The sequence below is a fragment of the Passer domesticus genome, chromosome 1 (genome assembly GCF_036417665.1).
Source record: "Passer domesticus isolate bPasDom1 chromosome 1, bPasDom1.hap1, whole genome shotgun sequence".
NCBI classification, from domain to species: domain Eukaryota; kingdom Metazoa; phylum Chordata; class Aves; order Passeriformes; family Passeridae; genus Passer; species Passer domesticus.
The window spans coordinates 133145224-133217312 of record NC_087474.1 but is presented as its reverse complement, the minus strand read 5'-3'; the positions used below and the strand labels follow the sequence as shown (position 1 = coordinate 133217312).

The window sequence follows — 72089 nt, the reverse complement described above, 5'->3', positions numbered from 1 at the left end:
GCTTTTCATCTTGTACTTTTCTGCTGAATAAAGATCTTGCATACTTTCAAAATGCAGACTTGGATTAAGATTCCCAAAATTGTTCTGCAGATATGAAAGAAAACTGACTTCTATGGAACTGCTTTTGGTTATCGGAAGTGAGGTGCTTGTACACAGCATGCTGCCTCTGCCAAACCCAGCTGAACCCATTTTTACAGAGAAAAAATTCTGTGCAGGAATTTCAGACAATTACAAGTGAGTAGCGGTTTTAATTCTGAACATATTTAAAAGCTTAGAATAGATAAAATTACCTTATAAATGTCAAGACTGAAGAAATTATTCAAATCAAAGTGTGTTAAGTACAATTAGAAGTTTAGGTGGAATAAATGCACAGTGTGACACAAGAATGACTCACTTTCCTGTTTCACAATCTATTTTTCCTATCTTCTTGGGATGTGATTACAGATCTGATCTAGTAATGTTATTTTTCTCATCATTTCCCCAAAATTAGTCTAGAGCTATTAAAAAAAAAAAAGTTCCAGAAGGGTCTGTTTGGTGGCTGAAGCCAAACAGAACCAACTCCTGTGAGAGCACACCTCTGTGCTCCCACCTGGTCCACAAAATCACTTCAAGAGATACCTCACAGCTGCATGATGACATAGCCACTCCAACTTAGTATCCTAAAAGTATCCCTCTGCCACAGCCAGGGTGCACCAAACTCAGAAACTGAAGAATTTGGTTCAACAAATCAGACATGGTTTGTCAGGACATTTCAAATCTTTCTTGATTCTTGCTCCTAAAACAAATTTTGAGTTTAATCAAGTTTCTGAGGAAAATACACTCACTTTCAATTAATGAACTTAATGGAACATTAACTTACAAGAAAAGCCATTTTTCTCTTTTTTTTTTTTTTTTTTTTTTTTTTTTTTTTTTTTTTTTTTTTTTTTTATTCCATGGTGTTGTGAATAAAAGTTGTTCTAACTGACTCGGTCTCAAGATTAATTCAGTACTTCAACAATACTCCTCAGCAATTATCTGTGGTGACAAAACCAGTACATATTGCATGTATTAAAAGGCTACTGAACTTTCTGATTGCAAAGGAAACATTTCAAGATCCTCATTGAATCACATGCACCTTCACTGGAAAAGAAGAAAAAAAAGAAAAGAAAAAAAGAAAAAATACTCTCTGTGAACTGCTGCTATCTACTGGAAATGGAATAGAAAGGCATGTGGTTTATATATGTCTAGATTAAGAGTCAAACCAAGGAAAATAAAGCAGCATACACCCTACAATACTACGCATAATATGTGCCTTGCTGACTTGATCTAATAAGAAAATAGTTTAGCTACTTGTGCTATTGCTTCAGCTAGATTCATAGACTGATTTGTCTGAACTCCTAGGCTTTGTGGGATTTTCACATTTGTTTTTTTCTTAAATGGTCTCAGATGGTTTATTCCCACATATCACCTTCTCATCACGTCAATAAATAATCTGTTACTTATACTAGGTAGTACAGTTCTTCAGTCTAGGAATATGCCTCTTCTTTTACAAGACCCTGAGCATCAAATGTTCTAGCACATGGCGGAGGTGACACTTCAAATACCAAAAGATGCACCTCACCAAACTCCAACTGTCACAAAGACCAGCATCAAGTTCAATGTTACCATTGAGGCTTCTTCTCTGAAGTCAGTGGAGAAAGACAGACACCTCCAGAGTATGTTTCATCTCTTCTGTTCCAGGAGAGGGAAAGCATTCGCTGGAAGTACCTGCCTCTCTCCTTCTGAGGTGACCAGCCAGTCCAGAACGGATAGCTAACCCTCCAACACCTTCAGTTAAATGAGATGACTCCCACCCTGACGGCCTGAGGCTGTACCTAATTACCAAGAAAAAACCAGGGCATACCCCAGGATTTTGATTGTTAATCTGGGATCTTCCACAACTTTGCTTGGTTTTCCTTTCTGCAGAAATCAGAGGAATGAGATGAAAGGAGGAAGCAGCGCTCCAGGGTCACAGCCTGAGCAGAGCCAGGATGCAGTCTCTGACAGCCCCTCAATAAGATTAGCAATGGCAGCTTACAGCTGTACAACCTTTCACTGCTGGAGGTGTGCCTGCTCAGCGTGGTGCAGTGCTGCAGAGAGAGCCCCGAGGCTCCTTGGAACAAGCCAGTCCAGAAGCAAGGCAGCTGCCTTGACCCAGCCCTGTGCATCAGCTTTTCATCACAGCTAATTAGCTATTTTAATTCAGCACACTATCCTTGTTATAGGGGCTCTACACAGTTCAAAGACAGCTTGGTTATATCTTCATTTTAGATTTAGCCAGAATGCCTGGGAGCTCACACAGATTTAACTCGCTTGTACTTTTAAAGGTGGCTCTGCAACTAAAGGATTGGAAACACATTTTACCCACATGAAAATTTATTTTCTGGAGCACACTTCAGGCTCAAGGAAGATAAGGGAGGAGACCAGTACAAGGACAAGCCCTGAACTACAGGGCTAGAGACAGTCTAGCAAAACACAAGAAAAAGATATTTCCATATTCAGGAACTTCCATGACTCCAAGGTCAACCTGTTCCTAGTACTTATAGGCTCAGATAAGCTTATAAATTAGAGGTGGAAAACAAGGCTCTCTTTCTCTTCCTTCAAAAAATTTTGAATGCTAAAAATTTCAATCACGTCTTACAACCAGGTATTATGCTCCTTTTTTTTTCCATTTTGATCTATGTTTCAATTAAGAGGTTTTGAGAGGGCGGTCCCTTTGTGATCTCCAGCAATGACAGAGCCGTGGCTCCACAATTAGGTTGGGCATGGCTGAGGCATAGGCTCAGAGTCACCAGAACCAGTGAGTTCTGTGCAATGTCCCACCCTGCACAGCTTGATTTCTTCCAAAAACTGGTATAAATAGTAAAATTACCTAGGACAGTCAGTGAAGTCAGTGCACAGTGATGGTATATAGGCTGTATGTCTTTCCCACACATCATCTTTCTTTTGTCGGATTTAGCCTGCACATTTTTGGGGAAAGAAGGCTTCCAGCTCACAGTACACTGAAAGTCAACAGTGCAAAGAGTTTTTTTGCTATTTTTTTCTGAGGTAGAGTTAAATTTTTTCAGAGTGAGGGGCTATGTTAACAGTGTTGATAATTCAGGGATATTTTTGTTACTACTGATCAATGCCAAGGCTTTCTATATCTCTCCCACTGCCCCAGCAGTGAGCAGGCTGGGCATGCATGAGGAGCTGGGAGGGGAAATAGCCAGGACAGCTGACTCCAACTGACCAAAGGGATTTCTGATACCATATGACATTATGCTCAGCATAAAAAGCTGGGGGAAAGAAGGAGGAAGTGGGGGGATATTCAGAGCTGTGGTGCTTGTCTTCCTAAGTCACCATTATGTGCCATGGAGCCCTGCTTTCCTGGAGATGACTGAACACCTGCCTGCCTATGGGAAGTGGTGAATCAATTCCTCAGTTTGCTTTTCTTGTGTGCATGGCTTTTGCTTTACCTGTCACGCTGTCTTTATCTCAACCCACAGGTTTTCTCACTTGTACTCTTTTGATTCCCTCCCTCATCCCACCAGGGGTGAGTAAGCAAGAGCCTGTGTGAGGATTATTGCTGGCTGGGGTTGAACCATGACATTTTCAGAGTATTCATGAGCAGACATCTAAATGACATGGACCTTAACTTTGATATATACATTTTCTCAGTTTCTGAGGGCAAGGAGCAGTTTAATACATCCACAATATGTAAGGCCAAATGCTCCACTTCTACGGTCATGTTCATAGTGTGATGAAATGAGTTGTACATTCCTCCTTCTCATAACCTCCCGGGTAAAGGGAGATCTCAGAAGAAACAGACCCTCAGCATCACCTTTACAAAAGGCTCTAAAAACAGTGATGGGGACTGAGAGGAACAAAATATTTCCTGGCAGTCTCCAGCTAGTATAGAAGTTATTACAAACTCATAAAACACTCAGCTTCAAGCTTCATATTGCCCCACCACCAATAATGGCAGCTGAACAATCCTCCTTTTTGCCTTTTCCACACAGCAGAAGAGAATCCATACAAGAAAGATTTGATCCTTTGTCTATTAGAAACAATAACAAAATTTGCTAGAGGTAGATGTGGGCTTTTGATGGTTCACTGAAGTTATTTCTGTGTGATAAAACTACCTAGCTTTGAATTCCGTATTCTAAACATGATTTAAAGAATCAGTATTCTTCCATGAGTTTCTGAGCACAATAATTCCACATTCTGAAAGCTTCCATTTTCACCATCACAATAAATATACCAGACCACTCACTGACATCCACTACTGAATATGCATAAGACTTCAACAAAGTTTACCTTGCTGAAGCCTGATACATTATGTCAATGAAATCCAAGTTCAGTTTATTTAGTACCTGTAAGAAGAGATTCTGAGGTATATCAGCATACTCTGACTCTCAGCCCAAACAAATTCAGTCACTGACTAGAGTAGTCTTGTCTGCTAACACACTCTTGGAAATAAATGTCAGGCATGCTTTCATCTACACTCAAAACTGAACCAAGTTGTCTAAAGGGACAACATACCCTTTCACATACCCACTCATCTAGAATGAAACACTTTCACCATGGTACATGAGATTGGGGAAAAAAATAAGAAACTAATTCAAACTCTGAGAGGAACTCTTTTTTTTGTTTTTGTTTTTAATTTACATATTTTCGCACATTACTCTCTCTGCCTTGTTTAAAATGTCTGATGGAAATTGGCTTCAGAGTTGATGACAGATCTTGATCTCATGGGACATAAGGAGACAACAGCTTGAGCTACAAATGAAAGTGCAATTAGAGTTAGTTACATCAAGCTTTAATTTTTAGTCACCCCACAGTATCAATCACACATAGTTTATGCTGGAAAATAAACACCAAGGAACATGGGTTAAACATGATGTAACTAAAAAGAAGTAAAAGGAAGCATCAGTACCTAGGTAGTTTGGGGCAGAGGGGTGATTCCCCATGAGAAAAATAAATGTGTGTTTACTGTCTTCAAGAAGGATGCTTTACTTCACACAGAGAGTTGGTCCAAGTCAGATTTAACATACTTAGTCCCTGAAGGAAACACTTAGCTGCCCCAAATATTACTCAAAGTTTTTAAAACACAAATAAGATATTTTTGAGAAGAGATATACAGTTTGTTATAGTCCCTGTATAACTAAAATATTATTTCTTTGCTGTTTGGATAGTTCTAATTCTCACTATCCTCACATGGCTCCTACTAATCATTTATTGAGGAAAAACATGTGTTTATCAATTCATATTTCCTACACAATAATATGAATCCTAGCTCCTCAATGTTCAGGAGAAATGCCTAAGAGCAAGCATTTTGTTTATACAGAACTTGGTTAAAACTAAACATAATGCAATTGCCCATAGGTGATGAGACAGCTAAAATAATCTCCAGCTCCCTTCTGAGTAGTGGGGGGAGAAAAGGGATTCAAAATGTAGAATTAGTTTCAGATTTTAAAATGAAATTATGTGAGTGGTCCAGACATAGTGTAAACACCACAGAATGTTAAGCCAAACAGATAATCTTCTCCCCAGGGAAGAAAAAAGAAGTTCTAAATTAATGTTCAAGTATGGGATTAAGTAAGTAAAATTACAGTCTAACCTCTGTTCCACCAACTCCAATCATAAGCAGCCCAATTCTACAAAGAAACAAGTATACTGCTTTCACACTGATTGCAATAAAGCCAACGTTTGCTAGAACTGCATCTTGGCTTGTTATTTATACCACGTTCACAGTCAGCATTGACTGGCAAAGACACCAGACCAGACCTGACTCCCAGCTGGGCTGTTTGGCTTACCATCAGTTTAGCAAGACAGAAACAGGGAAGAACTCACTATCTCCATTTCTCAGTAGTTTCTGACAGTAGCTGCTGACTCCTCCTTTGTGGACAGTGGGACAAAGTCATTCCCAATTTAATAGGATTACAGAGTAGTTTCACTTGCACATGGTAGAATCATGATAAAATCAAAGAAACAGGCCATAAATGAATCCTTCAGTGTGATAAATAGGAACCTCAGCCCAAGCTCCAGACACACTGTGGTAGCAGAACTGATGTAGGTCCAGAGCACCAGGAACAGCCTGAAGAGTGACACCAATGTGTGAAAGTGTTTGCGCAGACATGAAGATAAATCCTTTCTCCAAAGAGAGCCCAGGTTAAAACAAAATGTTCTCACTGTGTGGTGATTATCCCAAGTGGCCTTGTACTAAACACCCTTCACAAACCATTTGTACCACTCAAGCCTTCTGAACTCTCTTTCCTTGCAGGTGCCCTGTATAGGGTACAAGCACAGGCACACTCTCAGGCTGCTTCTTACCTTGAAAAACCTTCAGTCCATGATCCTGGTCCAGGAAAGGATTTAATGGCATATATTTATATATATATATGCTCTTTTAAGCAAAGCTGTAAGCACATACTTAAACTTCGGATATAGTGGGATCTAAGTTATGTTTAAACACTCTGTAAAAGAAGCTTTCCCTAGAAGAAGAATGGGAGAAAGGATGAACTATCAACACTCCTCCTTCCTTTTTACAGACAGGGATGGACCAGTCAAAATGTTTATGGCAGAGCGCTTGGTACTAGTCTTGCTGTTGGTAAGTTTAATAATTTCAACATCAAAACATTTTATGTATTAGAAGAGTAATTTTAGCATGCAACTGGATAGAGGAGTAGGCAATAAGGTGAAATGCAATACTCCAACAATAAGAAACCATGCCTCCATCACTGAAAAAATGCGAAAACCAATATAAATGTTTTACTGTAACATACCCATTTTTTAATATTTGGACTACTGATCAGATAGAAAAAAAAAGCTATCAACAGACCAAGACTGTAAGAATTCAAAGTCATCATTAGGGTCTGCAAAATATTACTATGTTAAAAATTCTGAATTTTGATGCCAAACATCTGTACTATTGTGTGTCAAAAAAGTGAAACATTCTTTTCTGTGTAGTATCTCAGGTGAACAGAGGACCACACCAAAGGAAATAACTGACAAAACCTTCCACGTACACAAATTAGCCCACAGACATACTTTTATTATTTTTATTTCTTGCAACCTGTTAGTAAGGTTTTTGATTTTAAAATAAATTGCTTCAAAACTTGGCTCTCTCTTTTCACTTCAAGAAAAATGGACAAGAATGGTTCAACAAAAATTCCTTCACATTCATAAAATAAATCTTCCCCTTCAGCTACAATTCATAAAAGGACATTTTCCTTATGTCAAATTTTGCCACAAAAATGTAATTCTGGCTCAGTTACTTTAATTACTCTTCTCACCTGCTTGACCAGTTCAAATTATACAACTGACAAAACTGAGTCTTGTTAACTGAGCTGCAATTTATTTAGTTCAAAGGCTGTTGGGAATAGGTATCTTCCAGGACACACCCAAAGAAGAGAAGAAACTTTCATATTTTGTTGGGGAAAGCCAGACTACAAAAGTTTTAGAAATAATTAAACCAGGCAGGAATAATGTTCCATTTTGCCAGATGCATTCAACATTTTTAAACTGAATGGCAGAGTTGCAAGCTCAGGATTTCTCCCTTGCTGCCTGCCAAGCAAGTCAGACCTTCAGCCCTTTCTTTTTACTTCAGTCTACTTAATGAATGGCAACACAACACAAAATCCCTGATTCAGTTCTGAGCCTATTTATAATCCATCAGTCTAAGAAAGAGAGTAGATCCTGAGTTTTTTTGCTAATAAGCTAAATTCAAAATAAGCCCATCTTTTTCTTTAATATACAGACATTAGCAGAGAGTTATCATTTTCCCAGGATAAATAAAATAGAGTTTTTTAATAACTGGCGAAGCTGCAGTGAGCTTCTACATAATATATCATCAAGTCTAAACATCAATGTTGACATCCATATTAATACTTCCAATTTTTAAAATCACAAATTATCACTTGTTTTTACCTCCAAAGAGTCAGTAAATGCCTAACACAAAATTGAGTTGCTTTGAAGACAGAGGTCAGAGGCATTACTCAGGTAAGAGGATGTACTAGCAAGCTAGGTGAAAAAAAAATGTTAAGCCTAACCTAATTTCTAAAAAAACTTCATTACATGAAAATATTTCCAGAATGAAGCATTTGTACTTTTGTGTTGGAAGCACGTCTTAGATTTGTTTGCCATGTCAGAGAACAGATAAAGAATGACCTCACAGAAGGGCTAAATGGCAAATTATATTGTGTTGATCTCAGAAAAGAGAGACAACAATGTTTAAATCTTTATTTCAGGCCAAAATTTCAGGAAAGCAGAGATTCAGACTTTTATTATGTACTTTTAGTGTCCTAAACACCTGAATAGTTCCTGTTCCACTATGGCAGGTTTTCACCTTTGTATTCATTATTTTCTAGCAAATTTCAAAGTATCTAAAGTGTTCCCTATGTTCAGCCAAGACCAACAAGCAAGGCATATTTCAGATGGTGTTCTGTGCACTCAGAAGCTTTGCAAATACAGCTCATAGCTCACTATACCACGCTTACCTCTGCATAAGCACTTCCATTGACTTGAACAGATTTGTACCCAATTCCTCAAGGTCTGACTAAACAATGATCTCTAAAACACTCTTGAGCAGACCTCAGAGCTGCTTCCAGTTATTATTTTTTACCACCAGCAACTATTCTAGTACCCAGCATTAACTTAAAATTAATTGCACAGCACCACAGTCAGTTAGTTATCTAAATAATACCTGAGGTAGGTAAGGAGTGAAGAATACACAGAAGAAATTCATCACCAATTCAGATGGATATCGAAAAAAAGATATAATCTCTAAGGGACTGCATGAATATATAAGAACTTGGACCCATTTTGTGAGTTAATTATTTGTATTTCATTATGAACAACTTTCAATCATTTCTTTTTATCATATTGATTAATTGGGTGGAGTGAGCAAGACAAAACTTTTTAAATAGTATAAGTCTGTGCGCAGAGCCCATGACCTAGTCCATAAAAATCAGTGATTTATTTTTTTACTTTTCTTGACAGAATTATTCCAATGACACGCTCTAGCCAGCACACAGACCATCTGGTAAATTCTGTCTTGGCTAGGGTCTAGGTGTGGATTTCACTGGTGAAACTCCCCACATGGATTTTTCTCACCATCCTCCAGCCCATGAGAGCAGCTCCAGCAACACAGCAGATCCCAGGCACAGGAGAGCAGATTGCATAGCAGACCCAGACCTGGCACTCAGCTTCAGACAGAGCAGACCTGGGCAAGAGCAGCCAGCAAGTCACCAAGAATGGACTGAGGAGCAGCAAATAAAAAGGGCAGGTTCAGAGTGACCAAAAAATGGGGTGGCTCTAGTGCAAAACCAGCACAGGTGGAAACTGATGCTGTTCTCAAGCCAGGCATTCTGAGAATGTGCTTAGAGATGTTGTGGAAGAGACCAGGAACCTTGAATGAATCTTGACAACTCATTGAGTAAATGACATATTTATTAGATAATAAGAGTAGCTCAAGAGCAGTAGGAGAAACATGCTGAAGGAATACTCCTCATGATCAAGAGTATGCCAGTAGAAACAATAGGGAGTGGCTCCTTTTCTGCTATTTCAGCTTCCTCCCATGATAATTTTTTTGGGTCTTAGAAGCATTTGGATATTTATTCTCCTTATTTGATAGATGCAAAGACAGCTGGAGTTAGAAATTCCTCTTATATACTGGGATTTCAATTTTGTGCCACACATGAGTGTAGAAAGCAAGTAATAATGAAAGACTTTGGGACATCTACTGTCAGTCAGAGTCTCAAATCCACTCCATTTGTACAGTAGATTGGTTTTGTTGCTTCTTTTAATTCAAGGGCAATAAAAGTTTCCTTTTAGAATGAATAACAGGCAAGGCTTTGGAGCTCTGCATCCAAACAAGGCTTTAGCAGTGAAAGCATACACTCATTTTTTATTGTTGCTATTATTACTATCACTATTACTGTTATGTGATTTTCTTTCCTAAAGCTTTGGTACCTGCGTGAGTTCTACCCTTATCTATCATTGGAATAATTTATCAGTCCCATACCCATGGGAAAAGGAGAGGTTCTCTTTTCTTCTTCCTTGAATGTTATCTTCTCTAAGATAAAATATACCACCTGCTGTTTTCTATCAAATAGTTATGAATAGGGAAAAATAACACTATATTTTATATTGTATGTCTTTGTGGATGTCACATACTTTTCTGTATAATATACAATTAAGCATACATACAAGAGAAACAAAACTAAAAATAAGGGTCATGATAAGACTGCTTTCCTAAGCAAAAAGAGTAGCAAATGTAGAAATAGGTCATTTTACAGAGGCTCCTGGCCCTACAGGTCTGCAGACAGGCTTCTAATAGGTGCTGGGAGCTCTGCTGTGAGTTACAGGCTAAGGCAGGGATTGCTGGTGTGATGCAATGCCCAGCCCGTGCCACAGTGGGGATCCCAGCCCTGCAGCACCTGCACATGAGCCAGCCTTTGGGCTAACACAGCCTCAGGAGCGCTCACTGACTGGGATGCTTACCTCACTGCATGTGTTAATGGTGGATTTGGTGCTCTTGGAGGTTTTTCCCAACCTTAACTATTCTATGAGACTATGATACTATGACAGCAAAATGTCCATAACCCTCTGTAGCAGGAAGGAGAAACAATTTAACAGACACTTAAGCAAACTAGAAAGGCCAGCATGATTCTGGGGCTGAAGAAGAACTTTGACACATTCTGCACCCCGTTTTGTCAGAGGAAACATGCTGGACCATGCTGAGGATGCAAGCCTGTGTCACTGTACTTTCTTTAACACGCACAGACACGCTCTGGTCCCCTACAAACACCTGCTGGCACTGAGAGTCCTTGTGCCTGACATACCAGTGCCCCGGTGTCCTTGGCCAGAGGTGTTTATTCCAGAAAAACTGCAATCTTGAAGAGACTGCTGAAAGCATCCCATAATTTTCCCGTTAAAAATCATCCCCTCAGCAAGAGCACTTTGATAGCAGAGATCAGCACAACCACACCAGCATATCCGTACGAGCACTGTCTGGCCTAAAGTCCTGCACCCTGACCTCTCTTTCGTCTTCAGCTTTCACCTGCCTGAATTACCACCTTTCACTTTCTCTTACAGCTTTTTCCTTCAGCCTTGATCATCAATTTCCCTGCTGCACAAAGGATGCTGAGGCAGGGTAACGTGCACAAAGATTTATTAGCAGGATCCACAGCTGATGACACACATCGACTCTAATAGACAAAGTAATCTAGAGGGAAAAAACAAAAACAAAAGCAGAAAAGGGCAGAGAAAAGAACGGAGAGAGGAAAATGCAGAGAGGGGGAGAAAAAAGTCCCTGAAGGCCAGTCAATAAGGGCAGCCATGGGGTCCCAGGTGAGCCTCATCCTCTGGACAGTGTCTCCAGTGATGAGGAAGGAAGAGGAGTCTTCCCCTCATCCCAAATGTTTCACTGAAACACACTTGAATTCCCTATGGACTGCTACTGCTTATGATGGTGTTAGCACAGACCAGAGCACACAAATATGACGTAAGCACTGTACATCAACTGATTTTTAAGCTTTTTTCCACTTAGTGTTTACTGAGCATTTGGATTACTATTATCTACTTGTTTTCTCTAATATAAATTAAAGTATATTCATATTTTATTGATTGTAATTATCTCACAGTCTTTCCTAATATAGCTCTCAACTCCTACTGAGGTAGCAATGCCAGAACTAGGCATCTGTCTGCAGATTAAAACAGAACAGAGCTTTCTGATTTCCAAAGACTGAAACCAGAATTTGAACCATCCTATCCTTGAATTAAACTCGTAGGCTCACTACATTTCTAGTTATCACAGGCAGGGCAGGTTTGTATACAAAAACAGACTCCAAACCAGCAGGGGTATCTCAGCAAGGAGGCCAAGGACTAAATGCACATGGTGAGTAAATTATCCTCTCATCTTCCAAACTGCTCCCTCTGGATGGCATTAATGACATGCATTAGTTGTGTGCACTAGCACAGAAAAAATTGAGGCATGTTTCTGAACGATTAATGATCACTTTATCAAGATGGAACAGGTGGACTACATAGGATGGCAGCAGCTAGACAAATAAACGAAATTGTCAAATAAACAATTTGTGAACTTAATTTTATTTCCAAGGATTAGCTCTAATCTCTCCATTTGGATTCTGTCCTCAGCTTCCATTACAGCAAGGTAAACTCACAATTGTTTGTGATATATGCAGCCTTGCTGAGCCACTGACCATGTTTCTCTGAATAAAGATAGGATTCAATTACTAGTATTCAAAGGTTAATAGGAGAAAAAAAAGACAGAAAATTACTCAGAACGTTCCAGAAAATGCACTGAATGTCAAAGACTGCAATCCAAGCTGTTACTTTCTACCATAACATATGATTAGGTGACTAAATCCACCTATCAACATTACAGGTGCCTAAATGCACTGGGAGGCCACCACTAAACCTGAAAGTGAAGATCCAGAGCAGGACAAGACAAGGCAGACTAGCATAAGTACTCCAGCCCCTGAGAAAGTTACAAGTGATTTACTGGCATTGGCATGGGAGGATCCATCCAATGGGAGGATAGTGGTCCAGCCCACAGGGCACCATCCCAGGAATCATGACAGGTAGTGACAGGCAGTGGGGCTTCCAAGAAGGCCACTCATTCCACAGATGAAGGGAAACAGGTCAGTACAGTCCATTCCCTGGGAAGCACACCTGTGCTTATCTGGGAATCCAGCCACGCAAAGCACATGCCACTCCCCAGGAACAGGGCCTGAAATCTCAGTTTCCCTTGATTCTTGTGTAGAAGATAACTTTCAGTGTTCCTTGACTCTTGTGAAAGATGGGTGACAATTCCAACACCAGACTGGAAATTAAGACCACCCTGTGTGTCCTGTGGTTTTCCTATATCCTCAGATGAAACATCCCACTGCAAGTGAAATCCAACACATGCTGGGGATGCTCCCTTCCCTTGGCTGCCAGTAGAGAAAGGAAGGGAGATTTCACATTAGGAAGATCAGATCCTCATTCAATGCTGGTGGCTTTTCTTATGTCAATTTCAAGACATTTCTACCCTTACTCAGAACACTCAAAATTCATTTCCAAAGTGGTGATATTTGTAAATATTGATCTCCTGGGTTTCTTCTAAACAACCCAAACTAAACCTGATACAGCAGTACTCCAGCAAATGAAAATGTTTAAGTGGTAGTATCTTTTGTATTTCATTAAGAATATATGAACTTCATTTGGAAAAAGGACAACAGGACAAAAAAATAGGTCAGAAGAATAATTTTAGAAAATTGGTAACAAAAAGGAAGTCCTTCAGCTCCCACAAAACCCCATACACACAAAACCATTAAATCTCACACTGTGGCAATGGAATAATTTGCCCCTTCAGGTACCTATAAAAAGTCCATTGTAAAAATTTTAAATACACAGTACACTGTTAACTCAGAAGATTACTTGTGTGACATCTTAAAAAAAAAAAAAAAAGCTGTTATTCATTAAAACAATACAGAAAATGGGACAATTGATTTATATTCCAACATTACTAAAGCTTGGTATAAACCAGAAAGTATCACCCAGTTAGAAACTTTTATAAAGAAGTCTTGGAAAAGAATAAACATAAAACCACTTCCAGCAAGCCTCCAGGTCCTACTGAGATGTGCACTAACCTTTGAAGAATCAATCTACACATAGTCCTCAGCCAAATTGTGCTAGTGCTTAAAACTAACACACCCTCCCTAAAACTGTGTGATTTAAATTGTCCTGGTTATCTTAAACTTCTCAGATGACCTCCTACTGCACAGCACCACAGGAGTGAATTGGTTTAAAGCACATGACATCCTCCAAGTACAAAGTTACTACCAGAGCCTTGTTTCTGACCCAGAAACTGAGACTGCCTTTTTGTTACAGAACAGATGGTAGCAGGAAATCAGCACTAAAGCACTCATCTTACAACTGGCATTTAGCACTGTTTGTAGTTTCTAAATGAGGTTTTCCTCTAAATACATGCAACCAAAGCATTGTGAGAATTGCATTTTTGTCTTCTTATAGATTTGCAGGTTAAATATCTCAATATACCAGCAAAATTACTTTTTCTTCTAAATCTCAGGCCCACAAACTCACTCTGGGGAACAGGAAGTCAAGCTGGGTTTTTTCCATCTAAAACATTACTACCAGAAATAAAGGTTTCACAAGACAAATTTAACTCTCAGTTGTGCTTCTGTAAATTCCCTACTTTTAAATCAAGCTTCTAGTTTTGAACACCACATCAGGTTAATCTAAATCTTAGATAGTTCACAGGGCAAATATTTAGGTTTTGGAGTTGAGTTTGGAGGGCTAGAGATTATAGGAGCACAGCTAATGCAGGGACTTGGGACCCTGATGCATATTGTCCTATGAAGGGTACCTGCTAGTGGTCAGTCCCACTCAGCACACTTCAGTCTCTGAGCATAACTTATTGCAATGTCTGCTGGTTAGTCTTCAAACTCCTTTAGCCCTCAGACTCCCGACTCACACAGAATCACAGAATCAACTAGGCTGGAAAGTCATCTAGTCCAGCCTAAGTGATATAACACCACCATGTCAAGTAGACATGGCACTAGGAGCCACATCCAGTCTTTTCTTAAATACTTCCAGAGACAATAACTCCACCATCTCTCTGAGCAGCCCATTCCAACGCCCAATCACTCCTTCTGTGAAAAACTTTTTCCTCATGTCCAGCCTAAACTTTCCCTGGTATAGCTTAAGACTACGTCCTCTTGTCCTATTGGTGGCTGCCAGGGAGGAGAAATTGACCCCCATGGGTTACAACCTCCTTCCAGACAGTTGTAGAGAGTGATAAGGTCTCCCCCTGAGCCTCCTTTCCTCCAGGCTGAAGACCCACAGCTCCCTCAGCCACTTCTCACAGGACTTGTGCTCCAGACCCTACACCAGCTTCATCATCCTTCTCTGGACATGATACAAAGTCTCAACATTCTCCCTAATACTGGGGCCCAGAACTGGACACAGGACTCAAGGTGTGGCCCCACCAGTGCTGAGTATAGTGGAAGATTCACTTCTCTGCTCCTGCTGGCCACACTGTTCCTGATACAGGCCAGGATGCCACTGGCCTTCTGGCAGGGGACAGATGCTGAGCAAAAGCAGGCATACCCATGCTTACCTCTCCTTTCTAAATGAACACTCCACTCACGCTAAAAATTTACACAGCTCACTTAGTATTCTCCTGCACTCCTCAGAGCTTGTGGGAAACTGCTTCAGCATTGGCTTGGGGTCAGTGAATTTGGCAAAGTCATTTTGGGATCAAGTGCAAGGTCTGGCCCACACTGGCAGCACAGTCTAACCATTGCACTGAGTAGCATAAAGAACAAAGCTGTTTCATGGGCAAGCAAGGGAAACTATTGCCAGACCTGCCAATGTTGGACATTTCATTTAAACTAATTTCTAAGCCCTGTCTCCAAGTCTTCAGTAAACCCATTAGTTTTAGGCCAGCTCTAAAACACTGCAGCACAAATTCCAGAAAGCCCAGAAATTCTGTGGCATAACATTTTTACCAGTGAAATGCTTCCTAATAAAGCAGACAGTGTCTTGACTGAAGGGAGACCCAGAGAAATCTGGCAGACCTCCTTACTTATTTGGATGCATAAAGCTCCACAGCAATATCGGTACATTTCTGAAAAAGCTTATGGCAAGCCATGTTCATTTATTTGTTTGGGTCTACAGGTTCAAATTGCCTCAACTAACTGATTTGGAACTAATGCTATTATAAATATTTGTAAATGTCAGAGATTATCCTCTTGGTTGATTTTGTATTACTTCCTCTTCAATGCTTTAAAATGATACAGTGCTGTCCTATTTAAAAGTACTTTCTCTACGTACATGCAAATGCACCAAATTCAAGAGTTTCCTATTGTTTTCAAGTTTCTCAAATGGTGGCAAAAATCAGCAACCTGATTTCAGAAAAGAAGCTTCATTGTACTATCATTACATTCATTTAGGAAAAAAAAAAAAGTAATAAATAACTTTAGACTGCAGAACTGGTAATGTTAAGGTTCTTATTGTCTATCAGGGACCAGACATAATTGAACATGCAATACAGTATACACTAATGATTTGCTGCAGTTTAACCCATCTACCCCAGTAATCAAAAGAGAAACATAAATAGACCAGTAGCATTTTCTAAGAGAAAAGCCAAGTGTTTGCTTTGAAAAGAAAAAATTCTCCCCACTATTTCATCTCTAAAACTCCTTTTAGACAAATACTTAGAAAGGGAAAGATTATTAAAATTAATATAGAAATTACACAAAAAGTAAGCCACATAATAATAATACAATCAATCAACACCTACCATCATATAATAGATGTGCTCCATTCATGCTTCAGTGCATATTGTGCTCCATTTTTATTTCTGAGTTTTAGGTATACTATACTTTGCTTGAAATATAAATAAATAGGGGCTAGAGCAGTCTAAAGACACAAAATCAAACCTTACTTTAAGTACTAAAAATTGCACAGTTCTTGTGTACTTATAATCAGCATGACCCTTACTTCTTAGAGAATGGAGCTATATACAAGACATAACAATAGGAATTCATGTATTGAAAGTTTGTTCATTTTTCTGCTTTTGCTTCATTTTACATTCTTATAAAAAACCTAATAATCAAGGATGCATCTCACTGTAAATACTTGATAGCACACTAGAACACAACATTCCCATTTTAATCCTAAAATAATGTGAGCAATAATCTATACAGCAGCCCATGTATTTTTCTGTCAGACCACTTAAAGAAAATCACATTTTACAAAAGCAAAAAGTGGCACTGGAACAAAGAAGCAAAGAAATTACTTTGAAAGAGCACATCCAGAAAAGCATTTCTATAATTTTCATTGGTCAAAAAATTGCATTAATGTTTGGATTTATCAGTTAAGGACTAATTTTGGTGATAACACTAGATCCATTCTTTTAATAGGAGTCTCACCATTTGGAAAGGTGAATGAGGTAAAAGACAGAAAAATTAAGGGAAATAACTTTGAAATTATGTATTTACCAAGACCATCGAGTGTTCTGTATTGAGCAAAGCAACCTACTAAAGCAGCCTCACTCCAACACATACTTCTTCCAAACTAGACACAGCTTATGCAAATCTTATCACTGACATACTTTATTATGTTCAGAAAGCCACTATATAGTCCATAGTAATTCCATATCTATAAAATTTTCCCATTTGAAAATTATGTTTACATTGGCAACACTCCTAATCTAGATAACCAGATGTTAAAAACAGTTCTTTGTGAATACAGTTAATTCCATTCTAAAATACAGATTATATTATGATAGCAAAAGAAGTCTTTTCCTGGTATAATACATCTCTTCCTTGGAAGACGTGAGGGGTTTACCAGAAAATCTTTTAAAATTATAACAGAAAGCAATACTTCTGACATCCAAAAATCATAAATATGCAAGACACAAAATAAATTCTTTATTGTCGCCTTGTGAACGAATGAGAATATGAGGGTTTTTATATGCTAGATGAGTTCATAATATCTCCCTTATGGTTTATTTGAACTTTTCCAGAGAAGAAAAATTATTTGCCTGGCCACTTTTTATTACTTATAGCACAGATTAGAGAGACTCTTCCTTCCTCCCCGAGACATATTGCACGTCTCTGTCAATGTCTCCTGAACACCCTTCTTTTGTGGGAGTCTTTCTTCAAAAATGGCAAAGGTGACCTCATGCAGATGAGGGATGAGCTGCAACAAAAAAACCTTAAGCATCATTAGCTATGGAGATCACAATGTTTTAGGCAAACTACCAAAGATGAGCAAGCAGTTTGCTGGAATGTTCAAAGTATTCTCACCAAATGTAAGGAAAGTTAGTGATACATCTATGAGAAATGCATAATGCAGGATCAGCACAAATGCACACCATGCATACCAATTCAAATTGCCTTCCTAAATTCACAGAAGAGCACCTTCCTCATTTGTTTCGCTGTACAAGAATTGTTCTATACAGACAATAACTGATATTAAGAACTCTCCTAGGGCCGCTAGATTCAACATATTATGTAAATTATGGAATTCATAACTTTTCTCCAGCTAAAATGCAATTATAACTCTTATTTGTGATGTAGCAACAGAAAATCCTTTCCTGCAAGGAGATGATCCTAATCAGGTTAACCTGAATTTTGACATTGATTTGCATAGAAAAAATATTGGGACTCTGACTACTTATGCATGAAACAGCAGTTATCTGCCTCCAAGACATTTCCTACATTGGTACAGATCTGTCACCTTGCATGACTCTCCAAGCTTCCAAATTGAGCTTCTGAAGTGGTCTAATTTTCATATCACTGTTCCAAAGTCAGCAGCTATTACCCATAACTAATATAATATGACAACACTCCTCAATGTCTCACTCTTCAAATGCCCTTAGTCATTTCCATCACTCAATATTTAGAATTATGCATGCTGGGAAAATATAGCTCATAAGTGTAGAGACTCTTATGCACAAGAGATTCCTCTCAAACTTTTAGTTTCGATGTTTCAAAGGTAATATGAGCCCTGTGGATGCAACTTCTTCTAAACAAATACATGAAGCAATGTTTTCTTCTATGGGAAACATCCTTGAAAATATAATAAAAGCCATTTTGACCAAATTGCCTTCTGTTTGTCTGCCACCACAGTCAGTTCACATTAGTTAAGCCATCCAGTTTACCTGAATGCCAGCAAACCACTAGAGCTAATCCTGAACTCTGCAACCAATGTTGCCAACACAGGTCTATATTACAGAAGCAGAATATGAAAAATAATAAAGTATAATTACTGCTTGTGTTCCTCAAGGTCTGTTATCCTACTGATTTGTTCTTTCTCTCCTAGAATCAAACATTTCTTTTGTGACAGTTCTTCTTCCATAGCAGAGTGAGTTAATATCCTAACACTGGGCTCAAGCACAAACAACCCAATTTTGTCACCCTTTCTCACATAAACAGCACTTTGTCATGTAAACAAATACACTGAACCTATAAGCACTTTTACCTGAAATGAGTCAGGTGACAGAACCGAACCCTTCCTATTTAGAGGGGGCTTAACCTGTAGAATACATGCCACCACTGCCCATTTGCACTGCTCTGGCAGTATAAAAGGACCTTGGAATGGGTGCAAATGCAAATGTCAGATCAAACCAGCACTGTGCATGCATAATGTACAGTCATTAGCAAGGCACAGACTGAACGATGGACACAGGTGGTGCTCCTGTGCACAGCAGACAGACCACTGTGACTGATGGACATGCATGGCTTAGTAACAGGAATAAAAGGAACCCAACAGTCAGTGCTCCACCTCCTTATCAGAGGTTCAAATGTCCAGATGTAGATCCTTGCAGAGAAAGAGAGGAAAGAAGAGAAAGAAGAGGAAAGACTTGCTGCCCTACAGCAGCAACTCTTGGACCGCCAGTGAGAGTCACTGAGACCACAGGAGCTTTCCTTATGCTTTCTATTACAAACTTTATAAGTCTATCATAAGCACTGAGACATGACTGGGGCCCCAAGAAGCATGGCTTAAAACTCAGCATGAGAAAACTGTCATTCAAAAAAAAGTAAGTACCACCTGAGAGAACTCACTCTGAAGGAATTTAGCTCATGTTCTACCCACGATATGCAAGATTAAGTTAAGAGAGTTAAGCATGAACTAAGTAAAAGGCAGAAATGTAAAAGCGGGTTTGGGCAAAAAACTCTCCTAAAAAGATCTGTTTCACATCACCTGACTTCTTGGCACCTTAAGGTGAGAGTCAGCATTAACAAAAGCAACATTTTCCCTCTACCCTGAAATCTTAAGACTGTGATTTTGTCAGTCAGCTGAGTGATCAACTTACCTTTCCTCCATCGTCAAGTATTTGACAGGGTGTTATTTTATCAGTGCTAAAAAGCCCTGATGTGTCAGTCCATTACAGAGAGGTATCTGAGGGTAGAAATCTTTTCAGCCTGCAGAAACATGTACAGAAGTCTAGAGAAATCTTTAAAGACTTTTAAAAAGTAAACCAGTCAATTTCATGTACTTGACCGGTGCTAAGTTTTTACTGTCACAGTCCTTGAAAGCATCCTCTGCACGGAGGATAAAAAGTAAAGACCATTTAATTGTATCAAATGCAAACTTACACGTGTCAATGTATTTACTCTGCAATAAACAAAGGTTTTGTGTTTTTTCCCAATGGAAATAATTTAATGGACTCAAACATATTGAAGTAAATTAAGTAGAAACAGAAGACAGTTTTCTCAGAACCAACATGAACCCATTTATTTAACAATGTCTTTTTCCTTTTTTGGATATTAACCTAACTAAAGATCACATAAATTTTGCTTTGCTTTAGTTTTAAGAGTTAGAAACAGGCAAAAATAGAAATGGCAAATTTTTCAGATTATGCTTAACTGAAAACATAGCCAAAGATCATAGGAAATGCAATCAAGAACAGAAGAGTATTAAACTAAGCAAGCAGACAGCACATGCAATTAATTGGGGATAAATTTAGAATGAGACTAGCAGCAAAAAAGCCCACCCCGAACTCTCTGAAATCTCAAAACTTCTTCTGCTGAACAGGAAAATGCTAAGATAGGCCAATATGGAGATAGACATTAAAGAGAGCAATATACATGGCTAACAGTTAATATGACCATATATTTTTTGTAATAAAAAAGAAAAATTTGTTCTGTAAGTGGGACTAGTTAGTCAAGATTCAAGATTTTGCCTACAACACTTACAGTTCATAATGGAAGTAGTTTCTGGTCTCTAGGAAAAGGTAATTTTTTTTGAAAAGTGGAGACACTTCAGGTGAGATAGAAATCTAGAGTCTTAAATAACTATGAACAAGATCTAAAAGTTTTGGAAAATTGTCCATTTTTTTTCCTCAGTGTGATTAAATTCAGTTAGTACTAATCTTTCATTAGAAACCCTTTCTGAAAACAAATGATGGACAATTTATTACACATTGTTCCTTTTTTATTACTTTATAGAATAGATAATAAATTTATTGCCTTTTATTTTTTAAATCCCGTTGAAAATATACGAGGTAGCTTGTTGCCCCTTTCAACACTGACTCACCTACAGGACGACAGCAGTTTTGTCACCCAGGAGAAGTGCTTGAATTATTGATCTGCTCTCGGTGTGGTTGATCCTACATCTAAGTAAATATCCCAGCATTCATCAGCAAATCACACAGCATGCTCTATTCAGCACCTACCACTATATTATCTTTTAGGGACACCCACAGAGATTCCATTAGTCCTATTTCCAGCTTTTAAAACTTGCATTCAGAAACTTCTTAAATCTTCCTTTCCTCTGTGGGGATTCTCAAATTCAGATATGAGGCTTAAAGGAAAGCTCAAGTATGTTTGTGGAAAACCTGAGGGGAGATAACAGATTTTTTCAGACCACCCAGAAAGCTGGGATGCCTCATCCTTTTCTTTAACCACACTGACTAAAAATCACATATGACAATAGGAAGTTAGCACAGAAAAAGATAGTCTTCTAATTTCACACAGCTTTGTGAGAGCATTATTCTTTCACTGTTGTAAAGCAGAAGGAAATGGCACCCATACCTATTGCTCCTGAAGAAGATGTTGAGATATGCGTAGAGATTCACACAATTGAGACTGATGCTGCAAATTGCAAAACAGTATCTCACTGAAAAACATAATGAGCTATTTCAGGAAGCCAAAGTGGGAACAGAGAGTGTTTCAGTGCATTTATCTAAGCAATCACAATTCAGACTTCAAGGCAATAGAAGCAGTAAAATAAGTACCATCAAAGAAACTCACTTGTCTAGGTACATTTAATAAAAAAGGATGGATGTGGTCCTAAAGAAAGAGTGCTGAGCTGTTGGTTGGTCTTCACCAGCATATTTTCTTCCCTAAGTCCTGGTAGTGGACAGGCTATATAATATTCTTTTCAATACAGAAAATGTGAATTCTCTTCAATACAGAAAGTACATACAACTGCTAGGGGTAAAGGCAAAGATGGACCTTCACCCAGAAATCAATCATGTTATGGTTAGTTACCTCTTTCCTCATTAGCAGCACTGGCTCTAGAACAAACATCTGGTCCAGACACATGGATCTTTAACAAAACACGGCAATAATTTGTTTTTCAATTTCCCATAACATCCAAATATATAACCAAGAGCACAGCTCAGAGTAACCCTTCTGCTCTGCGTTTCCCCTCTGAAAATGAAAAAAAAGGAAAAATAAGGCAAAAAAGAAAGCTCAAGGGAGGGCTCAAAAGCAGCAGCTGAAAATTTTCTATCTTGGCTGATAGAAATGTGAGGTATCTCACAAGTTAGGTATCTAGGTCTGTAACACCCACTTCAAGAGATCCTGGTGCTAGTCTGGGCCTTTGAACACATACAGCACACACCTGCCACTGTTGACCTGTAATTTAACACTGAATTCTTAAGTAACATTTTCTGAGGGAGATAGAAAGTACTGTTTTTCCCATTTTATTGACTCCAGAACTGAAACAGACACCTCAACAACTAATTTGAGACCCCCGAAAGAAAAGTTATAACAGACAAGCTGTCACTGCAGGAAGTCATGGAAAGTCCATGCTCTTAAGTAACAGGAAACACTGCTTTCTGCCTTTAGAGTGAGTTTCATCACTAACATTTTCAGCATAAATACTTAACATTCACTAAAATGTCACATTTCCTATTTTAATTTTCTTTTTTTAACAGGGCGAGTATCCCCAAGAATACACAATACATCTTCTGTTCATCTCTGCTCTTAATCTTTTAGCTCTCATGGAACAGTTTAACCCATATGTCATTTCACTTGAGAGTTCTTGCATGCATTTCCTCTCTGGCTATACAAACAAAACTTAAACCCAGCCATGGATGAATTGGAGCCCAACATTTATGTACATGGAAACCTATGCAAAATGATCCAAAAAGAATCTCAAAGAAAGGTTATCTCAGAAAACTGAAGTCCTCTGAAAATACTTTTGATGAGTACAGACTACTAGGGATATCCACTTTGAACATAACTTTGTTTAGACAGCTAAACAAAGGTAAGAAGAAGCCTTGTTCCTGAGTGGATAGGAAAGATGTGACAGTAGATGGCACAAGAAACCAGTCAGCAAAAAGGACAAGTTCTCCCACCACTCTGCATACTCTCTTAACTTTTTCCTAAAAGGACTGTCTGTCATGTTAACTAAAATCTTCTTTGCACAATGAATCCTCAACCACTGCTTATTTCTTGGTGTCAGTTGGGTGCTATCACTCCAAGCAATCTTTTTTAATGTAAATATCTAACAGGAATGAGAACAAAGCAATCAATTCATACCAAATAGACCACTGAATAATCTCCTGGAGAAGACAACTTCAAACCACTATTGATATAGCTGGAAAAGGACTAATGATTTAGATAAGAAAGATGCTTTATGATATTGGCAATCCTTTTGCCCTCTACTTGCCCCCACTACAATCTTTCTAAAACTTTCATCAGGAAAGGAGGTTAAGGAAAGATGGCTTGTAATGCAGTATCAGATACAGTGCACCAAAAACTTCAGCTTCTAATCACATTTCATTTTTAATAGTCATCTCCCAGGTTATTTATTTTTCAGACAGCAGCTTAAGTTATTTAAACAACTTTGTGAGCAATTTCCTTTACCCCATTTCTTCAGATATTTGCAGTAATTTCATAGGTGCTACCTCTTTACATTATTTTCTAGTTCATCACTTTTACTATCATCTTGACTCAGAGCTCATTTCTTTGATGTACAATAATTTGTTGTGAGAGCACAGGATATCAAAGGACAGAAAGATCTTCATCATCTAATGTGCAGCATGATCTACAAGTCAGAAAGAAATAGTAAGGTTATTATTTATGCCTCCTCTCAACCATCTCTCTTGCACAATAGTCAGATTGCTACATTCAAATTACAGCACAAAATTCATATCACACCAAAGAAGCTCCATTTAATACCAGGCAAGGAGCCTTGTGGTGTAAAATTCTGTAGTCTACATTGCAGAGAGTAAGAAAAGGCCAGCTCCCTTTGTCCCAAATTGTTCACAGCTCTTTAGATTAACCTACAACACCACCCAGAACACAGCATTCAGGTCCTATATGTAACATTTCTTCTTCTTTTTTTTTTTTCCCCTCTGGTTTATTTTTGTTCTTTCCTATTTCACTTGTTCTTTTTGGTGGAAATCTGTTTTAGCCAATCAAGACAGAGCCTCTTTTTATTTCACTGTCAGTCCATGCCCAGAAAGGTAGTTGATGCAGGTTAGCCTGGGTTTTGGGCTGCATGCAGCAATGGTATAATGTACCTGTCATTCTAATTCATGAAGCTGAAAGATAAAAATCAGCATCAACAATAAAAAGTGCAACATCAGCTTTTGCTGTTCTCTTCCCTTTTGTGTCTATTTGTCTTGTTTGGTTCCCAGCAAAATGATATCAGAGCATAAACTTAGGGAAAACAACATCTTGAATCCATTCCAAGTATATTTTCTTTTTTCAAAACAAGACATTTGATAAAGTCTGTAATTCTACCTATAACATAGTTTAACTAGAAGAATTCCCTTTTAAAACCTTTTTCTATACAAAGGAAAACAATTAGGGGATGCTGATTAAATGAAAACTTCTTACTTTTTATTGTATTACATATTTTTACAGATTTTGTTTTAAAATGTAGCTTTAAAAACCCCACTTAAATTATACCTCAAATTTTCCAACTACTTTTCTTCTTTATTTTCCATATGTTTATTAAAAGATCAAAACAATCTGCAGTGCCAATTGTGGACCTAATAAGCCAAGGCCTTCATGCTGAAATTTCACTATCATACAGTAAGTCAGAATAACATGAGACCATTTAGGAACACCTACCAAAGTAATACCATCAAAAATAAGAGTTTTTTTTTTTCAATTATGAAAAATTGAAATTTTCAATTTTTGAAAATGCATGCTATGCATTTGTGGGGATGTGGGTAATAATGACTGTAGTGGTGAAAGACAATATTGATTTCTGATTAAAACCTGACCATTCTAATATTGGCTTTGTCTCCTTTGAAATACCTGTGACAGTTCTGACAGCAAATCTCCATCTAACATTGCTTACCTTTCTTACATCCTCCCTTGTTTTTTGCCACCTTACCCTACACTTGCAACACCAGCCATTCCCATTACATTCACCCACAGCAATGTTTTCATTCACAAGGCATCCTAATGACTGCCTTCCGCATGAGCACATAAAGGATATTATTCACTCATACAATTGTCTCATTTTTATGGCCCCCAGGGCAGAAGCCCAGCGGGGAGGCCGGTTGTCCAGGATAGCTCACGGAGGGTCCAGGATCGCCCAGCGGGGGTTCAGGCAGCCCAGGCAGCTATAGTGATTTGCAGCTCAGCTCTTTAGTGATTTCAGCTCTTTTAGCATGCCTGGGGCCGTCACCCTGGGTATAGCCGCAGCAGACGCAGAGAGAGAGAGAGCAGCGCTGTGTGGATTCCGCAGGGTTCCTTTATTGGGGTCTCCGCGAAGGGTCCAGGGACAGCTCTCCTCTGCCGAACCGGGCAGGGCTAGGGGTTTTTATACCTTATAGGGGGATTGAAAACTGTCCAATAGTAAGGGTCAGGGGAAAAAGTGGCCTATGAGTCTACAGAGAGATAACAGGGTCCGAAGGCGGAAGAGAGGGGCTTCTAAAATCCTTAGTCATGCTGACTTTGGTATTTCCTAGCTCAGGCTTCTGTTCGCCAGGGCCTTGCAGGCCTTGTGCCTGCTACAACTCCACTTTCTGTATTTAGAAAAAAGGCGTTCCCTATGGTTCTCTTAAAACAGTGGACAAGGCATGAGAACATAAGTAACACGATGACAATTACAAGAAAAATCCACAACATTCCCTTAACCAAAGATGCAACCCATCCCGTTAATCCCCATTGACCGAAGAGGTCATTGACCCAGTCTGGGGTCTGTTCTACTTTTAAGTCCTTCACAAGTCCCTTCAGTTTCTGGATGTTGGCGTGGATGGATTCCGAGCGTGAAGAGAGATTGAAGCAGCACATCCCTTCGAAGTCCTCGCAGCCATGTCCGTGGGCAAGCAGCAGGAAGTCAATCGCTGCTCGATTTTGGAGTGAGGCGTGTCTTGTGGTTTCTTCTTCCTTTAAGAGATCGCTCAGGGCAGCAGAAGTAGCGTTAGCTTGCTTACTGAGCCAGCACCCAAGGTGATTTATGTCACCCAGGGCCTTAGCTGCAGCTACCCATGGTAGGAATATAGAGACCGCTATCTTTTTAGGTTTGTTCCAATCGTATAATTTGGGATCGCAATTTTCATCAAATGCTGTGTAGGACCTTTTGTGGCGTTTTAACTCGCTCTCTTTTTTCCAATTGTGCAACAAGGTGATATTTGGAGTAAGGGTGGAAAGTTTTCCTAGGGTACAGGGACCTCCCTGGAGTCGTGAGGGGATTCCAGCCCATACTCTGTCACCACAGATGAGAAACGTTCCCTTGGGTAGAATTTTGGGATGGAGAGAGGACACAGAGATCACACGAGCAGTGTAATTACACCAATCGTGAGGGTTGTAGGCTTTGTTAATTGGTGATATGTCTTTTCGGTATGTGTTTTTGTTCAGATCAATTTCAGGCAAATTATTCTTTGGACGTCTAAAGTAAAATTTGACACAGAAGGTGGCCTTAGAGGACCCCAACAGATCCAATTCTTGAGGTTCCTCAAGAGCATTGGGCAGTATTTTTGTCCACTCGTCCCAAGTTTCTACCTGGTGGGGTCTCTTACCTGTGGTGCGGAGAAGCTCTGAATTATAGGCGGGCCAATCATCGGCTACAAAAGGAATTCCTACTAGACATGTGGAAAGTGGGTTATCAATGCTCCCCATGGATAAGCACATGTTATCCTGTTTTAATGTTCTTGCTAAGGTTACCCAGACATTATGGCTCGGCTGTGGGCCGATCCAACCGACGGCACATGGCACGGTGAGGAACATCCAGGCAGCAGTGAGGACAGCGCCAACGGAGATATTTTTCATCTTTGGGCAGGAATGGGGCTTCTGATAGGGAATATAAGCAAAACTTGTTATTTTTATGGTAGGAGGGGAGGGTTAGGGTTCCTTTCTTGTTCCTTTCCTCTGTTCCTCCCACCTCCCCCCTTTATTTTTAGTTTTTTACTGTTTTTTTTTTTTTTTTGTTTGTTTTTTCTATGGTACTAAGGGTGGGGGAGTGGGTAAAAGGTTAGAGGCTTTTGGTAAGGGTTGATAAAAGGGACAGTAGGGTTTTTAGGGTAAAAAGGGTAATAACATCTAATTCAGAGAACAGTTTTGTTTTCAGGCTGTGCCTGGCCTAGGGCTTGATGCCACAGAATGTTGTTCAGCTTTCTGGTTTGTCTGCTGCTGTGTGATGGGACAGTCGTCTCCTCCACTTGTGGACGTTTGGCGACGTCTTCGTCTCCAGGCCGAGCTGGTCTGGTTTTGAGGAGGTCTCGTGTTTGACTCAGGAGGATTCTTGTCACTGCTTGTGGAAGTGGTATTTGCAGTGCCTAGGTATGGTTTTATGTTTTTCCCTGGGTACCATCTTGGACCAGATGGTAGCAGAACACACGCGTATCCTCTTCCCCACGTGATGAGTTCGAAAGGTCCAGAGACTTTATGTGTTTCTGGGTCCTTCACCAGCACAGGTGGTTTCTCTGTGAGCTTTGCTTGGGTGGTATTTGCAAAGTGGCGAAGTATTGGTGGATCAGGCTCTGAGGTTGTACAGTTCAGGAAGTTGATGACATAGAGAGCCTTGCAAAGTCTTTCAACTGGAGAGGTGATTTTTGTTCCTCTCTGTTGCTGATTGAGGACTCTTTTGAGAGTTTGGTGTGTCCTTTCCACGATGGATTGTCCTGTGGGGTTTGCAGGTATACCTGTCTTGTGTTGTATTCCCCACTCACTGAAGAACTCTTTTAACTTACGAGAGGTATAGGCAGGTCCATTGTCTGTTTTGATCTCCTTTGGTACTCCCAGGGTTGCAAATGCGAGGAGAAAATGTTTTATGGTGTGCTGCGCAGTTTCTCCTGTATGTGTTGATGCAAATACTGCTCCTGAGAATGTATCAACCGATACATGCACGTACTTTGACCTTCCAAAAGGTGCAAAGTGGGTTACATCTGTCTGCCACAGCTGGCAGCTGTTTAAACCTCGGGGATTGACTCCTGTTCCCATAGATGGTATTTGGTAGTTTTGACAGTTTGGGCATGTGGCAACAATAGCTTTTGCCTGATCTTTTGAAAGCTTGAACATTCTGATAAGGGCAGGCACATTTTGATGAAAAAATGAGTGTGACAACTTTGCCTGGGCAAAGATGTTAGGGACATTAGCAGTCTCTATTGCCATGGCTAAGGTGTCTGCTTTCCTGTTCCCTTCTGCAATGAAACCTGGGAGGTCAGTGTGTGACCTCACATGCATTATATAGTAAGGTTGTTTTCTGTGGGAAATTAAACGTGTTAATGTAGAAATCAATTGGTATAACTTTGGATTGGAAACCTCTTTGAGAAGAGCATGTTCTGCTCTCATAGCTATACCAGCAACATAAGCTGAATCTGTGACCAGATTAAAAGGTTCGTCTTTGAATTTCTCAAAGGCTCTGACAACAGCTGCTAACTCCGCAATCTGTGGAGATCCCTCCACTATTTTTATGTCAGATTCCCAATTTTGGGTTTTAGGGTCCCTCCATGTCATTACCGACTTGTGGGATGACCCTGAGCCATCTGTAAAGACGGTTAGAGCTTTGAGAGGTGTCCTACTTTGGACTAATTTTGGAGTCAGATGAAATGTCACATCACGATTAAAAAGCTTATGTTTTGGGATATGCACTGAAATTTGGCCTGTATAGCTATCTAAGGCATACTGGAGACTCTCATTGGTCTGGAGCAAATGTTCCAGGTCCCCAGTGGTCATTGGCAAATATATGCATGTGAACTCACACCCTGCAAGGGAACGGAGGCGAGTTCTAGCCTTTTTTATTAAATGTGCCATAATTTCTTGGAAGGTGGTAATTGTTTTTGTGGGTTGGTTATTTGTAAAGATCCACTCCAGGATTAGTAAAGGGTCTCGAAGTTGAGTGTCCCATTGGAAAATCAGTCCATAGAACCTAGGTGCTTTTCCCAGAATGACGAACTGGAAAGGCAGGCTGGGCTCAAAGCGATGGGCTTTGCGTGAAGACAGGGCTTCTTGGACCTTGGTGATGGCATCTCGGGCCTCTGGTGTTAGAGTGCATGGAGAGTCCAGATTCTCCTTGCCCCGAAGAAGGCTGAACAGTGGAGCGAGGTCCTCTGTTGTAATTCCTAGCAGTGGACGTACCCAGTTGATGGATCCGCACAGACTGTGTAAGTCTCTCAGGGTTTTTGGGTCGTCTCGGATGGCGAGCTGCTGGGGTACGATGGTCCGTTCCCGGATCTGGAGTCCAAGGTAAGTCCATGGGTTGGTGTACTGTATTTTGTCCTCACGGATCTCAAATCCTGCCTTTTCTATGGTTTCAATAGTCCTTTTAACCGCTTTGTCCAAGTACGTTTTTTCTGGTGCACAGACCAGGATATCGTCCATATAGTGATGGATGATCGCACCTGGGAATAGGTTCCGAACAGGAGACAGGATGTGAGCAACATACCACTGGCATATACTTGGACTGCACTTTAGTCCTTGAGGTAGAAAACGCCAGTGATATCTCTTGAGTGGAGCCTCTCTGTTAAGAGAGGGAACGGAGAAGGCAAACCGTGGAGCGTCCTGGGGATGCAGCGGGATGCTGAAGAAACAGTCTTTAATATCAATGATAGCAAGTGTCCAGTCTCTAGGCAGCATCGATGGTGAGGGCAGGCCAGGCTGAAGGGGACCCATGTCCTCGATGACCTCGTTGATTTTTCGAAGATCGTGGAGGAGCCTCCACCTGTCCGTCCCAGGCTTTTGTAGTACGAAGACTGGAGAATTCCAAGGGCTGGTGGTCTCTACGATGTGGCCTTTGGCGAGCTGTTCATCCACAAGGGCATGTAGTGCGCGCAGTTTGACTTTAGAGAGGGGCCACTGCTCGATCCAGATCGGGTCATGGCATTTCCAGGTGAGACGAGGAGTGTCTGGCAGTGCGCGCTCCTCAGTGGCCCCAATTAGAAATCCGGACTGGGAATACGTAGGGAGGCTCCCCACTGACATAAAATGTCCCGTCCATACAAGGTGATGGGGGCCCTTACCACAAATGGGCGGATGGTTGCCAACTTGCCTTCAGGCCCTTCGACGAGGATGTTGTTCTTGCTCCGCATGGAAACTGTAGCTCCACCGATCCCTGTGATCATGCCTGCCACAGGTTGTAGCTCCCAGTGTGCTGGCCATTCTGAGCGGGCGATGATGGTCACGTCTGCACCGGTGTCCAGCATCCCTGGTAGGTGGAACTTCTCTCCTCTGCAGGTAAGACCGCACTCGATGACAGGCTTACTCGGTCCCACAACTTGTATCCACATTGCTGTGGGGTTGAGAGGAAGCTGTTCCCTGTGATTCTTAGGGAGTAGAAAGGCCTGTGCAAATGAGGTACCCTTTGGAAGAAAATATGGTAAGTCTGTGCAGTACACCTGGACAAAGATTTCTTGTCCCGGGTGCACTGTTTGTACTTCTGGAACAACAAATATTTCCTTTGGGGTATGGAGAGAATCACCTAGAATTAGGATGTTAGAAGGACCTCCTTTTGGCCCACGTTTGCCTGTGGGAACACGATAAACATTGTTATTTTTAAAGTCAATGGACAGTGCAGTTACCAGCTGACGGCGCGTTCCCTTTGGTATTGCTCCGTGTGTTGGATCCTCCTCATGTGGTCTGGAATCTCCTGGGATGGTGCGTGACTGGGTCTGGATGGCCTTTGATTTGGTGTCCTTGCGTGGGGCCCCACCACGCTCCGATGGAAGTTTCCCGGACGCGGCTGATAGTACTGCTGATTCTGGGGCCTTTGGTGGAAATTGCGAGGGTACCTGGGAGGTGACCTCTCTGGACAGTCCTTTATAAAATGTCCAAAATCTCCGCAGTGGTAGCAGCGGACCTGATCTTTAGAAGCTATTACTGCATATGCACTAGAAACTCCTTCTGCAACACCCTTAGTAACTGCTTGGGCCACTGTGTCTTCAGTGGACAGGTGGCGTGTGCAGCTTTCCAGCATTTGCTCTATGGTAGGTTCTATGTCCATGGGTAAGGCTCTCAGAATTGTTTTACATTTTTCATTCGCATTACTCATGGCAAGTTTACACAACAGTTCTTTTCTTGCCTCTGTGCTCTCTATCTGTTTTTCCAGAGCATCCTTAATTCTATCCACAAATTTGATAAAGCTTTCATCTATTCCTTGTTTGATAGTAGAAAAATATTGGGTGGGGGTAGAATCATCTGGGGTGAGAAATAAAGAGGTTTTTGCTGCTATAGCCACGTCTTGTAATGTTGCCTTAGGTAAAGTATCAGCTTGGTCAGAGGGTTTCTGCAAATCCCCTTCACCAGCCAGCTGTTCGAGTGTAAAATTTGGCTTATCAGCATCTGCAGCATAGTTATCTGATAATGTTTTTAATTGCTTTTTCCAATGCCTTTCCCAAAGCATGTACTCGGCGGGAGAAAGGAGGCACTGGGCAATATTTTTAATATCGTGGGGTACCAGAACATGTGCTGAGAACGTAGCTTCTAGGAAATTTCTAAAAATATGTGAACTTCTACCATGTTCTGTGGCTGTATTTCTTAATTGCACAAGTTCTTTATTTGTAATAGGTTCCCATGTCTTTCTATTAGTGGCACCTCCTTTTTTCCCCTTCTTATATTCTACTGGAAAGGCAGTAATTCTCTGAGCTAATTGCCAGTCCCCTGCCTGTGTGGCTTCCATTTTTATTTTTGCCCAAGGATCAACATATTCTATTTCCAAATCAGAATCGCTGTCACTGCTGTCATCAGATGACGAGAAGTGAGAGCTATCAGGTCGTGCCTTATGTTTCTTATGGCTGGCTGGAGCTGCATTTGGCAGAGGTGCATGTGGCTGGGCAGGGTATAAGGCAGCACATGGCAGGACGTGGCTACACGTGGCACATGGCGGGGTGGCCGGGCAATGCGTGATACAGCAGGCACAGGACTGGGGGGCGTGGGGAGGGGGGGCAGAACTGAGGGAAGTCTGGGGGGTCCCGACCGGGGGCTGCGGAGCGTGGGTATGGGGTTGCGCAGCGAGGGTATGGGGGCAGGGGGTATGCGGGATGTAGGAGGCGGCGGGACTGAGGGAGGGTGCGGCGGGCACGATTCCGGCGGCAGGCAAAGGCGCGGTGGTGGGGGGGGGCGCGGGTACGCAGGCAGGCTGGTCCCGTGCCGCAGCAGGGACGGTGCCGGGGGCAGGGAAAGACGCGATGGTAGCGGGGGGGGCGAGGGCGGGAGGGGGGGCGGACGCGGCAGGGAGAGGAGGGACGGCAAGGGGGGTGGGGGTGGCCCCAGTAGGGTCGGGGGGAGCAGGGGGAGGGGTGGGGTTTGGGTCAGTCCCGGCGGGAACTGGCGCAGATGCTCTCGGAGATAACACAGAGCAAGGAGGCGCGCAGGATGTGGCTCCCGAGGGGAAGGCGGGGGGGAAGAGGGGGTGGGCAGGGGCCGTGGGCGCCCTGGGGTCGGGTGGTTGCGGCGCAGATGGCGGGACCCTAGGACCCAGCGGAGTGCTGGATTCCAGGGTGGAGGGGCTGTTATCTCCTCCATTAGCATTTGAAATAGGCGCTTCTGTTAAGTGAGATAAGAACTTTTCGTTTCGTTCGACAGAAGTTAGCCCTGCAGTTAAAGTCTTTTTGTTAGTTTTTTCTACAGCTTTAGTTATAGCGTGGAACATAGGTAAAAACCGAGTTACAGAAAAGTCTTGGTTAGTTTGAAACTTATATATCGTGGTCCCAATTGTATCCCAAAAGGAGTCTAAGGTAATAGTCTGTGTATTAGTATCTGGGAAGTGGCAGAGAATCCATTTTATAAAACGTTTCAGGTTAGCTTTTGAAAGGTTACCTTTAGAAAAAGAAAAGTTGTTAGAAGATAGGATTTCTAGGATTAGGGAATATAAATCTCTCTCGTTCTGGGATCGTTTCAACGTACTAAGCTTTGATCCCATGTTTCAGTTCCCACCAGCAGAAAAAAGAGAAAAAAAAAGAAAAAACCCCAAAAAAAAAAGGACCCAAGGAAAAAATATTTTTTGCGCGCAAGAGAGGCTGTGTTAAACTTACACTTTTCAGCCTGTTGTGGGTCAAAGTTCTGCTGGGGGTCGTCTGCTCGTCAGCCTCCGCGAACACTCGCGTGCCCAGGTGTCGTTGTTGCGGGTTGGCTGACGTCCTGTCCAGAAGAGTCCTTCTAAAACGAAGAGCTTCTCCTTCCAGGATCTCTGGCGAGCGGAGGCAGTGACAATTTCACGAAGAAGTGCTGCTCCTCTGAAATGCCAGGTCCGGCATTCAGTTCCGCGGCCAGGCTATCACGGCGGTTCAGATGTTGGCCCAGGGGCCCCCCGCTGTTCGGGCGTCGGCTATGTTCGGAGCGCCAGCTATGGCCCCCAGGGCAGAAGCCCAGCGGGGAGGCCGGTTGTCCAGGATAGCTCACGGAGGGTCCAGGATCGCCCAGCGGGGGTTCAGGCAGCCCAGGCAGCTATAGTGATTTGCAGCTCAGCTCTTTAGTGATTTCAGCTCTTTTAGCATGCCTGGGGCCGTCACCCTGGGTATAGCCGCAGCAGACGCAGAGAGAGAGAGAGCAGCGCTGTGTGGATTCCGCAGGGTTCCTTTATTGGGGTCTCCGCGAAGGGTCCAGGGACAGCTCTCCTCTGCCGAACCGGGCAGGGCTAGGGGTTTTTATACCTTATAGGGGGATTGAAAACTGTCCAATAGTAAGGGTCAGGGGAAAAAGTGGCCTATGAGTCTACAGAGAGATAACAGGGTCCGAAGGCGGAAGAGAGGGGCTTCTAAAATCCTTAGTCATGCTGACTTTGGTATTTCCTAGCTCAGGCTTCTGTTCGCCAGGGCCTTGCAGGCCTTGTGCCTGCTACACATTTTCCCCTTCATTTAAAATTATTGAGTTTTGGGGAATGCTGCAATATGCCAGTAATCAGTTGTGTCTATGTTCCCAGGTGAAACTACCACTACTTCCTCTCAAACGTGGTACCCATGGCTCTTCTCCCCAGTCTTGGTGTGAGACCTGGCTGTATCCGACCAGCAAGCTGGGACCATCCCAACTTCTGCTTCCCTCCCATACTCTTACACTCACTGGGACATTAGGCATGTGGGCAGTTCAGAAGGAAGGTATTGGCATTCCAGACCTGGAACCATGTCCAGATGACAGCAAGAAAAGTGCAGAAAACACTGAAGGCAGCCCTGCCTCAGTTTCTGTGATTGGAGGTTTCCTACCATTACTCCTCGGTGAGACTTGACACAGCTGAGATCTGCTAAGGCATTCCCTCCAGAGCTCCTCTCTCCTAAGAAAAGTCTGCTCCATGTAATCATCCATCATAAATAACTACTGTCTCATAATAAATCCTATGTCAAGGCCTCAGGTAAGTAACCAATTGATCTTCCTGTGATAACCCTTGCTCTCTCTTATCAACTTGTCTGAAACATTTTTTATCATCACTTGTTTCTTCCTGTTCAATATAAAGTTACAAATCCATCGAGATTGTGGAAAATAATCATGTTTTTCAATGTCTCTGCAAATGGTTAGCACACCTGTGTGCTCTGCAAGATAGGAAGAACAATAACCACTAAACAGTAGCCTCCACCCCTAGAATAGCCTGCAAATGTTAATGCTTAATTAACACGTCGGTGTGCAACATATCCTTTCATTGCAATTCACAAAGAAAAGTAGAAATAGAGAGACCAAAAGGCTAAATAAACAGAAAACAATACAAAGTAAAGTTCTTCTGAATATGAGATTTTGTTCTTCTTCAAAGCCAGAAGTCCAAATTATCTACAGGGTTTTTACCATAAATTAAGTACACTATTTTATAATATTCATCTAAAACTAACTCCATATTGCTACTTCACAAGAAAAAGATAATAGTATGATTCTATCCAACTTTATATGTGTGGATGTCAGGTATAGCAGTATTATTTCAAACTCTACTTCTAACACAGAAGGTAAAGCTGCTAGAATTTTGGCTAGCTGAACAGAATTTGAGCACAATGCAGAAGCTTACTTAAGTGTGGCAGTACTGAACATTGCCACCCTGGCACTTACTGAAGCACAGGGTGTGCTCATTTCCATATCAATGCGACACATGTTTCTCCCAGACAAAGCTGTTTCACACCACTGCAGCTATTTGAACTTTGGAAATAAATGGAAAGGTTTCTGTGTTATTGTTAAAAAACAATGCAACTTATATCCTTTGTGCACAGGATACAGTTAAAGAACGCTCTCCTTTGTAGGGCTGTATTAGTGATTTTGGGTAAAAGCAACGCATTGTAACAGAGTTGTGCAGGAAGGACAAGCATCACTTTAAATTCAGAACACAGAGTTGCACAAGTAATAGTGATGCCTTTCAGATTTAGAAGATTATATTCACGGCAACTTTGCTAGTTTGCTGAATGAGCCTATAGCAAAACCTGGGAATCGACAATAAAGTGAAATTTAAGTGATTTGTCCAAGGTCACAGAGAAACACTGGAAACAATTAACAGTCTTTCCCACTTGTGTGCCCATTCGTGTTTTAACAAGACCAAGTTTCCTCTCTTTACCCCACAGAGAAAGAAATACTTTTCAGACTGTCACAAATCAATACTAAAATACACTGTATTATACAAAACAGTAAGCTGGAGAGCATTAGGAAAGAAAAACAAAACCTTCAAGAAAAACTGTATCAAAGGACCAGAAGCCTTGTCACATCACATTAAAACCCAGGGTCCCATTGCATCCAAAAGGGTATTACTGGGAAAGAACCACATCTTCCCTGCAGCGAAAGCAAGAAAATGGTTCAAAGCTGTAAAACCAAGACCATTTAAAATCACTACTTTTAGCTAAGAGCAAACCAACTATTTTTAAACTCGAAGCTTCACAGCCATGTAAAAACTCATTATTGTATATGAAAATGACTCCTCAATCTAAATGCCTGTAATTCATGGCACAATACTTTTATTTGGATTGAAAAGAAAACATGTAGTCTACTAAATTAACAACAATTCCTTATTCTCTGCTCCCTGGGTTTTCCTTACAATGCTCTTTTCACAATGATTACAGGAAAGAAAAAAGAAGGCAAAAAGAACCTTATTCAGAAAAAAAAAAAAAGTGTCAGAAAGTACATTCAAAGATTACTTGTCAACTTGCCACAAGTTGAATTATATTTTATCACGCAACAGCAAATGAGAACAATTTTTTTCCCGTACTCTTTGAAGAGTAGGTGCTTTTAAGAAAACAGAAATAGAAATGGTGCTGGTACCTTTTTGTTCTTCAGCAACAGCAGGATGGAGGGTCTCTAAGCCCACAAAATCACAGAAGGGTTGCTGATGAAAGGACCCTCTCAAAATCGCCTAGACCAGCCCCTGCTTAAAAGAAGGGTGAGCTAGAGCAAGTAGCTCAGGGCTGTGTCCAGTCAGGTTTTAAATATCATCAAACAACTACTTCTCTGGACAATCTATTCCAGTGTTTGATCACCCTAACAATAAAAACATGCTTTTTTATGTTCAGATGGAATTTTCTCTATTTCCATTTGTGCCCTCTGACTTTTCCTGTCACTGGAAGCCACTGCGAAAAGCCCATCTCCAACTTCTTTGCACACTCACATCAGGTATTTCTGCACATGGGCAAGGCATCCTTCAACCTGCTCTTCTCCAGGTTGAGCAATTCCAGCTTTCCATTTGCAGATCAGTGTCTGCCTGAACTTGGCATTGGTGAGGCTGCACCTCAAGTGCTGTGTCCAGTTCTGGGCCCCTCACTTCAAAAAAGACACTGAGGTGCTGAAGTGTGTCCAGCAAAGGGCAGCAAGGCTCATGAAAGGTCTAGAAAATTAGTTTTATGAGAAGAAGCTGAAGCAGCTGTGTTTGTTCAGTCTCAAGAAGGCTCAAGGGGCTCCTCATCGCTCTCTCGGACTCCCTGAAAAGATGTTGTGGTGAGGTGGGGTGAGGGCCAGCCTCCTCTACTATGCCTGGAGTGAGAAGAACAGAGGGAACAACCACAAACTGAGATGGGAGATTCAGATTAGATACTAGAAAAATTTCTTCCACTGTTAAGGTAGGCTGCTCAGGGGAGGAGGAGGAGTCACTATCCCAGGTGCTCAAGAAGTTTCTAGAATTGGTGCTGGATGATCCAGTTTAGTGTTAGGTGGACAGTAGGACTAGATGATCTTGAAGGTCTCTTCTAAAATTGATGGTTCTACGATTCTATTTATCATTATCAGCAGTTGGTGATCATAATTACTTGTGTATTTTAAAGCTGAAGCAAGATACACCCAGCCAGGACAGGGGCCAAAAATACTAATGGTAAGGATGAGAAAGAGGGAAGAAGGAAGGACACAGTTTTCTAAGCATTTTAATAACTGCTACTGGCCAGAAGCAAATGTTATAACTCAGATTATTTTAAAGTTCACATTTATAGTTCATTCGTCTGAAAATTCTGCCCATAACATCCATGAGTTTCTCTACCCAGATGCAATCCCTGAGAGAAATGTTCCTTATAATTCAAAGTAGACCTAGCCTCTGGCTCACAGAAATTTTTTAACTCCTTAGAGACTTCTGCTTTCTTACGTAAGGACTCCCATCTAAGAGAGAAGCACAGCAGGCATACCTGAACAGAAATCTAAGTCCCATTCATAATTCAGTGAATTGCCCAGAATAATACACAACAGCTGAACCCCATATGTGAACCTGTTATTCCACAAAAACCCTATCAAGTCTACCTTTATTCCATGAATGGACCATTCTCATTATTGGAACCAATTTAGGTGTAACAGGATATTATGAGTAAGGTTAATGACAAGCACCAGAAGATACTACAGAGGTGATTACCAGGCCAGGAGTAATCAGTTAGGTGCCATAGAGGCAATCAGTCTCCTACACCTGAAGTCATGGTCGGATCAAGTCTGAAATTCAAAACCTGAGCTAGAAACCATAAAGATCTACAGCTAATAAAAAATGGACTTTGGGAAAGCCTAGTCCTCAGCATTCTACTTTGAACACGGACTGCAGGCTTCCAGGAGCCCACACTGCACAGGCAAGGTGCCCCACAATGATTTCAAAGGAAACCTGAATACAGTCAGCCACAGAGCAGTGAATCACAGAGAGTCAGACCAAACCTGCAAAGAACCAGCCCACAATAGAATCCAAATCCCATCTCTTACCTCTCCCCAAGTCCTTTCTGGATATCTGAAATGGTGCATTACAACCTCCCAAGTACAGGAGGTCTCAAAGGATGTGTGTGAAAAAGGTCATGGCTCTTTAGCTTTTCAAAAACCAAGGTCCTTCTGAACACGTGCTGACATCACACAGGCACAGGAGGTATTAAAACACAACATCCACGCACACTGATACACCCCCTCTGAAGTGGAGGCATTAGAATGACAGGACAACTGCTGAAAGTAGTTACCAGGATCACAACTTAGGATCTGGATGCCCACATGAAATTCCTGCCAGTACAAAGTTCCCAGTTTCGATGCTTAAGTCTACTTTCAAAACATCCAGCTGTACATTTCTAAAATTGTGCAGTTTTTAGAACCTGGAAGGAATTAAAGAATTGCCTTTAGAAGAAGCTCCATCACTTCTAACAGGCTCTACAGCTGAGAGAGAAAACTGGCTGTTTTGTCATAAAACAAATAACATTCTTCAAGTCACAGATTTCACAGTATCCTTACAGAGAAAGGTCCAAATCCCATTGGAATATAATGGAACTGAACACATGCATTCTAAACTACAATGGAATTTAAGTGCCTACATCCAATTGAAATGCAATTTGATTTGAGTACCTAAATCCCATACCTAATTGAAAGTCTACCCTCAGTGTTTCACAGGATCATGGGGGCAGGTGGGACTTTGAAAACCTATCACATTATGACTCAACTAGAAAAAAAGAAGCTGCGTTTAACTCAATAAGATTATCTATCTCACCCTTCTCACCTATAGGATTATTTTCTTCGGTTTTATTCTTTTACAACAGAAGGTGGCATTGCTGAACTACCAGTGTTACCCAATTAGCAGATCCTGCATTCTCCTTCCCAGCAGAGAAAGTGCTGGGAAATTCACGGAGGCTGCATAAAGTTCACTTACATTAATAGGCTTTCCAGATTCTGCAAGCCCTAGCCCCTAAACAAGGTTAAATTAAGCTAGTGAGCCAGCCAGCAGGAGCAAAAATCATGGGTTTTCTTCTGAAGAAAAAAAAAAATCACACAGGATTACAATGGCTGCACAATTTTGATCAGGCCTATAATACATTTACCAATACTTTGGAAAACTAAATAACTAGAAAATCTGGTACCACTATGTGGAGAAAAAAAAAAAAAGGCAGTAACTACTTTCCACTGTTTTACACATTCAGCAACTAGTTTCGTCGTCCTTTCCCCTCGATAAAGGCGAATTGCAGGCTGTTGCCACAGGGTGGCTCATCACCCTGCGATGCGAGTCTCTCTGCTCACACAAGCAGCCGGAGCAAAGCCGCTCTTCCTCCAAGCCGGATTGCCACAGACCGAGCACACAGGACGAACAACTGCAAAGAGAAAACCAGGGAGAGCACAGACCCAATTTTAATTCACCTTAGCCCTGCATAGCTTCTCTCCCGCCAGTGAGCCAGCAATCATTCCTGATGATTTTGCGGGCGGATAGAACCGTGTGACGCCAAGGCAATGAGCCCGCATTCCTCAGCAGCCAAAAATCCCACTGACTTCCTTGGAATGTCCAAATGGCCAAGAAAATTCAGCCTCACGCCTTATTCCTATATTCCTGTTCACTGTGACAAAACAGATCTTGTTCTCTTCAAAGGGTATGGGATAGGAATCCTGTTCACTCGAGATGCCATTATGAAAACTGACCTCGCTATCACCTCCGGGCTGGTAAAAATTTTGTGTTCACCTCTGCAATAAAATAATGTCACAAACTGTTAGGAAAGCAGACTAGCAAGCTGAAAAATATGCACTTTGAACTATCAAATGATTCTAGATGTGAAAAAAAAACCACTTCCTATTTTTAAAAATGAGTTTCATATAGGTAGGAAACTCTATAAGTAAGTTAAATAAATTCAAACATTCAAACATGAACATGTAACTAAATTATTGTAATGATCAAACATGATTAACTACTATAAAAAAAGTGAACAAGTGGAAATTAGAATTCTCTTGTTTCTAACTTTTTTTCTTTCTACTGCTCTACATTAAGGAATAATTTCATCCCAAGTAAGACAAAGTTTAAAGTTATTATATACTTAGCATATTTGGTTTGGTAGTGCAGTTTTCAAAATGTAATTTAATCAATTTCCTCAGATTTAATATGGCATTTTAAAAACTAGTACATTGTATCTTCCTAATACTACATACTTAGAATTGGATCCAAAAAAGTTCCCCATTGCATGGCTTCTGAACTATTCATTCACAAATGCTTTTTGAATGAATTAGTTCTACTCATGATGAATACGAGCTACCCTGCCAAATCTGAGGCTATTTCTTGAAAGACTAGCATCCAGAATAACCAGTGAGTTCAAAATTAATTCCAGATGGCCCAGTGTGGTGCTGAAATAACATGACAGAACAGGGGAAAAAAAAAAACATATATATCACTGAGCACAGAAAAAAAGATTCCCTAGCTTTGCAAGAATATAATCTCAAGGAAAGAATGACACTCCGGTGGTAACATCAGCCCCCCGGGCAGTGTTTACTGACACGGGCAATGCTCCAGGCGCAGCCCGGATCACCTCACAGCTCCTGTACCCTGCTTGTGTGCCCGTGCCCTGGAAATGTGCCGAGTTTATGACAAACAAGCAGAGGAGTTGTGCAGCACTAACAAGAGGTGCAGTATTTTCCAGAGCCATGAACACAGGAGAGACCTGAGGGAGTGGGTGTTAGATTCCTAAATTATGTATAAAGAACATAAAACGCACGAAGAGTTTTTTAACAAAACTTGTGTTGTGTTCATCTTCTCCAGAGCATCACACTGTTGCTAGCACGTCACTATGAGACAGAGAGGTACTGATTTATTCCCACCGCTATTTACGAACAGTGCTTTCCCACCACCCAGGAAATTCCCAGATCCCTTTCATCCGTGAAATTTCACGCGGTGCTCCACAACCACTCCCGTTGGCTGCCCTACGCACGCAACTCGCGGTTCAGCGGGGCTTTATGACAGAGCCAGGTGAACCCACATTAAGAGCCCGCAGAGGCTTTCCTGTGCCCAGGAACCGGGAATGCGTAGACCCGGAGTCCTTGCGCGCCTTCCTTCCCCGCACGACTATACCGAGACACTCAGAACTACAAACCCCACAATGCACCGCGCCCACGCAGCGGAAATTGGTGTCACGTTAGCTGGCAGGGCACGCCGGTCTTTGTAGTCCCTGCGCGGCCCCGCCCCTCCCTCCGCTCTGGGCAGGCCCCGCCCCCTGCTCCGCCCCCCGCGCGGGCGGGCCCGGCGGTGGCGCGGCGGAGCGGGGCGCGCGCGGCGGGAGCAGGTGAGCGGGGCCGCCGTGAGGGCGGGAGGGAGGGAGCGCCAGCTCCGGGAATTAGGGGAGCGGGCAGGGAGGGAGTGAGGCAGGGGGCAGCCCGGGCGGGGAAGGCCGGGGGAGTGGAACCTCGCTGCTGCCCGTCCCGTGCCGGACGCCGCCGGCCCCCGCCGCCTCCGCGCAGCTCCCGCAGCTCCCGCAGCTGCCGCGCACCGGTGGGGAGGCGGCGGCACCGCGGGGTCCGGCCCCGCTCGGGCGGGACGGCGGGCACGGAACCCCCCGTTCCCCGGGGCGGGGCCCGCCGGCCTCCAGGTGTTTCCTCGGCCGGTCCCCGCAGCCGTGCGGAGGAGCCGGGAGCGTTCCCGGGACCCCGCCGGTGTCACGGGCTCGGGGCCGCCCCTGGAGTTACGTAAAGCGGCGGCGGCGCTCCCCGAGCGCGGCCCCTCGGCGGCGGGGCCGGGCCGGGCGCTGCCGGCCGCTCTGGTTTGGTTCTCCCCGGGTTCAGAACCGTCGGAAGTGGCGCTCCCTGACCTGCGGGTTTCGGGTGCGAGGTGCCCGCAGTTGTTTGTGGTTCCGTAACAAACTCTTCGGGGCAGCAATTACTCCTCTGTGTGTCAGGTGTGATAAATAGTCCCCCCCCCCCCCGTTTTGAGTCCATAAGCAGGTAACAAATGTTGTTAGGTAACTTGGCTGAAGTGGGCACAAAATGACTATTTAAAAAATCATGAAAGCTAAGTTTGGAAGTTGTTTCTTTATACCACTTGTTCTATAGTTGACTTTTCTCAGTAGCACTTAAATCCTAAACATCAGAGATCAGCTTGTTTGCGTTGTCCAGACAGAGACAGAATACATGTAACCAGATCACAATAATATTGCATAGCTAAAAGTCTTCTGAATCAAATTACAGCTGTTAAGTATGGATTGTTTTGTTTCTAATCTATTATCCTGGAATCGTGTGGCTTACATCTTTCTCACTGAATATACAAGCCATTAGTTTAAAAAGATTTGGAGCTGCGATAGCTGCAAGCTGCAGGCAAGCCCTTTTTAAGTGGTTTTATTACAGCCTGTTTGCTTCTCCCGCAGAAAGGGAGGTGGCTGCTGTAAACACCAGGAGAAGTTGGTGTCACGCTGCTCTTGTAGCATGTGACAGCCGGGTTCCCGGGACTGTCCTATCCTGTTTCAGGTCTTGCAGTTCAGCGCTTCCAGCAAATGTTCTCTTCTCGTTCTTAACTCACACATGGGAATCAAACTAAACAAATTACATGTCCCGAATAGGAAGCAAATTTCTTGCAGAAAGTCAGTTAAATAGCTAGAAAAGAAAGTGCAGTAGCTGCAGTATCTCAGGTATCATGAGCAGTTTGTTCTTATAGTTGGTATGCTGCAATGAGTCTGCTGGTTCTGTGCAGGTGGGGTGGGAGCAAACTGAGCACACAAACCCTCCCTGCTGCGCCGAGGTAAGTAGGGAGTGACACAGTTTGTCTAAAAGGATTCTTGTTTTTTTCATGAAATTGTTCTCAGTTCTTTCTATTGGTGAATTGGCAGTAAACTATATTAGTAGATAAGGCTGGATTCCTAGGGTTGTGAACCTTGTTTGAGCATTGTATTTTTTTCTAAGATTTAATAGCCTTCATAAAATGCAGATTGATTTGATTTTTGAACCCTGTTGTAAATAGTTTACATACTTCAAAATTGTGATACTTCTACATTTGAAGATGGATTTACATGTGTATTTAGGAATATATGTGTGTTTGTGAGTCTGGTAATGTGATTTTTTTTATATTTCTTTCAACTTTTCTTACAAAAAAAAACAAACAGTTAAGTGAAGCTGTGTGCTACTTGGTCACTTGACCTGACATTTCTGTTACTCAGAGAAACTTTCCTGTTACTTTTTAAAGTTAGAGGAATCTGTGTGTGACACCGGTAGCATCAGCCCCTTTTATTTGTCTGTGGGCATTCTTACTGTGTCAGATTGAGTCAAGAATGGCTTTCAGAAGAAAATAGTGTCATCACCACCTTTAATACTCATTGACTCGCAATTTGGGGTGGCCTTACAGAGTACAAAAGAGACTAAACCAGAAAATGTACCCTGGGAGCAGGCTTAGTGTAGAACAGCTGCTAATAAGCATGCAGGCAGTGGTACCGAATTAGAGCTGGTCTGAAATGAAAGCTGCTGAAGCACGTGCAGTGCAGGTGTTGGCCTCCCAACACCAAGGGCTTTATCCTCAGGGTGGTCTGTGTTGAGCTCTCTTGCTTGTCAAATTGGTGCAGCTGCTCAGAAATTCGTGTGCTGTTAAGAGTAATGTGTAATAAGTAAACAAGCTCAAGATAGTAAGTTCTTGACTGGCATTTCACATTAAAGGAAGAAGTTCTTCTAGGAAAGACTGTTCACAACTATTTTAACTGGTGAAAATGTCATTGTGGGGTTTTAGGTTTGGTTTGGTTCTTTTCATGAAATGATCAACAGCACAAGGTTTTTTTGCATCTTAAGATTCCATTAACTCCTAGGTTGGCTTCAACAGACAGCCCCTGAGATGTGAGTTTATTTTCCACTCCAGGTTCACAGTCATGCAACAGAGGATAATCACTTTTTTCATATAGGTTTGATTTTTTTGCAGTCTGGACTCACTTAGATTCTTTCTTTTACAGGAATTTAATCCTGTACCTCCCAGGAATATAACTGGGTGGTACATTGTTTAAAGGCATGCTCTCAATTCCTTGTGCTTCCTTGGTAGTATGGAATAGTCACTGAAGTGGCAAGTGAAAAAGTAGTTACCTTTTCTAGTGTTTCATTTAGATACTGTTCAGAGAATGTTGCTTCACACCTTGCATTAAAGAAAAATTGTTGCAGAGCTTATTGTTCAAGGCAGAAAATAGATTTTATTACTGAGATGTGGGTGAAAAGAGGGATTTAGATATGGTATAGCTCCAGGAGAACATCTTGTCTTGGGGACAGGTGTGACTTGCTTCTCTCAGACAGAGTGAGGCTGAAGCAGGTCAGATGTCTGACACGTGGCTTCACTCCCACAACCAGGCACAGGACTGTGCTGCAACAGAAGCTGCTGGGTACTTCAGATCCCATCCTTGACCAGCTGAGTGAGTCAGCAGGGGTTTATGACACTGAGAGCTCAGCTCCCTCAGATGCTGCTGAGTGTCCAGCCTCATTCCACAGTGAAGCAGAGATATTCCGAAGCAATGACTGTCAGTTTGAAATTGTTCTCCTGGTCAAGTTAACTGAGTTCTCTGACAGACAGTGTGTGAAGATTTCCTGAGGTAGCTGAAAGGATGACTCAGTTTGTTCTTCCTTCACTCAAGGAATTTGTTCTAGAGAATTTTTCAGTCTTCCTCATGCTGGTTCATTTAAAATTTATGTTTTTATTCCTGTGCTCTAGGACTAATTTAGAGCAAGACAGGGAAAGCATCACTTCATAGTCACAATTAGGAATCTCATTTGGTTTCACTGCAGTAGATGATTGATTGTCTGATGTGAATCAGGTTGGCGGTTTCCCATTTCACAGCTTCCTGCAGCCTCCTGGTTGATTAGTTTATTCCTGGGTAAATGGATCATGGCTCAAATCCTGTTAATCCAAAGAGGTGGCGTTTAATTTGCATCTTGTAAGAGCTCTTCTTTGGGTACCTTGTTAAAATGAGGACATGGTGCTTTTTTGGCAGTTTGATACTGCTGTCTTAATTTTATTTTGCTTTTTTTCCAGAAATGTATACACACGCACCCAAAAGGCTCGTTTGAAATGCTTTTGTTGAAGAAAAAATACTAAATTTTTTACTTATCTTTTTTTCTCTACACTTTTTTTTTCCTATTTCAGTCTTCTGGAATGGAAAACTACCTACTGTAACAACCCTGCTTTTGATGTGCATGCTTGTAAAACTTAATTGCTTCAATTCAGACTCCAGAAAACGTGCACATTTTACATTGTGACAAATGTCTGCAGCATTATATACAGCAGAGTTGTTTTGAAAAAATATTTTGCACTGAAAACAGATCCATTATGCTTCAGTGAATGTGTAATATGCAAATATGTTTTCACCTACGTTGTTTACTGTCATGTCTTTTGATTCATGTCATGTATATTGTTGCCTGTGTGTTTGGCTCACATAGTCTGCAGTGGATGTCTTACAGAACCAATTCTGAGAAAATCTTCTGTACTGTTTAGACGAAACAGTCACTGAAACTACTTCTTATATGCTAGAAAACCTGCTCACTCTTTGGATAAAACCAGATAACACTTTATTATTAAAGGATGAAAGGATTTTTCTCTTTTGTAATCTTGCTTTTTACCTCTGCCATTTTAATTTTAATAGTTGTGGAAAACAGAACTCTTGTAAAGCTGTCTGTCAAATGCTTGAGATATAACCTAAAAGCACCATTTTATATGAAGCCAGATTCTTTGTGAAAATGTTTTACCATCAGTACTGCTATGTACCATCTCAGAGCTAATACAGATTTTTTTCCCAAAGCTCTGTTGTTTTGACTTAAAAATGACAGCAATATTTTCTGTCCTTAATTGCAGGTACTGTTCCTGAAAATAAAAGGAAACATGGTTTACATGGTGAATGAAGCTTAAATTCCTGGACCAAAAACTGAGGGCTTGTTTTCATGAAGGATGGCAACACCATATGTTCCTGTTCCTATTCCCATTGGAAGTTCATCATCCAGCTTTACAAACAGAAACCAAAGAAGTTCTTCCTTCGGGAGCGTTTCAACAAGCTCAAGCTCCTCAAAAGGACAGCTGGAGGACTCTACAGCTGATAGTTTTAAAAAGATGAGCGTGCCTGACCAGATTGGTTCCACGTCATCTGCGTGTAGCAGTCCCCTTGTTAGGACTAAGTTTACAGGTCTGGATACATCCATAGAATACAGTGCTCAGCCTGTAGAAGAAACAGAGCAGAATGAAGATTCCAGGACCTGGGAGGATCGACCATCCACACCTACTATTCTGGGCTATGAGGTGATGGAGGAGAGGGCAAAATTCACTGTAAGTTTTGGGCATAGTTGATCCTGTAATGACAAGATAGCAATTGAATGTGCTTTGAGTTGTCTTTCAGGATTTAATCCTGCAGTTCAGGGATGTTACCGGTTTAGCTTCAAAGTACTTCCTGACAGGAAAATACCATTCTTGTTGTACAGGTGGGACTAGCAAGCAGTCTTTCCTGTAATTGTGTATGTAGAATAGAAGGAATCAATTCTGCTTCATGTATCAGTTTCTGCTGGAAAAGTCAGGAATTCCTTGCAGCTACAATTCCTTGTGAAATTGAACTTGAGTAAGTTCTGTGTAGTTAAACTTCTTGAGTAAAATGCAGTCTTCTGTTTGACATTAATGATAAAGATGCCTTGACATTAGCCCTTTGTAGTTATAAGTAACTTAGAATATTTAATTAAAGTGCAAACATGTCGGTTTCACCTTCTTGTCCAGCTCAGGTTTTAGTAAGTGGAAATCTGTTCTGCAAACAGACTGGGAAGTTGCCTATGCCAAATCTTGTGCCAGAACAGCAGCTTAACTGGTTTGTATTGATTTTTCTCAAAGTGCAGTGTAGCTGGCAGTTCATTTTTTTTGCATGCCATAAATATATCCACTTCTAATGTACTTCTGCATTTGTTTTTGTGTGTGTTGTTGAAATATTTCTTTGAGATATTACAGCAGTGCTTATGGGATTGATGGCTGTTTGTTACTGCTAATTAATTATATTACTTAAGATGAACAATATTAATCAGAAATAGATAAAGGAAATAGCAGACAAGCTTTCTTTTTTCCCTCCTATCTTCTTTTAGATTAGAGAAGCGCAGAATCTTTATGGCAGTTAAAGTAGTAATGAAATCAAGATCTTATAGCAAAAAGTTGAGTAATGATGCTTTTTAATTATTTGAGAATGATTATCTTTTCCTGAGATTTTCAGCTTCTAACATCTTTGTCCATGTTAGCATAAGAGAAGAGTAAAATTTTTTTTCATGGCTAAATTTAAAAAATTGTTTTAAATAATAGCCTTCAAAACCAAAACAACAGTTGATATTGTTATGTGTACAAGAATTATGAATGCCACATAATCATTTAGGTTGAGAAGGACCTCTAAGATCGAGTCCAGCCTTTGGTCACCCCGTTGACAACCAGATGATGGTACAAAGTGCCATATCCAGTCATTTCTTGAGCACCTCCAGGGACTGTGACTCCACCACCTCCCTGGGCAGCTCATTGCAATCTTTAACCATCTTTTCCATTAAGGAATTCTTCCTGCTGTTCAACCTGGATCTTCCCTTGCACAGCTTGAGGCCATTTCCTCTTGTCCTGTCACGGGTTGTCTGGGAGAACAGACTGACCCCCACCTGGCTACAGCCTCCTTTCAGGTGCTTGTAGGGAGCCTCCTTTTCTCCAGGATAAACATCTCCAGCTCCCTCAGCCTCTCCTCACATGACTTACCCTCCAGACCTTTCACCAGCTTGTTGCCCTTCTTGTCTTTCTTGAAGACCTAGCCAAGACAGAGTCCAATGTGCCTCTAAGGTGTTCTGTGTTAACAGTGACAACTTTCTCTCATTATTGTATGGGGAAGGCCAGGTCACAGTACAAGTGAAACATTCTTCCATTGTAAAATGCTTGGATGCATTTTTGCTCTTCCTGATTTCACTTCTATTGCTGAGCTGGTTTCTGAAACCACACAATTAACTGTTTGTTTTCAGTGGCATGTTCTGCATGCAGTTTGCTGTTGTGCATTAAAGCCAGCAGGTAATTAGTCCTAAGAATTTGAGTTGCTTTTGCAGTCAGTGGGATTTAGAAGACAGCGGAAGGCAGTGGAAAGCAAATTAAATCACTTGTAAAAGAGAGGAGACTCAATTGCTGGATTCTTTTTTTACTGTTGTTCGCATCTCAGAGTTTCCAAAAATAAGAATCTTATTAAGCTGAATGATGTCCAGGCTTTGGGAGTTAGATATTAGTGCATGTTAGAGTACATGGTTGCTGAAGCTTATGGGAGAAAAAACCTAGGCTGAAAAATATCTCCTTGTAAACATTTAGTCTTAAATGAATTTGAGCTCGTGGAATGTTCAATTAGCACTCTCTTTCTTTTTCTTTTTCTTTTTGCCAAGTAGAAATTATAATAAAATGCTGAATCAGCCAGAGAATGTTGCCACATATGGGTGTATTTTCATGGATGATTTTTTATTTATAGAATAAAGCAATTCATGATTGAGTGGAGTAAAATGCATTTGTTGATTTAATTTGTGATTTTTACCCAAGATCTTGTATGCAGGAACTGAGAGGTGTTTTTGTAATACTCTTGTTCTTACTCACTAATTGCAAACCTTTAAGCAAAGCCAAAAAACACCCAACCACCTTTTTTTTTGCTTTTTCAGGAAAACCAAACATGTTTGTTTTAGGTTGCCCATAATTTTGAGGCCATTAATGACAAATTGATTGTACTCCCTGTTACAGTTATGTTCACTGTAATTGGTGAACTTTAAAAAAAAAAGTTATCTAATGTTCACTTGGAAATTATTCCATTTTTTTTCTTGTATACATGCTTAAACAATGCTTTTGCAGAACGTAGACTAGAATGCAAGAATAGAATGCAAGTTATTCACATTAATTAGCAAGTAATTCACACACATATTCCAAAGTTTATTGTTCTGTGTTTTATTGTGTACTAGCAAAGAATCTTCACAATTTTCCATTTATTTATTAATTTTATTTATGAAAATAAAACTTTTTATACATTTAGTATGACAGTAAAGTAATAAAATATTTGAGCATTTATACATAAAATACAAGGCAGAAAAATTATATTTTAATGCTAGTTTTGTAAGCATGTCCCGCAGCTTGAATTTTAAAAGCTAATAGCTTTTTCCTCTGTCAAAATCCATGACTTCACACGTGATGTGTCTTGAAAGTGAAATTGTGTTTAAAACATAGATAAGTACTTGCTGAAAAATTGCTTTTGATTTGCACCATAGTTACCTGTAGTTTCTATAATTATCTGGAACTTAGTATATTATGGAATACAAGATTGCTAGAAACAGTCTCAGACCTGTGCAGAAGTTGGCTAGCACTGGGGTTATCACTTGTTGGGACTGCAGTAAGAAAAATAGACTTATCAGCTAAGACAACCTGCTGTGACTGCATGATGTACTGGAGAAGATTTTACCTCGTAACAGAATAGAAAATGTTTTAAATAGAATTTGGTAAAATAATGATCATTTATCATTGTGATTCTAGAAGTACCTTTTTCTTTCTTGCATTTTATTTTTTACCTACAGACTGGGAAGAATAACCCAGTACACTTGTAGAACCTATCTTTCCCTACATTGGAGAGAGTAAGGTTATGACATTAGACACTCTTTAATGTTTTCTAGTTCAAGTTGTGTTGTTAGATTCATTGTGTTCAGGCATTGGAATATTAATCCTCCTAACAAGTAATTGTAGTATTATCGTCATCATTATCATCATCATCATTGTTTTGTTTCTTCATCCATTTGCTTTTAAATAGGAGTGTGGTACTGCTGTGCTGCTCTCTTGCTAAATCTAATTCAAATACCCATTACTTCAGTTACACAGTGATGGTATAATCTTTCTGGTGCAGCTTTCTAGTGAAATCATATTTGCCTGGAAAGACTAAACCTAATGTTCAAGACAAATGCAATGGAGGATGTAATTTTATTCTGCATCATTTCTTCTTGTGAAGCAAGTCAGATGAGACATTTTCAATATCACAGTATTTGATTATTAACAGTTATCTTAAAAGTAGAGAGGCCTCCAGGATCAATAAGTAAAACTGTAATTTAGCAAAGTTTAAACGTAGATCATGGAAACACACTTCCCTTACTTTTTTGATAGCCAAGTCCTTTGTTCTGCTGGGCAATACATTCTTTCTTACAGACAGAAATAGTTGTATGTATTTAGGAATTACAGGAACTCCTTCCTTAAATTCTGAAATTAATTTAAACTCTTTGTACTGATAATTGCTATTTACATTTCTTTTACTCTAATTATTTATCCACGAGTTTTGTTTCATTAAGAAATAGAGAATCATTTTAGCCTTCCAGACAATGCAGTGTGAAGTTTTGCACATTTTTCCTATATTTCTGTGTTTCCACCCAGGTATACAAAATACTGGTGAAAAGAAGTCCAGAGGAAAGCTGGGTGGTTTTCAGACGGTACACAGATTTCTCCCGGCTTAATGACAAGGTGAGAATTATAAACTGGTAAATTCTCAGCTATCTTAATCTCACTTCCTTCATGTCTTATGTTTTTGTTATATCTTCTAATTTTTTTCTGATTTTAATGCATATAAAACATGTACTGTATTAATGACTGGAAAAATATGATTCCTCATTTTTTTAAAAATACATTAAACAGCTGATGTAAAGAAGATGTAACAGCTTCATCTGAAGCTGTTAGTGTGCTTCAAACTTTATATTTATTCCTAGTTTATATGATAAAGGAATTAACTCTTCAATATTTATCCCCTGCATGGATATAGAACTAGGGGCTTGTATTCTCTTGTAAGAATATCCAGTAGTTATTTAGTTCTTTTCTGTGTAACAAACTCTAGTTTTGTTCATCATAAAACTGAAGTTTCATGAACATAAATATGTTTTTTGTGTGTTGGTCAGTCTTCAGTTGTTTTCAGTGTCTTCAAAGTTAATAGTGAAATAAAATATCAAATCTTTAAAGATGGAGGAAACACCAGATGAATAGGAATTCTGGGCCAACAACTTAATATTTTTAGAATACTTGAAAAAATACTTGTCTGAAAAGCACAGGTTTTTTTTATGGTAAATTTTATGATTGGTAAATAGTGTTCAGCTATCAAAAGTAGAGAAACAATTGCCCTTCTCATTGCCAGTTTAACACGCTTTCTGCTAGAATGTTCTTTCATGTTTCAACATGAACCTTATTTCTTTACCCATTGTGAGGGATTTTGTGTACAGGTTATCACTTCGGATTTGTGTGCCTAATCAACTAAGAGCTAAATTCAGCTGATATTTTGAAAATGGACTTGAACTTAAAAATTTCTCTGTGTTCTTGCTTTGACCTATTTGAGTATCTTCTAGGCTACCTTTGAAACACCAGTGGTGTCTAAAACTAAATTGCTAAATGTGAATTAGTTTAGAGGTTTCTTTCTGAAGAAATTCCTGTCTTAAATACAGTCTATCTTAAATTAAGGAATGCCTTGACATTAGCAAAAGCCTAACTTCTTTTGAGACAATGATCTTGGTATTTCAACTCAGATTTTGGAAGTCAAGTCGTACAGCAGTTTGCATTTTTATCAGCTATGTCAGGTATAAGTCAAGAATTGGCTTACCTCCGTTGACTTTTAGTGTAGTTGTCAATGGTTTGAAACTTAAAATTCCAAAATAGCTTAGAATAAATATTTAAATTTTACACATAGTCTTTGCCATCAAATGCTTGGCAAAAATATTTGGCTTTTACCATTATTTCTAGGTATTAGTATTTCTGTTTAAAGGAAAAAATGACTATTTTTTAAAAATTTATGTCACTGTCTGAAGCTTTTTCACCATTCAGTACACATCTAAACCATTTACTTTTTGGTCTGTAAGACATTATACTTTTTAAAATAGAGAAATGTCAGCTCTAGGAGCTTAAACATACCACCATTCGAGAAATAGTAGAGAATTACAGAATAGTAACATTATAATAGTTTGAAAACACATAATGAAATGGCCAGTCTTAAGAACCAAGAAGTTCACCCTGTCTCCCCAAGACTGTGACTCGCGTGATGTGTAGTGTGTCACATGGTGATGTAGGAAGGAGTAGGAAAGGTCCAAGCAAGCAATCACAGCCAGAATAAGTTATCTGACCCATTGGTTTTCTTGCTGTGTCTGAGGAGTGCTCAAGAAAGAATGCCCCAGGGCTGTGCTGTTGAAAATTAGTCCACTGACAGCAGCTGAGTCTTACATTCTTCATCCACAAAAGGAGTAATCTGTGGGTAGGTGTACTCTCTCCTTAGAATTAAATTATGTGATCCATGTGACCAGACAAGTAAAGTAGAAGTACCATTAAGCAGAAATCTGTGTGGTTGAGAAGCTTTCTGTATAACTAACAGGAACTCATTTTGTTACATTCTATGGGTTCTGCCCTATTCAGATACATTCTTATATATAAGGTATTAATGATGACTTGGTAGGAGATGAAGGAACTTTGGAGGACCAAAGATAAACTTAACGATATAAAGAAGGGTCTAATATAAAGATGGAATTCAGTAACAGGAAAACATACTTAAATAATTAAATTCAGAAATAAAGACCAAGGCCTTGACCATAAACCATTCTGTAAATAAGGAAACAGAATTTATCATGGGCTAATTGAATAAACAACATTTGTGATGTTTAAAAAGCACCTCATGCTGTAAAACAATAGTTACATAAGCAAAGGTCATCCATTAATGTGGTTCTTCCTTCAGAGTGTGTAGAGAGATTCTATTTGAAGTGCAGTATCTGTTCTAAATTTTCTGAAACTTAATCTGGTGAAAGAGAGGCCCTTTGGAATTTTCTGTCACTGAAACATTCATACTAATATAATCAGTGCATGCAGAACATCTCTGACAGAAGTTGGCTAGATCCTGTATTGAGAAAAAATGATGAAACAGTTATTGTGGCAGCTGAGATATCAAATTTTATAAAACCTATTTGCTTTTTCATGTTGGTTGTAAATCCTCTCCCAGATTTTTCTTTGTCAAGCATAACTTTGAAAAATTGGTTTTTATCAAAGTGTTAAAGTTTTTTTTTATTATTGTGCATATATTAGAAAAATAATTGGCACCCTTGGAGAGGTTCATTGTTGTATAATTTTATGCTTTCATTCACTTGTATATTTTATTTCTGAATTCAGAGAACAAGTCTGGGTATTTCTGATGTCAACTGTATCTCATTGCTATTTAAGTAACTCAGAAATGCAGTTTTGCATGTTACTAGGGGTTGAGCCATACTTGTGTATTGAAATGTTATTATTCTGGGTGTACAAAGATCTAATCTTTACAAGAAATATCTCATGCATAAATTGTAATTTATTCTTCTAGCCCCCCAAGAAAGACAAGTTGCAGAGTTACAGCTCTGTAATGGGGTTTTATTCTGTATATATGTATATGTAGTAGTTATTATCCCTGAGCACTTCAGAAGAAATACCACTGAAATTATTTTTCATTTGATACTTTTTGTTTTCAGTTTTCTTAGGTTTACAGACTCCAAGGCTTTAAATAACAGACTCAGACATTAAATAACAAAGCAAAGGTTTTCATTCCTATTTTTATGTGTTAAATTTGAGGAAAAATACAAAGCATTCTATTGCATAAGACAGCAAGCAACAGAGCTGTGTCCACAATTTAAGTTGTAATTTAAATTGTACTTATGGTTGAGACTTACCTTGTGCTTGAACTTAGTAGAAGTCAGAAATATCTTATAAATGTGAGTAAAGTCAGTGCCTGTGGCAAAATTAGTATTTTTCTCAAATATTTCTCTTTTTTGTCTGTAATTTCAATTTCAGCTGAAAGATATGTTTCCAGGCTTTCGGTTGGCCCTTCCACCCAAGCGCTGGTTCAAGGATAATTACAATCATGACTTCTTGGAAGATCGACAGCTGGGGTTGCAGGCATTCCTCCAGAACCTAGTAGCTCACAAAGATATTGCTAACTGGTAGGTGATTAACCTTTGCTAGTTCATTTGTGGATTTTTTTCTGTCCATACTCCTCTTACAAAACTCCTAGACTCCAGCAGTGTACCTTCAGGCAGTGTGGTGAGGGATTTCAGTAACATTCATGTTCTGCATTTGGTCATTATGTGAATTATTCAGTGTCCCTTTAAATTAGTCCCATCTTAGCATAAAGAAAAGTAGAATTGCAGTATTTTGTAAAGGGATAACTAAAAGCTGTAATATTTAAAATGTTAGAATAATCCCATGTTTATTCCTGAAACACTTTCCTGATTTTAATTCAGAATTGATAATATTGTTAATTTATACTAGGTGTGTTAGGCTTTTATAATGGAGAATACCTACTCTATTATTCAATTAGTTCTTAAAATGTGTATTAAACTACAGGTTTTTTATTGACATGACATGAAAATTTACAGACTCCTGTACTTAAGTAAATGTAAACTACAAATCAAGAAAGTCTTAATAGTTTAGAAAACCTGATGTGTTTAAGCCAGCAAAGTGCAAATATTTCTTTCAACAGTATCTTTTTTTGTATAAAGTGGGGGATTCTTCCAAAGCAGGAAGATTAATAGAATGTAATTCTGACAAATGAAATGTAAAATAATCTTATTACAGACCAGAAGAGAATTTAAGTAAGCAATTTGCTAGAGGCAAAGCAGTTAGTTTTAAAACCTTTGCCAGGACCAGAAATAAAAAAGTTAAGGGTGGTATACTAGAGATTCTTTGAGGAATGAATCTGAGAACCTGTCATCATCTGAAAACTTCATTCAAAACAAAGAGTAAGAAATGTTCTAAAGCAAGCCTAATTCTCTCAAGAGTTCTGAAGGAACAAAATCTTAAAATTCTCATGCTGTGGTGTGGCCTGTGAGACCATATAGTGCTTTACTTTTTAGTAGAAGAGATATTACTACATTCACATGTTTTTATAAGACATCTAACTGCTGAGTCTGGAAGATAGGGATTTTTACATGAGTCAGACTTTGCTACTGCTTGTAGTAAAAAAAAAAGCACCTCTCAAAGTGGTAAGCAGGTAAGTAAAAATGATACCATGTTTCCTGTAGAGACAAACAACTAGTTATGACAGGGCTCATATAAAATGGTTAAGGACAAGGGGAAAAGGATTGATGGAAATTTAGGGGTGGTACCAATAGAATGTTAGATCACAGTTGTGGACACTGATGTTCAGGACATCTTGAAATTTCCTGGGGAATGGAATGAACAATGAGGTCACAAACTACTGTAGAAGGATCCTGAGGTACTGAGTGACTAACATCAATTTTTGTTTCTTGAAGTAGAAAGTGACAGTAAGTACACCCATACAGATATATGAACTCAGCTGGTTTTGCAACTTGGAAAATAACTATTGGTATTGATACCACTAGTTTTCTGAATCAGTTCAGTACTCAGCAATAGTCAAAAAGTTTCATTGAAATCATTAGAGGAACTTAAAAGGGGAAAAAGAAGTTATTGCTCTGGGAATCTGAACTGTACTTCCGCATAGTTCAGTGCTAAAACACAGCATTCAGTCTCAAAGGAGGTGTCTGTTAGATGTACAGAGAAAACAAGCAAGAACAGATGAATCTGCAGAAAAACTTCCCTGCAAGAGTTCTCTTTAGTCTGTTCTCTTAGGTGAGCAAACAGGGCGTATGAAATCATCAAAGGGGAGAAGGAAGGTGAGTACAGAACATTAATGTTTTGATGGTTCATAGTCATCCTGGAGTATGTCATGCTGAGTGGCAAAGGCTTTGTTGTGAGATGTCAGAGACAAAGCTTAAATGGTTTAGAAAAGAAATGGGGCTCAGCTTATGAGTTTCTGTGTAAGTAGCTATTAAATATGATTATGTGGGTGAGGTATGCAACTGAGAAGTTTAAAAACTTCCTAATAATTAAATTACATAATAATAGGTGTGCTAAAAAGAATCAATCTCATCCCTAAATGTAACTTTTGTTATGCTGCTGGAGACACACTAGTGAATAGAATGGACTTGCTTAAATAGATCTGAAGTCTTTGTTTTCTATTGTTGCAGCTAGTTCAGCATTTCAACGGGCTAGTTTGTATCTTAGTGATGGACCGTATTGGACAAAATAGCGTTTGTCATAGTTTAATGCAAAAAACTCCAAACTGTAACTTTCAGACTGCATTGTTTATCAGATACAAAAAGGAATTAAAATAAAATGTTTGTGGAATCAGTTTGTCTTTTGGCTAATGAAGAGATGGTTAACTGAAATGGTTTGTAGAACTTTTGTCTGTGTAGGGCTCTGCATGAAGACAAAACTTTTTCATAAATTTTATAACCTATTGATATGGTTCTAATGTTTAGATCTATGGAAGGTCTGAATTCTTCAAGAAGTGATTAGAATGAAGGAGGTTTGATCCATCTAATATATTTACCTACTTACCGGAGAATAAATTTACTATTAATGGGAATTAATATTTGTACGTCACATGAGCAGTGGTGAGCATTTCACCCTGTTTTCTCCTTTAAAGCTCATCATTTACTTCTCCCATTCTGCAGAGAAGTCAAACTGCTTGGGTCAGACCTAAACCAAAAAAGTAGTTTTTCTTTGTAGAGAAGTCTGTTTCATATCTCTTTATACTTTATGTACAATATTGACAGTGGGAAATTTGCCCTTCAGGGATAGGAGACCTCATTTGGTATATGTATTTTTTAATTAAAATTAGATTCACAAAGTATTTTGAAGATAAAATGGAGTATAATATATGCAGGTGGCTAAATTTAGAGTTTGTGTTTTATAAACTTCTCATGCTTTATGTTGTATTGAAGATTCGGTGAAAGATCAAATTGAAATCCACAGTTAAATAGTGGTCAGGAAAATTTCAAGTAACTCATGATGTGGGAGAAAGAAGTTTAACCTGCTAAACAGAAGCATCATCTGGCTTTATATAGATGACAGAGCTGTCCTGTCTCCACCCTGTATAAGAAGCTTGGAAGGGAGGAACTCGGTCAGCTTGGAGTCAGGGATCCCAGGTGCTGCACTGCCCCTTGCTGCCCTCCCTCGAGCTGGCACTGCTCCTCCCTGGAGAGGGATGGCAGCCAGCACACGAGTACAGCAAGCTCTGTCACGGGACAGGAGAGATCCCTATGGTACTTTGAAGGCAGAATCTTTCATTCAGGGAGTGAAAGGAAGAGGTGTAACACATGGAGAGGAGGGTCAGAGCAGAATCACAGAGCAAAGCTAGGCTGCAAGTAAATGTTCATGCCATCAGGTGCCTATTTTAGGTAAAGAAACAACAAAGTAAATATTCAGTGTATTTTAGATAAATGTTCTTTAGAGTCTTTTTAAAACTAAAAGTGATAGTATAATAAATGATTAGTGTTTGAAGAAATTTCTGCTCATTTTGCTTGCCATACCTGAAGCTGGTTGATTGGAATGGTAGGTGGATGAAAGTTTCCTTCCTTGTGTTTCTGCTTTGTGAAAATGTCAAATGCAGAATGATTGGAAAACAGAAAATTACTACCTTTTGCCCTCACTTTTTCCATGGGATCCAGGTGGGAGGAAAAGATAGGAAATTAAGTTTGAATTCTAATTTTTCATTTTTGTGTACTCATTGCAGTAGGAGCAGATTTAAAGATTTATACTAGTGGGAACAAGCAAAGCATTGCTCCTGAGTTACCACTTGCTAAATAATTGTGAGTACAGTGTTCTGATTCAAGGTTTTTCAAAGAAGAATGAATACAGCTGAGCAGGAAAGTCTTAAAAAGGTGGCTGAAGGGACATGTTTGGAGATGTTTACGAGTTCTGTGAAAAGTAGTCTAAATTTGGAAGACAGAATGAGACAGATGCTTAAAATACTGCATAGTAAACCACAGGATTACACCTACTTCTTTCATCTGGCCTTTGCAAAACAACGCACAGAGAGGAATGGCAACTGCTACACAAATCCAAATGGAATGCATTAGTTTGAAATGTGTATTCAGAGATGGCTGTGTAGTAGATCCATGACACATTCTTCTATTATTTTATAACTTATTATTTATATAAAAATATACACTGTATATATAAAAATTATATAATGTGTATATGTCAATGGATCATGATCTTAGCAAAATGGAGACAGGTGTAAATGTTGCAGTACTCGTGCTATCACTACCTGAAGATCTGCACATGGATTTTGACAGCATACTTTTTATCCCTCATATAATACTAATTTTATAATAGTTATTTTTCTCCAGAAGAATTTTTCAAACCTTTTCAATACCAAAATGATAAACTTGCCAATTATCATGTAGCAACAGATTCCATGAAAATTTTTAAAAATCACGAAAAATCATGTTCTAAAATTGCTTACTCATCTTCATAAGTTACATTCTAAATACTGTCCCTAGTCAACACATACAACTGAGACTTAATAGTTTTTTAACCATTTATTTGTTATTTGTTGTGAATACTTGGAAGTAAATTTGAGGATGTAACTTTTTGTGTCACTTAAAGAAATACCTCCATTTTGTGATAATTTTTAAGTGTTGTTGCTGGTTTTGTACTTCCAGTAATTCACTCTCTTTTATTTGGTAAAGCCTTGCAGTGAGAGAATTTCTTTGTCTGGATGATCCTCCGGGTCCTTTTGACAGTCTAGAAGAAAGCAGGGTAAGTGCTAAGTAGTAGGATAGAAACAGAATGCAAAAAGCAGGTGTTTTTAGAATATTGTTGAATCTGTCTAATGATACAGAATGAAACACTTTTAGGTAAAAATCACAAAAGGATGTGTTTCTAGAATGGACGTAGTCTGATAATTGGTGTACACTGATCATCTTTGACTTCTGTACTTCATCCCTGTCCCAAAATATAGATCTTCTTTTTTGCCTTTTTTGGGCCAAGGATGAAGTTTGCTTTGTAAAGCAGCTACTTATATAAGGCACCTACTGAATATAAGGAGAGATTTTATAAGTTTATATTCAGCACATTGTTACAGTGCTTATACCTTAGACCTCAGGTGTTGCAGGGAAATGTTTCTTGCTATAAAATCACAGAATCATAGAATCAAGGAATGGTTTGGGTTGGAAGGAAACTAAGAGATCACCTACTTCCAACACCCCTGTCATGAGAAGGGATGCCTTCTCATGTAATGAATGCAGTTAAATTATTAATTCTCATGACTAAAAATAGTGTTCTCACAGAAAACTAAGTATTGTCAAGTAGTGTTGTAAACCAGCAGCCTTTCAACATACATATGAGCACACTGAACAAATAATTACTGTGTGTTTCTGTCTGTTTTCTTAGAAATAAGATTTACTGACATGCAGAGCAGTATCAAGGTTGTCTAGAGCAGATGATCTTAGTTTTCTTACTTTATAGAATAACTGTGTTTTTGAATTGTATATATATTGTTAGTCTTACAGAAATTATCAATGTTAAATGATGCTCATTCAACTAAATTTATATTTGCCAGTTTGTTTTGCATGTAAGTAGGATTGCCTTGGTTCTTGTTACGTTGCTAGGTGCATGTGAAAGTTTGAGTATCTTTTTTGTGTCACAAGCTCATATATGATTTCCAGACAATCCCTTTTCATTACTGATATTCAAGCTGATGAAATTTTTTTTAATTATCATAATTATTTGTTCAGATAATTTAAAAAGATTTAAATGCCATCTTCATTGAAATTTCAGTCATGCATGCTGTGGTGAAATCTATGTTCTTCTTCCACTGGAATTTAATCAAACCATTAATATAGCTGTGCTGTTGTAGTTCTAGCTATTTCCCATTTCTGTGAAGTTATTGAGAGTGCTGTTATAAAATTCTTCAAGAGATACCACACCTTATTTATAGAGTGACTGAGGTTGGAAGGGACTTCTTGAGATCATCTATTCCAGTCCTCCTGGCTCAAGTAAGGTCAGCTACTGCAGGTTGCTCAGGTCCATGTCCAGTCAGGTTTTTAATGTTCTACAGAGGAGACTTCACAGCCTTTCTGTCCAGCCTGCTGCAGTAGCTGACCACCAGCACAGTAAAATGTGCAACCTCTCAGGTCCCACGGATATTAATAGTAAGGTCCCATGGATGTTATTAGTATATCCAGTTTAAGTGCTCCCTGATCTAGTCTTTCCCCCCTGCAGGTGAGTTTGTCTTGACCTTCTTCTGGCTGCAGGGAAGGAATTACTCAAGGCTGTTTTTTCCAATCAACACAACAAGTCCATGGTTTCCCATCTTTTATTTTGTTGATGATGTACTTGTAGAATCCTTTTTTGCTTCTTTTCACATGCCTTGCCAGATTCAGCTCCAGGTTTTCCTTCACTTTCGTAATAATGTCCCTATAAGATTGGACAGCAGCCTTACATTCCACCTGTGTCATCTCTCCATGCTTTCATCCCTAGTAGAGTTGCTTTTTATGTCTGAGCTCAGGAGACTCTTGCTCATCTACACAGCCCACCTGCAACCTTTGCTTGACTTTCTACTTGTTGAGCTGTACTTGCTGACTCTGCAGGTGGTGATCCTTAAATATGAACTAGCTCTCCTGGACCCCTCTGCTCCAAGGTGTTCTCCCATAGATTCTTTCTTTAAGCAGGTTTCTGAAGAGATTTGAAGTCTGCTCAGCCTGAAATTCATGGTTGTGGCCATGCTTTTTATCTTGCTTCTGATTGTTAGGAGAAATCCTAAACTCCTGCATACTAAAAGCATCCATATCCATCCCTTACTGTTTGTTGCTTTTCTTTTTTCTTTCCCTGAGCTGCCTTATACAGGAAAAGCACCAAGGTTCATGTACTTATTCCTGGAGTTCATTTTTAAAGATATCTCAAAACTTAATTCTGTTTTGCCTTTCTATTACCATCCAATGCATTGCAGAAAAAAATCTTGTTTTCCTGATAATGGAAAATATGGAGAACTTCTATTTGTTTTATGTCTATTGTGTTATCCCAAGGACTTGCCAAAACACATCTTTTCCAGGGGAGAGATACAGATACCAACTCCATTAGAAGCTGATTAGGCCAAGAAACTTAATCACAGAAGAGTAGGCAAAATATTCAGTAAATTTTTTTTCTTTTTTTGGTCATATCCTTGGTAGTTGTTTCCACAGCTCTTTTCCCAGCCATCTCTGTTTCATGATCTGAAGAAAGAAGCAAAGCTGTCTCCTGGTTGTCCTTTCAGAAATTCAGGAAAAATTAGTCCAACCTGGGTATTAGAACTGTTCCAGACTCCAGTTGTCCAGCTGTCTAAAGAACAAGATAGCTCAGTACACACTGTCCCCTTTCTCAGCTTTGGTTCACTTTTCTGCTATTGCAGCATCCTTCAGAACATACTGATGATTTCTTTCTCAGTTTCAAACAGTGCTTGTGTTTGCTTGGGAAGCTCATACCCAGATTGCAGATAGAGATGTGTTTTTCCCAAAGGCTTTATTCTGTTCTCAGAACGATGAAACAGTTTTCAACACTTGTGCAATATTTTTATCTATTTTGGGTGTAGGGAAATTTTCATGTGCATACATCTAAAGATTGAAATAATAAACTTAATTATATTCTTTAGGAAATTATGTCCAATTTTCTGTTAGGGTACCAGCAACCTTGAATATTTTTACCAAGAGCAGAAAAATTTACTTAAGTGGCTTGGCTGAAATGGGATGACTGCTTAACCAGAGTGATAGCTAAAGCAATCACCATAAATGCTGTGTCAAGAGTGAGTCGCATGACACGTGTTCTTGGCTCTAGTAGAAATGAATAAAGATATGGCTTAACTCATGACTGGTATTCAAGTGCCTGTCAACAAAGATAAAGATTTGCTATCTGAGTCAATAAAATAAAATTCCATGGAAAAATTATGGTTATTGAATTGAAAACTCCTCATTTGTTTGTATTGTATAATTACAGGAAAACTTAACATTTTAAAGATCATGAGTCTGCTTCAGTTAAAGCAAAGGATAGTACATTCATGATGTTTGTGGCCTGTTTTAAAACTTTAGGACAAACAGTATCTTAAAAGCATTGCTCTTAATCGAGCTCGTATAAAATGTTTATACTCAGCAGACTCTGAGTTGGTGGTTAGTTGCAAGTAATAGCAAGCCAAGAAAGCCTCCCATGTGGGGTTCTTATTTATAGAGCACATGTAAATTATTAAGTCAGAGTTGCACATTACTATTGGAAGACTTGTGCTTTCCAGTAATAGATGAGGAGGCTCTGTGCCAGCTCTTCTGTCACTTCCTGCATTCAGAGGATGTTGCATTAGACACGGGCTCGTCACGTTGGGTTTTGCAATTGCTCACTGACAGATCCATCAGGGTGTGTGATACAGACATGCCATGCTCAGCAGAGAGCCAGCATATTTGTCATGGCTGAGTGGTTAGTGTTCACAGCATCCTATTAAAGGTTTTCAAAATATTTTTTTACTGTTCTTCTGATTGGTCATTATTTCATATTTGTCACAGGTGTTTGGTACAGAACTGTGTAGCTTTGTCTTTATCCTGGATAAGGAAAGAATATGTACTTAATCCAAATATTCCTCACATCATGGGAATATACTTTGAAACTGACTTTCAAGTCATGTGGAAACAAAACTTATGATGAGAAAAGGAAGCAGGAAGTTCAGTTTATGTTCCGTATAGGCAAAAAGGTTCAAAATCAGGAACTACTCTTCTGGCATCTCTCTCGTTGTGAGACAAACAAACGATATTGATGGTGGTGTCACACAACCAACACCAAAAATGGAGGCAAGCATCAGCACTTTATTACCCTACAGTAAAATTCATACCTTTCCTCTGTGAATTCCCACAGACAGCAACACTGACCCATTCCTCTCTCCACAGCTGCCCAACCCACTCTTTTAGAACACACATCCCTACTGGACAGCTGTGACCTGTTAAGGGCAAGGCTGCTTCCACTCTCTGGTAATTAGTACAGCTGCAACTCATCTGGGTGAGGTTGCCCACAGCACCATCTCCATTCTCTTACAATCCATTCTCCCACATGATATGATTAAAGTATTTGCATAGCAGTTCAGCATAATAAATTCATCATTCAAAGCAAAGCAGCCTTATTAAGATTTTTTTTTTAATTTACATAGCTTTTTGTAGTAATCAATCTGAAGACAAGCAGCTATAATACTGTTACAGGTTGATATTTCTAAGAGAAAAGTCAATAAAGGCAGTCCACTGAAGTTAAATTGAAGATGCACTTAAATTTGTCTTTTAGGCTTTCTGTGAAACTCTGGAGGAAACAAATTATCGCCTACAAAAAGAACTGCTTGAAAAACAAAGGGAGGTTGAATCACTGAAGAAATTATTAACTGAAAAGCAACTTCATATTGATGCTGTTGAAAGAAGAATTAGGTATGTAGAAATTTTAAGTGTTTTAGGATGTTATCTCCATGAAAGCATTTTCTGTGTCTAGTTTAGCTGTATCTTGGAAACCATTTTCCCTACATAACCACATACAAAGCAGTATTTTCAGTAAGCTCTTTCTCATATGCTGGCTAAAAGCTATTTAGTACAAATGACTGAGAAGCTTGTCCTATCTTTTCCCTCTAAAGTAACTGTGATTGTTTCCTAATCCTTTAAGTCCTGTAAAGATAGAGCAAGATTTTGTTCTGCTTTTGAAATGCTGGAAATGTGAAATGCCCTGCTAGAGATGAGTGGGAAAATTGCTTTGAGTTATAAAATTCTGTCTGTACTCAAAGCTTTGACAGAGCATAGTGATCAAGCAGTTATATATCTGTAATAATTTAATTTTGTTCTGAATTGCTTGGAATGAGATGCTGCAAGCTCCATTTAAATAGCATGGGAGATTGTCCACTTAAACCCAAGGGAAAACAGTACCTGGCTGCTAAATTCAGTAGCAGGAGCTGAGGAATTGATGTTGTGTTGTCCAGTGTCCCATTAGAGCTGCTGAGTCAGTATTGCAGCATTTCCTCAGCAAAAGAGTGAATTCCTGTGATCCCATTGGAACTTCATAGAATCATAGAATTATTTAGGAACCTTAAAGATCATCCAGTTTCTGCTAGACCAGGTAGTTCAAGGCCCCATCCAGCCTAGCCTTGAAGACTTTCAGGGATAGAGCAGTCACTTCTCTAGGCAACCTGTTCCAGTGCCTCCCACCCTCACAGTAAAGAATCTCTTCCTGACATGAGATCAGATGAAAAAAGATCCCCTCTGCATGTGTGTCAGACCAGAGGCAGTGAAGAAATTTATTTAAAAAAATTAAAATCACTTTTATTTTAATACTGAATATGGGTTGCTGTGTCCAGCATATCCAGGTTGACTAACAAATCACACCTTAAAATGTGAACTACCTTTGGAAAAGGCTTTAAATGCAATTATTGTGGTGACTCAAAATTCTGATCAGAATACCATATTCAGTTTGTTGCTTACTCCTGAAGGCAAATAAGTACATTTGGAAGATCCTTCCCCTGTTTGATAAAAAAGTTATGACATGCTGCTGTCTTAAATAGTGAAATGGTCAGGAAAAGTTAAATAACTTGCATTTGGCTAAAACATCATGGTAGGAAGTTCTGCGTGACAGAAAATTAAAGGCATGAATAGCAAAAAGGGACTTGATATTTTAGTGTATTCCCTGAAGATAGATTACATTTTTTAAATACTCAGACACACTGCTAGTTTCCCAGACCTATAAAATTAGTGAAAGTCAACCACATAGTGTCCAAAATCTTGATGAAAAATAATTTGTGAGTTCTGGCTGTAAAAATAAACAAGATCACAAGTTTTTTTCGGTAAAGAACTTCAGCTTGTCTGATGGTAAATGAACCCAAAAGAAATGTGTCTGTCTTTGGCTTTGTTGAAGTAGAATTTTTATTTGATGGCCTAGCAATAATTAAGCATCTTATGTCTACATGCTCTAAAGGCCAAGTACCTACAGTGGATGTGTGGCAGAAAAGGACAGGTCCTGAAACCTGCAGGATTACTATTATATTATTGCTGGATTTGGCTCAAACATAGGCTGGTGCTCCTGTTACAGAGTGTTGCTAAGGCTTTACATAAAATGCATGCATTAAAATAAAATAATAACAACAGTAGTTAGAGCAGTTTTAAACAGGAAAGAAATGCAGTAGTGTCACTTTTAACGCAAAGTGGATCACAAGCTTTTGTTTCCAATTCAATGCTAAATTGATGTACGTTTTCCACATAGAGAAATGGTTTGGAAAAAAGGATTTATTTGGTCAATCCACGTGACCATTTGTAGCTAAGCTAACTGGACCATTATCTTGTGTTGCCATTAAGAAAAAAAATTGTCCTTATTACTAATGGAAAAATACATTGCCTTGAAACTTAGTGTGTGGTTTTGTAAAGTTACAGTGAGAAACTTGAGAAACGATTGAAGAAATCTTTTTGTCATCCTCCTGTCTTCCTTTTGACTATGCTTTGGTTATAATCCTTCCACTGTTCAGGCAAGATGTGTGTGGCTTAGTCTGAATGTAATTTTTTACCTTAAGTCATACTCACTTCTCTAGGACTTGAATTTTATGAAGCTACTAAATTGTCATGCAACCAGAGAATGATGAAATGGCCCGGGTTGGAAGGGACCTGAAAGACCATCTAATTCCCAACCCCCTGACATGAACAAGGACACCTTCCACTAGACCAGGTTGCTCAGAGCTCTATCCAGCCTGGCCTTGAACTTTTCAAGGGATGGGGTGTCCACATCTTCTTTGAGCAACCTGTTCCAGTGCCTCAGCACCATGCCAATAAAGATTTTTTTCCCCCTAATACCCAGTCTAAACCTACCTCTTTCATTTTGGAGCCATTCTCCCTTGGGGGACAGTCCTGTCACTACAGGCTCTTGTAAAACGTCTCTGCATCTTTCTTTTAGGTTCCCTTCAGGTTCTGGAAGGCTGCAATTAGGTCAGCCCAAAGCCTTCTCTTTTCCAGGCTGAACAATCCAAATTCTCTGAGCCTTTCCTCATAGGAAAGGTGCTCCATCCCTCTAATCATCTTGGCAGCTCAGAGATTTGGGGGACTGAATTTAGTTCAGGAATGAGCAGCTGGAGAAAATGAACTGTTTAAATAGCTATCCAGTGCAAGCCCTGCCATCTCTGTACTAGTCAAAGAAATGGGGCATGCAGGAGTGAGACTGAAAGGTTACTTTCAGTCTTGTTGCAGAAGCTACCAGGGTTAAAATGAAACAAAAGAATTCTTCAGTGACAAATGTTTGCTGTATGGATTGGTGGTACTCTGTTCTTATCTGTTGTAGGGATTTATCTTTAGGAAAAATGACTCATCAAATGTCAGGAGAAGAAAGTGAGTGCAGTGGTGAGGTGGAGTCTTCTGCAGTAGAAGCAGACCAGGGTACCCTGGGTGAGGACAGCTGGTAAATACTATTATTTTACTTGTATTTTAGTTATTCTTAAAGTATGTGTTTTGAAATGCTTAGTCTTGCATTAATTCTGCACAGCTGAGAAATTCAGCATTTTACTGGACCTCTCTGCTGCATAAAGGCCCTCAGGATAGATAATTTTAGATCTGGACTAAGTGACAAGTTAAAAAAGCTTTGTCAATGTTTTGTGGATTGTCTGCCTAAAATGGCTATAGAAAATCATACCAGTTTCCACTTATTGATCTGTCTTTGCAGCTCGGACAAAGAGAACCATGAGCCATGCTGGAGTGGCTCTTTGGCTGGAAATTCTGTCCCAGAGATTGAAGTTGCTGAAGTAGCCTATACCACGGATGAAGAATAGCTGAGCAGCAGCAGCTGTTACCTGGGAAAGGTTCATGTTAAGGGTGTGTCTGTGGGTAGGATCATAGAGTAGCTGTGAAGAATTCACAGCAAAGAGCAAGAATGCACATATCGAATGTTTACATAAATCCTTACAAATTATTAATGTAAGAAATATATCCAGTGCTGCTTTGATTTCAGTTTGTATCTAGCCTTTATATATTTAATATATTGAAGTCTAATAAGGGCTAAAATCAGCTAAAGTTTAGGTAGGGTGTATATACACAATTTGGCTGACTTTCCTAGCAGAATGACAAAAGTTTCGCATTAAATCATGGAACACATCTAACTCATATGTCATATATTGCCACTGTTGTGACACATTTGATGTGTTCATCTGTTTGGTATTTGTGTTTTCTTATAGCCATAAAATAATGCTTGCTAAAGTAAAAATGGACTCGTTTGTATAGGAATGGAGAAAATGTTTGTTTTCAATTCTAAAATTGAAGAAAGCTTCTCTGGAAGTTTTATGCAATGCAACAGGAAAACTTCCAGTACCAAGAGAAAAGCAGTTACACAATGGGATCCTAGTTGGACGTTGACAAATGGTGATTTTTGCTGAAAGAACTGATCTGAGACCCCCAAAACACTGTGTATTTTCATCCCAAGATAGCATGCTGTAATACTTTTTGTTCAGTAATGCTGCTTTGAAAATCTGGGATATCTTTGTTATATACTTGTAACATGTAACAACAAAATCTGTAAATTTGCCTTTTACTCAGAACACTACCTCTTACCACCTTGCTAATGCATTCTTGTTTGTTTAAAAATATTCCAGATTATATGGAGGCTATTGAAAGACTTGTAAAGAAGCCATATTTTTTCCTGCACAGTTCATAACTAGATTGAATCTAGTTGCAGTGTATTTTTGTTTCAATATATTGTACACATGGGGATGTTGGTACCTATGTTGTATAGCCTATTTTTCAAAATGTATTAAGACAGGAGATGCACTTTATAATTAAGACTCCATTGTGCCAAGTTCAGTTGGCTAATTGGTTGAGAAATGGGAGTTCCAGGGAGAGGATTATGTAGTGCCTTTTTGTATTTTACTTGTTCATTACTGCAGAATTTTGTTACAGTGCTCTGGGTCAGTTTTGTGGAATCTTTGATACAGCATTTTTCTGTTCTTCACTTATTTACTGAAAGTGCCTTGTTTTTATTATGCTTTTCCAATAGAAAGAATGCTGTTTTGTTTTTTGTTTTGTTTGGTTTTTGGTTTTTTTTGCCCTATACCACCCACATCGTTGTTTAATGTTGTCAATATGCAGTGTCTTTGTGCTGGAGTTTTCAAAGGGAGCTTTGTACTAAAGCTATGCATACAATGACCTTTATGCAGAACTGTATAAACCTTGCTGGTGAAATAAAACTGTGGACAAAACACCTGTCTTCTTTTTTGCATTGTAGAAAAAAAAAAACATTTAATGCCTTGTCTAGTAGAAGGATAAAATACTACTAGAATGAGACATTTCTTACCTCAGAGATTTCTTGCACTTACTCAGCCTTGGTCTGAATCCTATTTTTATCAAAAATTGTCTGCATGAAAATGAATGAGAATGCTGTGACACCAGAAACCTTACTGTACTTCTGTTGAAGGTAAAAGTAAAAAAGGAACTGATTTTTTTTTTAATATCCTGCATAAATCCTCATAGATGTTGAGTGAACTCAATAAAATTTTGGCACGTTATTGAAAATACGTGAAAACTTGTGTCAGATGTCACTTATATATTTGAAAAGATCAAACGTAGTCTATTAAAATATTGTTAGGTTTACAAATATAAAGATTTTAAAAATATTGAAAAGGTGCTTGGATCACACATGCCTGGGTTTTCTAAAGTACAGCAGGTAAATCTGCAAACCTAGACATTAAAGAAAGTGTTAATATAATTTGCAGTTTAGTCATGAGAGGGCAAAGGAATGAAAACTTCAATATTTAAAAGATACTTTGCTAACCCAAAGTATTTAGTATCCTATGAATAGATATTTTTGTTAAGGGGGACCTTGCTGTAACTAAACTGAGCTGGAAGAAGTTGAATTTGTTCAGTGGCAGTGTGGTATCACTTCAGCTATGTTACTGGTTAATGAATGGTTATCCTCCCTAATGGACACACAGAATTTGAGGTGGACAGCCCATTGTGGCCTTGAACATCTTGATCAAGGTTTATTCCAAGTCAATCCCACAGTGAATTTTTTTCTGCTGCACTGTTTGCATCCATTCTGGCACTATTTTATGTGTGTTTCCTTCTTTTACACTCACTGCTGCAGTATCGGTACAGAAGAAGGCAAGTTTCCAATATTTTATTTGCGAGAATTGATGGAGTTCTATGCCCTGCTGAAAGTGCAGAGAAATATTCAAACTGGAATTGTAGCAGAGTGAGCTAGTTACAAGAGTAACAACCAGTAACAGGTGGTTCTTCTCTGTTGTAGGTGGTTGCCTTAATAGTTCAGCCGCTGATGTGCAACAGGGTTTTCCCCTTAGTTTTAGATTTTAATAGGTAGTGCATAGTTTAATCTTACTGGGCCTTGCTTTTCTTTAATACTGCACGTTTTGGTCCTGAAGGATTTTTTTATCCTCCAAAGCACATGCAGTCTGCCCACACCACTTCTCTGCTTTTGATTTGTATACTGCTAAATCAATTAAAATGCTGACTAGTATTTAATCAAGAATGAGTCCCTATAAACTCCCACTCCATACCTTTCCCACTGATGACCATTGAGTGTAGAACACACAACACAACAGTTTACAGTTTTACAGTTGCTGTGAAAAGGGGCCAAGAAAGCTCTCTTCTAGATGGTACATCTGCCCCAGATGGGTTTTACTCTGCAGCTCATTAGAACACTAAGTAATTTGATTTTTTTTCTCTGTGTTTTCTATTTCTTTTTTGAAATTAGCTATGAAGGAGCAGCATTTATTCTACTAGAAAAAATTTGATTTTGAGCAGAACTTTCTGTAGGAAATTTTATGTGGTTTGTTTGTGGAGGAGTTTTTCCTATGCAAGCTATGAAAGGCTCTGATACATGCTGGGTGAGTGGTGTGAAATTCAAAAAAGTTATATTCTGAAGTTGCTGCTACAATCAGGGTTTTTTTAGAAATGTCAAATAACGCAAATTAATAGACCAAGGTCACAAATCACCAAGGAAAGGTAGAATCCTATAGGAATGCCAGGTCTTAGGAGTCTTTCTTCTTTCATTCCTTCCTGTATTTCAATTAAGTCTTCATGCAAGAGGACATTCCAATTACTAGACAGTTCCATCATTCCAAACTACATACATATTTTTCTTACAAAATACAGAATTTGCTTTAAAGGATGCTTGGGTAATTGAACTGCGTCCTCACATCCATGTTTGTTTAAATCTAATAAGGTATCTAGGAACTGATAATGCAGCCATCTCTGAAAGATGTCTCTCTTAAGAGTTTGTACTCTGGCTGAGCAGTCAATGTCCTGACCACTGGAGTCAGTGGTTCTATGTTTTTATGGTCTTCAACACATTGTTAATGCATAGGATCTTAACCTCCTAGAGGAAAGATGAGAGAAAATGGGAAAGACAGAAGGGAAAGAGGACAAGAGAAACTTGTCCAGAGTTTACATTTGTCCCCTTTCAAAAGTAAAAACTTGTTCGTTCATGTGTTGACCAGAAGTGCTTCTCCACTACTTGTTAGTTTCTGTGTTGTGAGTGGTTTAGGCTCTGTGTTAATTGTAACCCATTCTGGAACACCTTCTCCCACAGCACGGGTGCTTCTTTGCCAGCCTCACTGTGCTAACCTTTATCCCAGTCTTGTTTCGGAGGACAACCTTTTGTGTTCAGTCCTTCTCAGGTTCTGCATTGCAAAGAAAACACTGAGCCCAGGGCTTCTGCCCAGTCTTTTTGATCTGCCAAGATTTTATTTACCTTTTGTTTCTGATGCAACTATGTGGATTCAGAGCCGTGGAAAAATAGGGAAAATGCTAAACATTTGGCATAAACATGCTTTATGCTAAGCAATAAAATATTAATGTATCTCTAAATATCCTTATTTTGTAATAGATACAAATGACAAAACATGTCATCCTCAGAGTAATAGTGACTGTTGGTCAGTTTACAGGTTATTCTCCAGCTGGGTATATTGAGTGTTATACTGGAATACAAAATGTTTCTCTTTAACTTTCTCCTTGGGTTGATGAGTTCAGAACCATTCTGATGGTTGTTCTAGAGTCAGGAAAAGGCTGTCAGGAGACATGTCTAAGCATAACTCTGTGTCACATACAAAGCATCTTTTTTCTTCTGGTGGGCATAGTTAAAAGCCCCAAACTGCAGGTTTATCCAGCATCATCAAAACAAAGTGATATTAGGATTGAAGAATCCTGTTTAACAAGTGTCAGGTAGAGTTACACTGATGCTGCCCAGAGCACAGGATGTGCACAAGCAGGATGTTTCCAAGAAAAGAATTTTTCACTGTCATGTAACAGGAAGGCTGAAGGAGCTCTATAATTGGCTGAGTTCTCAAATGTAATTCTGTTCAGCTGGATAAATCAGCCTGATGTGTACGCTATTCTTATTTAAGAGAATGAGAAATTTTTACATTCAGTAGTCTTTCTGCAACAGAATAGCACCTGACACTGAAATTAAAATTCAGGAAAGCTAGTGATGTTCTAACTCAACTGGCAAAGCTTCTCTTTGTCCTTTTATACCTTTAACCTCCCCCTGACATTGAGAAAAATGGTTTTCAGTGCATTTCTCTTGTGTATAACCCAGATCTTCACTGTTTTCCTGCCCCTGTTTGTATGACTTGTGCCTTTTCTGTCTCATTAAGCACATCAGAGCATCCAGCCCAGGCTGGAATTTTGGTATGGCTTGCAAATATCGCAAACTGCAAAGCAGGGCAGCATGGCTCTGGAAAAGGAGGAGGCATGGACCTGGGAGTGCTGAACTTGGAGTAATAATTTCAATCCTTAGAAGTCCATGGTAGCCAGTGCTGAACCCTTTGGCTTTGGGAGACAGGGACCTCACCTGTCAATGCATCACTTGTCAGGAAGAGATCACTCCTCAGCATGGGTCTTCCTTCTAGCAGAGACCGATCAAAACATTGGCCTAATAAATGGGATTCTGGAATCAACTCTCAGCAGTGGCCAAATCTCATCTATTTTAAGGGAAGTTAAAAGGTTCTGCACCTTAACCCTTTTCTAAGCCTCTAA

At 39.7% G+C, this 72089-nt stretch overlaps 1 protein-coding gene and 1 long non-coding RNA gene across 6 annotated transcripts; one reads left to right on the top strand and one right to left on the bottom strand.

Annotated features, from left to right (window-relative positions):
* Positions 1-23536: 23536 nt before the first annotated feature.
* LOC135281483 (uncharacterized) lies at positions 23537-25245 on the bottom strand. The gene is made up of 2 exons (XR_010348104.1): positions 25084-25245; positions 23537-23817 (listed from the first exon to the last, which is right to left on the bottom strand). It is a non-coding gene; the product is annotated as an uncharacterized LOC135281483 (long non-coding RNA).
* A 16254-nt stretch (positions 25246-41499) lies between these two features.
* Positions 41500-68296, top strand: SNX16 (sorting nexin 16). Of its 5 annotated transcripts, none has more exons than XM_064390325.1 (8): positions 41500-41584; positions 46102-46566; positions 50674-50760; positions 54079-54227; positions 58785-58854; positions 63382-63518; positions 66394-66510; positions 66772-68296. In XM_064390325.1, exons 2-8 carry the CDS (start codon positions 46195-46197, stop codon positions 66875-66877), a joined length of 1038 nt encoding a protein of 345 aa, XP_064246395.1. In that variant the 5' UTR covers positions 41500-41584; positions 46102-46194; the 3' UTR covers positions 66878-68296. The 5 variants fall into 5 exon arrangements, with proteins under 5 accessions (XP_064246395.1, XP_064246428.1, XP_064246414.1 ...); XM_064390344.1 differs by lacking the exon at positions 41500-41584 and adding an exon at positions 41830-42193; XM_064390334.1 differs by lacking the exon at positions 41500-41584 and adding an exon at positions 42257-43029.
* The last annotated feature ends 3793 nt before the right edge of the window (positions 68297-72089 follow it).

Excerpts from the sequence above, each read along its gene's own strand:
- SNX16 (XM_064390325.1), top strand. The coding sequence starts at position 46,195 with ATGGCAACACCATATGTTCCTGTTCCTATTCCCATTGGAAGTTCATCA. Across the intron at positions 54,228-58,784 it reads CACAAAGATATTGCTAACTG|CCTTGCAGTGAGAGAATTTC; the intron begins GTAGGTGATTAA and ends TATTTGGTAAAG. Across the intron at positions 63,519-66,393 it reads GCTGTTGAAAGAAGAATTAG|GGATTTATCTTTAGGAAAAA; the intron begins GTATGTAGAAAT and ends TATCTGTTGTAG.